We start from the raw sequence: 55,002 nt of genomic DNA, 5'->3' as shown, positions 1-55,002 counted from the left end.
GCAAACGATGGAGGAGCTGTCGGCGAGAGGACGAAGTGAAGGAGGACTCCTGTCGGCGAGAGAAAACGAATGTGGTTAGTGGTGCGCATCAACGTTGGTACGCATGGCGGGGCTTCTTCTTTTCTTCTTCTTCTTCTTCTTCTTTCTTGATCATCTATCGAATAGGCGGCCAACTCCTCATCTCCGCACTCTCCTCTGTGTGCTCCCATCATCACCCGAGCGCCTATCGGCCCCGAGAGGCATTGGCAAAGAGCCCTTGCAAAAGCGGTCTCTCGCTCCCAACGGAGGACGCCACCGCCTCACAAGCTAGTGCCAATACGGCCGGAGAAAGTCCACCTATTGAATTTGGGGTTGCCCATCATACCGGTTGGTACTCTACTTTCTATAAATCATGTGGCCCCAACAACATGGGCTGAAGAAATCCAGCATGTGTGATATTCCTTAAAGTAATACGGTATCCCTCAACATATCCCGTAAGTCCATCCCCTATTACAATCCATAAAGTACACTCTAGATCTGATGATGACCGATCGTTCGTAGACCTACGACGCCGGTGGAATGTGGAGCACGTCCAGAATACACACAGTCCACGGTCCACGGTCCACGAGGTACATACGGCAACAAGGCGTTACCTAAAAATAAATCTGAGGTATTCCTTGCGCACTTACATCGGCCAAATCCAGTAGAGATCTGGAGATCGAAGCCTCATCATCTAGGGAAGTAGGTGTCGAGATCGATTTGCGGGCCGGTGGTGCTAAAATAGCCAAAGAGGAAGTGGTCTGGAAACGGTCCCGTGGTGCATGAGGGTAATAGGTATGACGTCCTGGAATGTAAGTATGTAGCAGCTTGGGTGATAGCAGGTGCCACCATGGATTCGTTATTCCCAACATTCTCTAGTAAATGAAGGAGACATACCCATGGGGGGGTCATCAATTTTATTTCGCATCTATGAGCCTTTGTAGACTACGGCGAACACCAACTGTAGGTGGGGAAAGGTTGGTTGATTGGGAAGAGAGGGTCGAGGACCCGAAGTCTATCTACTTCCGTACATCCGTCGTCACTCGGGCCTATCCACAACCCTACCCTATCTACAACCCTACATCACCTCCCGGTTGACAAAAAAGAAACACCGTATCTCAGTCTTCCCAATCCTCCGGTTCGAAAACCGTGATATCCGCCCCGTCTTCTACCTCCATCACCCACGCTTGCCTCTTCCGTCGCTTCTGAGGCCTCCCCGGCTTCTGCTTCGCCGTCTCCACTGCCAACTGACGCTTCAACTTCTCATCAGCCGCTTGAAACTCTTCCAGTATCTCCTTTCCTCCGCCATCGAACATCTCCCCTGGCTCCCATGACAACTCATCATCATCCTCAAATTTGACCTCGTACTCAATTCGACCTCCCTGGTCAGGGTTCCGGCGCCATGAGCGAATAGCTTCCACTCCATAATCCGCTTGGGTATCCACCCCACGTCGTGTGACACGTAATGCAGGTGCCGGTGCCTGTGGCCAAGAGTGATCAATCATGGAAGGTTTAAGCAGGGCAGCATTCTGTGTACGTGCCAACTTCCAGTGTGCTGGCAGCAGTACTTCGAAGGCGTTCTCCCCCTGCTGCCGGCCCAGTTCAAACTCTCCGATGTACTTCTGGTGTAGGGCCTTGCGGTGGTTATCAGTGTCGGTAGCGTATGTTATTGGTAGGTTCTTTGTTGAAAGCAGAACCTTGTCCCCTTGCTGAAAAGTATGTGGTTGCCGATGCTTGTTGGCCTCCGCTACTTGCTGTTCCTGCGCGTGCTGAAGATTCTGTCGCAGTAGTGTAAGCGTGGTCACCATTTCCGCTGCAAATGTTCGACCATCCGCAGGAAATTCCACCTTTGACCTGCTTCTCAGATCTTCTCTCCGGCTGCGTTCTTTTCCCACGCTCGCAAGGGCATCGAGTGGCATGCGAAGGACATAGGAGAGATCAGCTTCAAATGGAGACATTTCGATTGACTTCTGTCGGGTTGCGTTGTATGCGAATTCTGCGAGTGCCAGCAGTTGATTCCATTCATTCTGGCGTTCTCCCGCATAAGCACTCAGATATCTCTCAACAATCGAATTTGCCTTTTCTTCTTGTCCATCAGTCTGCGGGTGAAATGCTGTTGACATACGGAGCTTGGTGTCGAATTCACTCATAAGAGTCTGCCAGAATGTGAATGTGAATCGCACATCACGATCAGACACAATGGCATCCGGGAGCCCATGATACCGTACATAGCAGTCGCGGAATATCTCAGCAAACTTGACTGCAGTTAATTCTTTTTCTTTGGCTGCGATCCAATGTGCCCGCTTGGTCAAAGCGTCGACAATAGTGATAATTGTATCGCTCCCATCCTTTGTCGTCGGTAGCTTGGTAATGAAGTCAATATTGATTCTCCGCCACCGCTCGTCCGGAACGTCCAAGGGCTGCAAGAGTCCATATGGCTTTTGATTTGTTGACTTTGTGCATGCACAGGTCGCACAGCCCTGTACGTAGCGTTTGACTTCCTGATACATTCGTGGCCAGAAAAACCTTCTTGCAACAGCTTTGTAGGTCCTTGTGACTCCGAAGTGGCCTCCAACCGCGGCAGCATGTGCCTCTCGCAGGATACGGTACTTGAGGTCCTTGACTTGCGGTATGACCAAACAGTCGGTATTGTTGTGAATAATCATACCATCATCCAAATGGTAGTGTCGGCCACGTGAATGCTGCCTGCGTATGCCTACTTTATGCTGTCGCTGCTCTGTAGGTGACTGTTTATTGCCAGTGACTTGCTTTTCCTCCGGCTGCAGATGAGACAAAATATCGTGGTGTCGATCAGAGCACGGCCAACGCGCTCCAGCAGGATGGGTTTTCATGATTGGCCATGTGCTCTCAAGCCCATGATCGTGAACGAAGCCGAGGTTATGGTCGAGGCCTGAGTTGCGATTGCGTACTCTTTCCAGTGTTTGAAACGAAAAGGCCGTCCGTCGCATACGATACATACTGGTACATCAGGTAAGTGCTGGCAGGTGGTTTCGTCTTTTCGGCGCAGTTTGGCGCTTGTTGTACCGGCTGAACTCACGCTCTGCTCCGGATAGGCAGAACTCTGTCAAAGCATCACCGCCGACGGCCGGAGTTTGGGCTTAGGGCAGGGTTTCGCGACCTCCTTCCTTCCCGATGAAGTAGCGAACTCCGCTTCCATGACGGTTCATATGCCCATATGCCGTAGATTAAGCGCGGTAAGTTCCAACCGACGCGACGCCGTGCAGTTTGTTACACCTTTGCACGTCAGATAATGCATTGTTCGCGTCGCATCATGCGAAACGTTACGGTATGTAGCGACGTTCGTTCGGCTTCCGAAGCAAACCCATACGGCGGCCAGCTGGCGACCACCGTGTTCCAGTCTGAGCGTGGAATCTGGAGGCGTAGTAGGTCAACCGGGACATCTTTTGGCTGTGGAGATTGGGGCAGATTTACTGGTGAGCGCATTAGTAGAGCTGGCCGTATGTATGCAGAACAAATCACCGTGAGTACTGACCTTGTTGCTTTCCAGGCTGAGAATTCCCACTGGGTTCAGTCGCCAGAGACAAGCCCACATAGATTTCTCTTCCAACGACTCTTCCAACTACTCTTCCAACTACGCAGAACACCGGGTTTCGTGCGTCTCTGCATCCAGAAGTTGGGAATCCAATGCGCTCGAAGCAGTTCCAGAAGTTGGGAATCCAATGCGCTCGAAGCAGTTCCAGACTCTTCCGAAACGCGAGATTGGCCCCTGCCAAGTCAGCTCTCGGTGTCTCATCGATCGGAGACGAATGGAGGGATCCGGTTCGCCTTTGCAATCCCAGTCAGCATCGTGAGCTGAGTCCGTGGAATACATAGGTTTTGCTGCCCGTCAGGGATTGAAACACTCGCGCGGGAAGAGTCTTCTTCAGCACCCCATGTGCATCAGGCAACCAACAATGCAGTCTATGTGGAATCTTGGTTTCCGAAGAACAGCCCAGATTGATCCGCAGAGCACGGGGACCTTTATATCCCACCTCCATCACTTACCTTTTCGTGTCCGCTTCTGCATTGCGTGTTTCCCGGTGATCACCAGCAAGCCGTTTTCCTACCGTACATCATAATCTTCGGACGGGTCGGTGACCTTTCTTCGTTTCCGCTCTATAGTAATCTTCTTTGAGCCCGCTGTCGCGTATTCTTTATTTTCTAAATCACCATCACCATCTCATAACGGCCGCGCTATGCCAGTCGATACTCCCCTCACTTGTCCGCAGAGTGGACGCACGGGCTTAGGTTCCTGTTCCGTCTCACACGCTGGAAATTCCGCTCGCACAAGAACGGGGCCGAGAGGATGTGCGTTCTCTGGATTCCAGATGGAGGCACAGGGCATGCTGTATAATGTTAGTCACCTCAGCTCCCTATCATGAAGACACACTAACAATCTCTTTCAGTCACCCCAAGGACCCGATGCAGCCGCGCAGCTACACGCTCAGGAACAGAAGACAATGGTGGAGATGTTGATCCCCACCGCACCCACAAAGGAAGCCGTAAAAGGCCTCCGAAACGCCGACGGCCTGTGCCCCTCAGACCACGACATCCTGGCCGCTGCCCTGGGGGCACCTGCTCGGCGTGTGCTGATGAGGGCGGACGCTCTCGGTCCAAAGACGGGATACCGTGACGGCTATCTGACGAGCAAGTGGGGCTTTTGCCCACCGGATCCCAGCGCTTCTCCGATCGCTCTTGCTGCTTGCCCGGGGCGTATGTGGTCGGATCTGTGTGGACGCATGCCCGGGCTCGTTGGAAGAGGAAAGATTCGAGAGGCTATCCTGGACCTTCCCACGGTGATGGGAACGGAAGACGTTATCCCGAACCAGGCCTTATGGGCCGCGACGATCTGCTTGGGTATTCTAGCATCGGTATATCGATACGAGGAGAGGAACGACGGTCATGAGGGAATAGCAACCATCGGCAGTGCCGCAATAGCATCTCAAAGTGCCATAATGCAGGAGGACGAGTGCGAGGAGGAGTTGAAAGGAATTCCCAGGAATATAGCGATCCCCTTTCGGACACTGTGCACAAGGATGGGACGGCCTCTACCGCATCTGACGCAATACGACGTTTCCATTTACAACTACAAAATCAAAGATCACACCAGCGTATATCCTTACGTCGCCCGAGCGGAAAATATGGACCTGAGATGGCCAGTCTTCCAGGATCGGGCCGAGGCGATGTTCCTCTTGTGTATGGCGGAAGTGCATGGGTGCTTCACCGATGGTGTGGAGATTGTTACGAGGTGTCAAGAGATGGTGATGGAGAGGTTTGTGCTTCACAATCTTCAACTGAGATGGTATTCTAACGATGATGGTGACAGAGACAACGAAGGCCTATTGGTTGAGTTGGTGAAACTGAAGGGCATCATCGACCAACTCGGATACGTCTTCCATAAAATTAGTGTTAATCCCGGGAGTGGAGAGCTATATGCAAATCCCGTAGAGTGGGGCCAAAGGTCCGACTCCAACCCTACTCCTAGTCCATACATGGTTTTGATGAGATTCTCACGAACGGCTGTAGATACGCAAAGTTCAGCGCGCCATTATCCAAGAGAGTGCCAGCGCTCTCGGGGCTCGCTCTTCCTCTCTTTCAGCTTATGGATGCGTTTCTCGGCCGAACAAAGTACGACACCTTCCTTGGCCTGGAAGCACTGCATCTGAGGGCGTGGTTGCCTCTCAACCACCGCGCCTTTATTGCTTCCTTCGAGCAGTATTACCAGGTCCCGAAGTATGTGGCATCTACAGGTGACAAGCGTCTGATCGGTGTGATGGACGGGATCGTGGAGTCCTACGCTGGCGAACGCGGTTTCATGGGAACCCATAGATGTATGTGCTCATGGGGGGTTCCAGGCGAGTGAAAGCAACTGATACCTGATTCAGATAAAGTTTATGGGTTCCTTGAAGTGGTAGCAAAGACCGGCAGGACTGAAACTAACGGTAATGCCGGTGGCCAAGATACCGAAGGCCGTCCTTGGGAAGAAGTCCACCGAACTCTTTCGGAATCGATGATCGAGCGGCTGGACCCATTCCGCAGTTCGATATCGTTGAAGCCCCATGAGATGAGGGGCTGCTTTGAAGAGTGCCGGTTTAGAGCGACTATTGCCCGCCGCGACTCCATCGACAGAGATCCGGACCGTTCGACTGGACAAGTGACGATCGATTTGAGAAATACCGGCATGACATTTTGCCCTGGCGACAGACTAGCCATCATGCCGCTAAACCCGTGGAGAGAAGTTGCAAAGTTGGCGCAAGTTTTGGGTGCGACCGACCGTCTTGATGAGATTATTTCGCTGGAGATGGCGGATGACTGGAAGCGGTTCTCGACGCATGTGTCGGATGTCACGCGGGATCCAAAGACCGGGGAGTTCAGTTTGAGAGACATCTTGCGTCGCGGACATCTGTCTCCATTGACAAAGGAGCTTGTACTAGCTGTGAGTGTCATACTTTTCCTACCAGAAAATAGAGATGCTAACAGAGGAGCACAGATACATGTGATGCTCCGCGCTTCCTCCTACGCGCTATTAGAAGTTCTATCTGCCGAGGCATGGCCTGTGAGTGGCTCGCTCGGAGATTTGCTTCTCGTTGCACGATCAGACGTATCTTCCACCCTTTGGGATCAGGCCTTCCCCAGTGACCTGGCATGGCTCCCCAAACTGGTTCACGTAGAAGTCCCGAGAACATACAGCATCTCTAGCCATTCATCCGAGCTCCTACCAAGCTTTATCAACCTAACAGTATCCCGGGTGGAGCACAAGCTGTGCTCCCTACTTGCTTTCGATGGAAGTAAAGATATAGTCCGGTCCGGTGTCAGCAGTGGCTTCTTGAATCCACATCCAGATGAAGAGGAGGACGAGGTCAAGGGGGGGTTCAAGGCCGTCAAGGGCATTGAGGCAGAAACGGTAGCGCACGCTTCCACTCTCGATGTTTGATGCATTCTGACTCTTTTCAGGTCTTGATTGGAATATCTCGTCCCCTCAACTTCCAGCTTCCTATCTCTCCCGCCGCTCCCGTCGCCATGTTTGCCGGCGGCTCAGGTATCGCTCCTTTCCGGGGATTCTGGCAGGCAAGATTCGCCAGCGGCGCCGTGGGGAGGAACATCCTCTTTCTCGCTGTTCAATCTCGCAAGAAGTTCGTGTACGAGGAGGAACTCCGTGAACACGTGCGATACGACGGCCTCGAGCTACACACATCGTTCTCTCGGGACACGAAAGGTCTCGTTTACGACCAAAGCACACAGGACCTAGTTGAGAGAGAGACGGAGCCACGATACCTGGACGCCGCCATCATCGAGAAGAGAAATCTCATCTGTGATCTTGTCATGTCGACGAAGCAGGGCGGGCTAGGTGGCTACCTCTTCATCTGTGGCTCGGTCTCCGTCTACGAAACGGTCATGAGTGGGATAACGAAAGCGATGTATCAAACGAGGGGGGTTACGCAGAAGTCGGCCGAGGCACTCTTGGCTACTGCTTTCGCCGAGCGCAGGTTCATGCTGGATATCTTCATGGCCCCAAGGGCAATGTCGTTTAAAGAGCCCATCATCCCGATTTCCACGCTCTCTCGTTTCACGGGCCACAGAGAGGGATCAAGGATGTGGACCGGAGTACACGGCGCTGTCTACGACGTGACCGAATTCCTTCCAATCCATCCCGGAGGCTCGATGATCGTCGCCGGCAGCGCAGGGCTCGATGCATCCAAAACTTTCGATGATCTAGCCCACACCACCAATCCAGAGGTCACAAGTCTGCTTTCGAAATATTTTGTTGGTCACCTCGCTGCGAAACCAAATTTCCACTCGCCAGAATTGGGTGTGCTGTATGATGGCTGGCTGGGCTATCTCCGAACGTGTGTAGAGAGCTTGACGACGCTTTCCTTCGAGGTCAAAGCCATTATGGCGGATGCAAACATCTGGTTCTCGGGTGGAATGCTGAATATGGGCGGTGTTCGGAAGTTCTACCAGTTCCAGTCCCGACTGATGCAAGACGGTTTCACGACTCTGTTCGGATCGAAGTAAGTCCCGCCCATGCTGATCCAAAACTCTCCATACTGATCAATACCAGACTGCAAGAGCTCTACGTCAAACTTTCCTTCACGCTCGTCTCCGCGCACAACTCCGATTCTCGCCTGCCAGACGTAATGGGCATTGTCGCTCGTGCCCAGTCTTCGGCAGCATCCACCACTGCCCAACGAGAGATCGCCCAAGTGGGCGAATATGTATGCGACAGCTCCACGGCGCAGTCCTTCGAGCGGGGCATAATACAGTACGCCCAGGCCGTCACCGAACTCGACGTCCGCTTCCTCGAGCAAGTACGTGAGGAAATCTGCACTGGCATGGACGGCTTCGATCTGGTCATGTCTCTGAAGGGGGGAGCGGCATCCGAGAAACAGCGTCTGTTCAAACTCGCCGCCTTCCTAGTCTCCCTCCTCGAACGCATCGCGGAGCGTCTGGACACATACTTCGTCGAGCTCTCGGCGCAGTCGCTCTACCATCCCGAACTCGAACACAACCCGGCGCGCGCCCGGTGGCGTCTGGTTCGCCGGAGGATACAGGACGGAAGCTTCTTCTTGTACACGCAGGACCTGACCCTTGACTCAGAGCACTTTGATGCGTTCCCAACCAAGCCACTCTCCATCCAGAAGGTCCCACGCGGGAGACAGCGAGAGAGCATTTCATTCGACCGAGTCATCTCCCAAGCCAACGCCATGGTCCAACAACAACAAAGCCCACACGTTCCATCTCGCTCCCCGCGACTCCACTCTCCATCCGCGCCCAGGAGACTAGCAGACTCGCACACCCTCCGAGCCTTCGACACCGGCCGCGGTGCCAGCAGCTACGAAAAACACCTCGACCGCAAAGCGGTAAACCGGGTGAGCACGTTCCTCTCCGGGAACCTCAAGGCGATCCGGCGGCTCAGCCGCGTGGATCTCACGAGCCTCGAGCACGCCATGGGCCGTCCCAGTGCAAGGGAAAGGGAAAGAGAAAGAGAAAGCGATCGGGAGGAGCGGTCGGGGAGCCGGGCTCCCACACCCGTGCAAGTGGAGCGGAGGACCCATCTCCGCGACGAGAGTCGCGGCCGACGCGCGCACTCCCGCGAGCGCAGAGTGGAGGATCTTTCAAGGAGTGCTAGCAGTGCGTCCTCAGGGTCTGGGGAGTCGCGGGGGTCGGCGCTGCCCGGGAGTCCGAGGGACTCGCTCAAGGTCCCGCTGAGAAGGGTCGGCACTGGTGGGTCCGCCAGGAGGATGGACAGCTTCAGTGTTTCTGGGAGAAGCGACGGCGCCGCCGCCGCCGAGAGTGTAGCCCGCGCGTTGGAGGGATTGAGGGTTAGAGGCTAGCTATGTAGACGGTGTTTTGCTTGCGGGAATTGGACTGTTTTGCTCCCATTACTTGGCCGAACGTGATACATACGGCCTTCCGTTGTAATACCCCATCTGACATACCCAGTGCCATAAACACATGACCATATTTCCCCCGTTTTGCGGCCTAGACAGGCTCTACCTAGCCGCAAAGCTAGTCTTCCGATCCTATGGGACAACGAATCTTCGGTCTGTGAGGGATTCCGAGAACTCTTATCGTCCAATATTTGTCAGCACCAGAGTGCAGACAGAACTCTAGGCGACCATGCCGCAGCATCACCCGCCATTGTCGGCGAAACTGGAATTCATCATGTGCCCGCGAGTGAGAGCCCATGAGGGGTTGTGGTTCAGGTTTAGCGTGATGGGGGAAGTGTGGTTACATGTTCATAAGATCTCGACCGTGGACGTTTTCCCTTCTCTATTCATACGGTCACACGATTTCGATCTCTCAGTAGGTATGCGGAGTTCCATCTACTTCCGACCCCTTCGTCGGTTGCCAGCGTTGCATAATATTGTACAATCAAACAAGTCATCTAGACCGCTCTCAATCACCGCCAAAACTTTATTCCATGTACTATAGATTGTAGTATATCCCCTGCGCCTACAGTATCAAATAACTCGCGCTCAAAAAACTCGGGCCAGTCCAGATACCGATCCAGAATAGTACATTTCCCAGCGTCTTCCGATCCCTCATGAGCCGGGTCCTACTCAGACTCACCAGCGGCAGCTGGAACATCTGCGCGAGCAGCAGGTAACCCCTTAGCTTGCCAAAGATGCACCACATGACGAGTTCGTGCACGGCCGCCGAGATCAGGAACGTGATCAAAGTCGCCGTCTCCCGCGATATCTGGAACGTTGAGATGCTGCTGTGGTAGACGTGCCGTAATAGGAAGTTGTGCACCGGCTTGTTCCAGTCCCGCGCGAAGGCGTCCCAGGTTGTGGCGTTCCTGTGGAGGTTAGGGAGGTTTGCAGGAAGAGGGAGGAGGAGACGTACCACCAGTCGGAGGCGAAGCCGCGGTCGGCGAACCGCGTGAGCTCCCCCAGCAGGTTGAGGATTAGCTCCCAGATTAGGTACCAGACACAGAGGTATTCACCCTGTCGTCGTTGGTTAGTGTCTGCGGATTACCCACTTGGGTGGGTAAGTAAGTACTCACCATGAATGGAAACACCAACTTCAGCAGGATCCACGGAAACTCCGCAAGCCTTGCGGAGAGCGGGAGGGAACGCAGCGAATGGCAATGGATGACAACGGGGTACATAAAGTGCTGCGACACGACGATCATGATTCCCAGGACACCGAAGGTAGCCGCCGTCTTCTCGGCGACATATGACCAGTTGATTGAGCGCGTACGTGGGTACGCGAGCTCGTAGACTAGTGTGGGGAAGTGGATATATTCGAGGTAGTTCGAGAAAGTGAGGTTCTCCGGGTAGGTGACCCGTGGAGAGTTTGTAGCTTCTAGGGAGAGCTCGGCATCGCACGCCTCGATCTCGGCACGTACGAGTGAGGCAAACCGGCTGGCCTGCCGAGGATCGAGCTCATCGGGGAACTGCGAGATGTCTAGCAGGCCGACCGAGGAGCGCCGGCGGTCCCGGAGCGAGTCTACGCCCAGGAAATCCGCGCCAGTCGTGGTTGCCCCCGCGTCCTCGAGATGTGCGAGCTTGTCTTCGAGGACCTTGCGCCGCTTCGAGACCTCGCTCAGATAGCCGTTGTAGAAACTGTATGAATGCTGCTTCATCAAGATGACGATGCAGTGCAGTACCAGGAAGACGGTTTGGATCCACGGCCACTCTCGGTAGAGCGTGTACGAGACGATCAGGTAGAGGTACGCGGCTTCCCATAGCGCCTGGAGTATCCACCCCGACTTATTCCAGGAGATGACGCCACTCATCACGGCACGCTGTAGCGGCACGTTCCAGAAGGTACTGCCGTAGAACATTATCGCATCGGCGAACAGGCAGTCAAAGAGGTGCGTCGGCTGGAACATAATCGACAGAATGTCAACATCGAATATCCGGCCAGTAATTCTATAATTCTCCGCCGCAGTCTTGATCATGAACAGAGCCACGCCCAACCTAGCCCATGCCATTAGCCATTGCAAACCACCCCGCTCCGCAAAGGGCGCCTCACCATATGAGCACATAAAACCCATGAAACGGACTTTTCGCGCTCTCGGGATTCATCGAATCAAACATAGTAAACCGTTCCACGAACACCAGATCTCCAAACCTCCTCCTCCTTCGCCTTCCCCCATCCTTCTCGTCCTTCCTCCCCCAGACCCGTTCCCTCGCCCCAGCCGCCAGGAGCTCCCGTATCTCATCGTCAATCTTGAGCACATACCGGCGGCCGGTCTCTCCCTTCTCGGCGGGGATCCTCTCAAGCGAGACCAGCAGTCCGTCGGCCGCACTCTTCCGCCGAGGATCGCTCAGCGAGCCCGCGTCGTTGCCCGCGAGCCCGGGGAAGCTGCTGCGCCGGTCCGCGCGCGCGGGTAGTCGGTGGTCGTCGAATTCGTGGTCCGACTCGGGCCGGGAATCTGGCGGCGTCTCGACGGCGGAGGAGTCATCCCCGTGGGCTGCGGTGGCGGTGGCGTTGAAGATTATCGGCCGGAATATCGAAGCGTGCTCGAGGTGGCCGACGAGGTTGGCGTTGGACAGGGACGAGGACGTGGACGAGGAGGACGAGGACGAGGACGTGCGTGAGGACGCGTCGAAGGTTCGAGGCGGCGGGGGATCGGAATGCTCCATCGCGACTCTGCAGGCTAATGCTAAAGAGCCTCACTAATCGCTACCGTACCGTATGCACTGCCGGCCCAGGAGTGCCCCGCTTCCTCTGTGCTGCAACTGGAGGATCAAGTACCGTATGTACCTACAAGGACTCGAGAAGGAGCTGAAGTCTCGAACGAATCTTGTGTGGATGTCCGTAGTGAAATCTGCCAAAGCTACAACTGGTGACGCAAAACGGTCGCGGGCGGGTTTTATAGGCCCATATGTAATCGAATCCAGATCGATCCGCGATCCCTCCCTCCCGAGCACAGTCACCCCTCCTCCGTATCGGGGGTGTTTTTGCAGATTGTTTTCCTCCCCTCACCTCACCTGGCAGGGCGGAGACGCGCTCATCCGAGCCCGAATTCGCTCCGGATCCCGCTGATAAACACACATCTCGATCTTTTCCTCTCGGTAACTGTTCTGCCCGCCGACAGAGGACAGAGATTTCGATACGTCAGACCCAGCAGCAGCAGCAATAATGCTCCGGGCCAATCAAGTCAGGCCATGCGATTACATACGGTACCGTACTGTACATACCACAGGCTCCTCGAACAGTCGAACTTCGAAGAAGAGGGGCAGAAAAAGCTCCATCGTATCAGCAACAAGCTGCTCGCTCTTCACTTTGGAAACCCTTTCTTCCGTTCCTTCCTTCGCAGTCCTGCACGACGGCGTCACCGGGCAGGGATCTACATGTAGGAGCCCCCGCACTTCGGAGTTGCGCTGCAACGATATCTCCGGCGTCCGCCTCCCGGCTTCGGGTTCGCACGAAAAGTAGGGACTGGCTCATTTGTCAGCACAGTCGCACGTTTAGTAAGCCGAGGCCGCTGCTGTTATGAGTGATTGGCTATGCATGCTCAATGGCCATATTCCCGGCAGACGTATGTAGGGTATCGAACGTGAGATTCAATTGTTTCATTCATTCACTCATACATGCGCCGCTCTATGTATACGTCCCTTCCCCGCCCCCATTGATGCTGCGCACTCCTACAGCCGGGCACTTGCCTTTACAAGCCCTAGCCCGTCGCCTTCCTAGCCGTCCAGGTGGAACTGGAACCACTCGAGCGCCATCTCGAACGCCTTCTCCTTCGCCCGCTTCTCCCAGCGCTTGGACATATCGCCGCGGACGGAAAAGCCGTGCTCGACGCCGCCGAAAAGGTTGATCTGGTACGTCGCTCCCATCTCCTTCAGTTTCGCCTCCGTCTCGTGGCGCAGCTCAGTCGTGAAGATGGAATCGGTTTCTAGAGTCATCAGCCTCGTGATACCTACCCAGTGGGGGGACGGGGCGGGGACAAACCAGCAGCGGCAATCGCAAGCGGGCCCTTAATCTCGGCGAGCTCCTCGAGGGAGACAAAGCTCGGGTGGGCGACATATCCCGCCTGCACCTCATTCGCGAGCAATCTAATGACATACTTCGCGCCGAAGCAGTAGCCAACAGCGACGATCTTCTGCGGCTTCAGCTCGCTCTTGATTCCCTCCAGGACTTGGAGGACGATCGGCTCTACTTGCGGGAGCATGTGGTTCTGCACCCACCCGGGCAGCGTCAGGTCCGCAGGAACCCGCGCGGACGCGTCCATCAGCCATGGATCGCCCCGGAAGAGGTCCGGCATCACCACGTGGTAGCCGTGAGCTGCGTACCCGTCCGCCAAAAGCTGCGCGTTGATGAAGCCGTGCCCGATGATGTCCGTGAGGAAGTAGAGGACCTTGGAGGTGGAGCCCGAGGGGGACGGACTGATGTAGGATTCGACTGAGGACACTGCGTCAGCGGAGCCACCAGCAGTGGGAGGGGCGAGATGGTTAGTTACCGCCGGCAAAGGTGGTGATCTTTCCCTTGGGGGTGCCATCGTGGATGTGACCCTCGCCACAGCACTTTCCTGGAGGGTTGGAGGCCATTGTGTTGTGTTGTTGTTTGCGTGTGTGGGGGGGGAGTGTCTAAGTGCTTACTTTCCGGTAGACAATGCTGAGGTGGGATGGGATGGTGGCAGCGACTGGCGGAGTACATAGGCTTTTTATCTATCCCTTCCCCGCATTGTGCACTAGACATACATACGGTAGATAGGCAGCAATTACCTACCTACCTCAGACCTGACCTGACCCAAGCATCTATCCGCGAAGTCGAACCGTCGATCTCCCCCCTCGCCGACTATAGATTGATAGATTGTGCCTACATGGCCCTGGCCCTAGCCTGCAGGTCGTCATGCCGTTCAGGCCGTCCTTTCAGGCCGTCCAGACCGTTCGGTCACACAGCGACAATGATCAGCATCAGCATCAGCATCAACTCGTATGTATGCATTTACAAAGCATAGCAACCACTGCTCGCGCGCCTGTGTAACGGTCTCTAGTCTCCAGTGTCCAGTATCCACTCTTCGTCAGTATCCACTCTTCGTCTTTCGCAGCAGCCTCTCTTCTACTCATCCGTGATGAAAAGGAAGCTGGGGGAGAGGTGGAGAAAGCACTCGCCCGAGACACAAGCTTCCCTAACTACTTTCAAGAGAAGTTTCCAAGAGAAGTGGGGTAGGTACCGTACTGGCGTCGTCTGGACGACTTCCGTATTATCCGCGCAAGTTCGTATGTAAGCGCCACGGCCGGATGCGGACTAGACGCCGGTGGTGCGGGTCGAGGATCGGATCATCGGATCTTTATAAGTAGAAAGACGGTCAACGACTCAACGGCCTGCCTCCTTGAGGATTGAGGCTCGAGGCTTGAGGCTTGACGACGTTCGGTGTTTACATGTGTGTACCTAAGGGCCTGTTCGGCTGCCCGCTGCCAGCTGCATGTATTTTCGAACCTGGGGTTTCTGACGAGTTGAAGGTTACCAAAGCTGCAGCTGCAAACTCTCTGCAAACTCTCATCTCCCTCGTTGACCCTTTCGGCAAACTAGATTTTCAACAGCACGCCGCACTTTTTATGTGTTGTGGCTCAGTCGATAATAGGCAGTTTCTCGAGTTGTGAGCTTGGGGTGGTCACTGGTGTGTCGAACGCTCACCTAGGTCATCCATCGCCCGGAAACTGAGGGTTTCAACTTTCAAACTGCATCTCGATTTTGGGCGGTGGATTCAAAATGCAGCTAACATTCGAACAGGCCCTAAGTATGCTATGTAGATGCATACACGGGTTCTTCACCCATGGGCCATAGCCCATCGACGGCAGTCTATGTAGCATAGGTATGATATTACCGTGGTGAGACAGGCAGACAGACAGACAGACAGCCTACAGGTCCGCTCGTCATACCGCAGCTCTGATACTTACAGTCTTACTGTACTGTAGACATAGATAGCACAACGCTCCCGCACATCCCATCTTATCAATTATCACGTCCCTCTCCCAGGGCTAACTTCCGATGATGTAGCTACCATACTCCCGACTCCTCTCTATGTAAGCCCTCTCGCTCGATCCGATCACGAAACCTCACTTGGCCCACAGTCCTTACAGTACACACGCACGCACGCAAAAATGGACCGCAAAATACTATGCAAATACTGTATCATACTATGCAAATACTACTAGTATGCACAAGAGGGCTCTCAAGAGTCCCGTCCCAATTCCCATCCTCCATAAATCCTCCATCCGTCCAGCCATCCTCCGTAGAATCCTCACCACTCAATTGCCATACACATCCACATCCACATCTTCCACTTAAAAAAAAACCTGCGCCCTCCAGTGTATAATTTGTCAGTTAATTTGTCAGTTGTCAGTTCAATTCCACCATCCATCCACATCGAATCATCATTAAACAAGTCCCAACTTCTCCCAATCAAAAGAGTAAAGAAAAAGAGAAAACAATAAAAGAGAGTAAGAGAAACGGCCCACAGGCTTGACGCAAAAGTTAAAAAATATTAAAAACGAAATGATAAATGGAAAACGATTCTTTCTCCCAACGAATGCCTGATATCGAAATCGCCTGAGTATTTCCCGCCACCCCCTTCACCACCATCACAACCACGAGCCACCAGCCACCACCACGGCCACTGTCTAAAACTGCCAAGAAAAATGTGAAGCTGTACAGAGCAAAGAAGATCAAAGAAGAAGAGAAGAGAAGAGCAAATATGAAGAGAAGAGAAGAAGAAAACTAATGTTGCTGGAGCCTAGGAAAACCCGGAATTAAAAAGTCAATGTAATGTTCTTTTGTAACCCCATTTGCATGCCATGCCAGTACAGAAAGTTGCTCGAAAGAGAAAAGGGAAGAGAAAGAAAAGAGAAGGAAGAAAAAAAAACCACCCGTTCGCAAAAAGCCAATGAATGCCTCGCAAGAAAAGGAAAAAAAAGAAGGAAAAGGAAAAAGGGAAATGGTGGAGAAGAAAAAGAAAAAGGAACAGACGCTATTAATGTACAACCCAGAAAAAAAAACCAAACCGACGCCTCCCCGTAACGTAACAGAGAAACCAGAAACCAGGAACTGCAAACCCAGTCCAGTCCAGTCCCATTCATCAACATGAAAAGCGCGCGCGAACGAAACAAAACACAAAACACAAAACACAAAACACAAAACATCCATCCTCCATTAGTTAGAATCCACGGAATGGGTCATCGCCTCCGCGCCAAAAGTCTTCCGGCGCTCCATAGAAGCCCGCCCCCCGGCCCCAGTACGCCTCATGCCTACTCGCCCTGCGGTCTCGTTTTACGTGGTAGCTGTCGGGCCTCGAGCTCGTGTCGTCGACATCGTAATCTTCGTACTGCTGGGTCTGCCGGTCGATGAACGCCTCCATTCTTACGGTCCCCACAGGCCCTGCGTCCCAGCCGCTCGCACCTCCGCCAGCATTGCCGGCGGCATTGCCAGCGCTGCCAGCGTTGCCAACATAGTCTCCACGAGCGAACGACGAACTTGGCGACGGCAAGCCGATGCCGCCAACACCGTAGAACGAGTCCGGCCGGAACGAATCGCCGTTGGTCGAGCCAGCATTGCTAGTACTGTACGATTCCAGACTCTTTTCGTATCCTCCTCGGGTTTGTGGCCGGTGCATGTTGCTGTTGCTCCTCCTTCGCCTTGAAGTCCCGGGGAACCGGGGGATCGTCGGCGGTTCGGCCGACAGAGTTTCCGTGCTGGCCATGGCGCCCGGATTCAACAACCCAGGACTTACGGCTGCAGACCCGTGGGCACTCGGGTATGCACTGTTGTTGGCAGAAGGAGAAACTCTACCCTTGCCCTTGGTAAGTCGCACGGAATCTCGCGTTGCGCTAAATGCATTCAACCTCGCCGGGGCTGCTGGGGGAACTGGCGGCGGTGCGGGGTGACGGCGATCCACCTGGTCGTATTCAAACGGCATGGGCGGCGGCAGCGCAAGCAACCCATCATTGGACTCCGCCGAATGACTCAGGAAGCTCAACGCAGTCAGCCAAACGTAATGGCGCTCTCTACTCGGTGCCGTAAATTTCAGTGCCCTCGCCGGGGTCAAAATGAGAATGCTCCTATTGAAAACTGTCTGTGCGGCCCCCTTTGGCAATGGAGTGTCATCCTTCACATCAAGCACAGATTGAATCAGGACTTTCTTGGTCAGCACCTTATCCATAACATTGGAGTATCCGTCCGGACCGCCGAAGGGATGTAAGATTGATCGCTTACGTTTTCTACCACTTTTACCTAAAAGTGCGCTGCCGCTTGTGGGTTGTCGACTGGACCACATGACAGCCCTTTCGTAAGGCGCCAGCCATACCCAGCGTTTGTGTCGTTGGCCTCCTGCGGAATCATCACCCTGGGGATTGGCATCGGAAACTCCAAAGGACCTCCTCCGGCGGACATATTTCCACATCCACTCTCCGACCATGGTCTGGGCAATGGCATCCACAACACTCGTCTGCTGAACAGTTCCCCCAGAAACTTGGCCTGGGTTGTTGGTAGTCACGGTGGTGCTGGTATTCAAGGTATTGCTGGTATTGTTGGTGTTCATGGTGTTTTGAGTATTGTTACTAGCCTGGTGCCTGTGTCTGGACTGTCCAAATCCTCGGCGATCAAACGCAGTCGAGGAAATCTCATCCCTAGGTAGGGGAGGTGGTAATCCTGGACTTGAGGGCGCAATTGAGGAAGTACTCAACGGCGGAGGCGACCTTGTGCCGTCGCGAGTGGAAGGCAGAACAGTAGCCGACCTGACCTTACGGATCGACTGCGGCCTTGGCGGCTTTGGCCTCGAAGAGCTACCTCGTTTCAACTTTTGAGATCCAGTTGGACTAGGCGTGGCTCTGTCGCGATCGCTCAGGTAACCCGGACGCTTCGAGCTGTGTCTGGTAGGAACCGGGAATGGTGGTCCAACCTTCGCCACCGCCGAGGTGTTACCGCTTTCGGAAGTGCGGTTACTCGTCAGGCTTGGACTACGAACCCGACCGTGTGCAGCAACGCCGGACGCAACCATGGCACCCCGCCGTACACTGGCTTGCCTTCGTGGTATATCGGCGTCTGCGACTGCCATTGGCATGTTGAGCTTGAGCGCCGGTGTGTTTCGTCGCGCACCCCTCGGCTTCGGTGCTGAAAGTGCCGTCCTGTACTCGCTGCCACTATCACCCTCATCTGGGAACCCGTCGTCTCCGGAAGAGCCGACCTCGTTATCGGGAGAGAGGTCGATGTTGTTGAAGAGGTTCTTCGGTACCATCTCCTTCCGACTCCTGGCTCTAGTAAGATAAATTTCATCGTCCGTCTTTGGCGAGCTGTAAATCTGCGTAGTGCCGACTCCCATATCGTGCATACCCGGTTCGGGCTCGGAGGGAGCGGGGATTGGTGCAGTGACGGAGCGCCGCGCAGTTCTCTTTGAACTCCTCCGCGGGATGAAAGCTGGCGACTCCGGTGGTGTCGGTTCCACTTCGACCGGAACCGGAACAGGAGCCTTCGGCAGCAAAGCGGAAGGCAACAGATGCGGGGCAAACTTCCGGAGACGTTCGTCCAATCCGATCTGCTGTGTTTGCATCGATCGTGTTCTCATTCTCTGGGGCCTCGTTTGTGCCGATGCGTTCCTCATGGCCGGCTTGGGAAGCGGCGGTGTTGGCTCTGGTGGGCTGACCATGATCGCCGGCACTCGGAGGATCGTGGGCTTGGGCGGCCTGACAGCATCCGTTTGAATGCCAGCAGACTGCATCAATGGCTTGGGTTTCTCAAGCAATGGCGTGGGGGGCGGAGATGGGAGTCCGTTAGTTTGCATTTCCGTGGAAACAACGATAGGCTGTGGCTCTTCCATGGTTTGCGATTCCATCGAGATGTAAACCATCGGTTCTTCCACCGCTTGAACCTCGGTGGAAACATAAACGATGGGTTCGGGTTTCTCCTCCTCTTCTGTTTGCATTTCTGCGGAGGTAAAAACAATGGGCTCCTCGACGGCCTGCACTTCTGCGGAAGCGTAAATGATCGCGGTCTGCGATTCGATGGAAACCATAACCTTCTCCAAGGTTTGCGATTCTGTGGACACCATGAGATCCGCGGTCTGGACCTCCGTTGATACCATGGGTTCTTCCGAGGTTTGCGCCTCTGTAGATACCATGGGCTCGTCCAAAGTTTGCACCTCCGTCGAAACGCAAACCGGCGGCGGGGGTACTGTGGGCGCATCCGTAGCCGTGGAAACGAATAGTTTGGGGTAAGGGTCTTCGTATGCGTCCGAGGCAGTTGACATGTAGGCCACAGGCTCAGCATCGGTGGCTGTGGATGTGTACTCCTTCGCGGGGGCCTCTGTGATCGTATCCGTAGCGGAGGAAATGTACACTCTCGGCTGAACATATTCGTAAGCGTCCGAAGCAGTAGAGGTGTAAACTTTGGTCGTGAAAGCGTCCGAAGCGGTGGAAACGAAAACCTTAGGATAAGGTTCTCCGTATGCGTCCGAGGCGGTGGACACACAAACAGCAGGCTCGGGTTCCTTTGGTGCATCGATGGCCTTGGAGGCATAAACCACAACCTCAGCATCGGTAGCCGTCGAGACGTACTCGATTGCCTTCGGTGCGTCGACGGCTGTGGAAACATAGACCAAAGGCTCGGGCTCCTTTGGTGCATCGGTACCCGTGGAGACAAAGACCACAGGCATGGGTTCCTCCGGTGCATCCGTGGCGGTCGAGATGTAAGCAAGGAATGGTGGTTCCGTGTAAGCATCCGTCGTCCGTGGCGCCAGATCTTCTTCCTTGACCATGGCGATGGCCTCCTCCTTTCCTTCCTTGATTAGGTTTAATTCCTGGTCCACCCACTCCTTTAGCTCCTTGATCTCGGCCTCCTCGGCGGACAAAACGCGCTCCCGGTCCTCCAATTCGATTTCCCGGTCGTCCAGTGAAGCGCTGCGTTCCTCATTTATTTCCCTCATGACATCGGCCTCCTGCCGCAACTCCGTTTCCCGCGCTTCCAACTCAATATACATCGACTCGAGCGCCGCCCTCCGCTCATCCAGCCCAGTTGTCCGCCCATCAAGCTCCACCGACCGCTCATCAAGCTTCACCGCCCGCTCATCGAGCTCCGACGACCGATTGGCAAGCTCCACCGACTTGATTTCAAGCTCGGATGACCGCACATCGAGCTCCACCGCGCGAACATCGAGTTCCGACGACCGGACATCGATCTCGAGCGAACGCGCCGCAAACAGCTGTTCCTTCTCCTTTTCCATAGCGTGGAAGACCTTAGCCTCTTCCTCGAACCTCTCTACTCGTGCATCGTGTTCCTGATCCATCTTTACGCCCTGGGTATTCAAGAAGTCCAACTTCTCCTCGAGGTCGAATGCGCGGTTGTGAGCGGTGTCGAGCTCGGAATAGAGAGCGTCCATTTCCTCCGTCTTCTGCTGTATCGTGTTGTAAGCCCTTTCCAGCTCGACCGCCCTCTCGTCCAGAAGGTCCTCCAATTCCAGCGCCCGCTCCTCGAAGTTGATCTCGGGTTCGCACTGGATGCCCATGTCCGCAAGTTCCGGGAGTTCGTCGACATCCTCGACCGATTCCGTGTCCGATACCATATCTTCCGGCTCGGCATCCGTCTGTTCTCGCTCCGTGCCGGTGCCTTCGTCGTCCTCGGACTGGTCAAAGTTCAATTCGTCTGCCAAGCTCAGCCCGCCACCGTTCCCGTGCAGCGATATACCGAGTCTCTCCGCCTCATCGTCTCCCATCATGAGACTCGACGGGCGATCGCCGATGCTCATGGTGGAGGATCTGATGCTGCGGGTGTCGGAACCTCCATGAAAGTCGCCGTAATCTTCCGACATTACCCTTTGATGTGAAGGATGGTGCGCCATCGTCGGAGGAGCCGGTGGAGGAGGCGACATAGCACTCGCTCTAGCCGCCGCGATCTCGTCCAGGACAGCCTTGAGCCTGCCTTCGGCAACGTGGGCCCTTCGCTCGAATCCTCTCTTCGCCTCCTCGAATCTTTCGCTGTCCCGTTCCTGGGCTTTCCTTAGTTGCTCGAGATCCTCCTCAGCCGCTCGCCGCGACTTAGATAGCCGCTCCATCTGCTTCTTGGAATCCGCGAGTGCTTGGACAGCTTCGTCTCGTTCCTGAGCCACCACCGCCATGGCGTCGTCCTTCTCCGCCCTAGCGAGCTGGCGCTTGACATCCCTCGCCTCTTTCAGGGCGGTTGCCACGGCCTCGTTGGCGTTCTCATGTTCGACACGCGTTGCATCGAGCTCGTTCTCGAGGGTTTCGACGAGGCCGTTCTTCGACTCGAGTTCTCGGCGCAACGACAAGATCTCTGCGACCAGGTTGGCGTGTAGGGTCGGCGTGAATCGACGGGGGTCGAGGATCGATATTGTTTCGTCGAATGCGCCGTCGTGGATCTGCGAGCTCATCCGCCGACGGTCCGGAGGAGGTATAGGGTTGCCGGCCATGTTTGGCGACTGGCCGCGGCTCGGATGGCGGGAGAGCATAGGTGATCTGTCGTAAGGGGTGCCCCTCGGAGGGGGGAGGGGAGCCTCGGAGGCATAGTCGGTGAAGTCGTCAAGGTCTGTCTCCATGATGCCGGTCTGTGGCTGTTATCCGCCAGGGGGTTTCCGACGCAGTCCCGTGGTGTTGTGTGGTAGGGAGTACAATCCCGACAGGTGGTGAATCCCGATCCGTGAGATGGGGCCAGGCGTTGGCTAAGCACTTTGTTTTGGGCGGACAGCCGTCCCAGCAGCAGCGGAGCAATCGATTGGGGGGGGGGAGGGGGGGCCGTGCACCTTCCAGGAGGTCAGGCGTGCGTAGCGAAGACGACGGGTAGTAGTAGGTATGTAGGGCAATTCGATATGGAATATGTAGTTCTATGGTGGTTCAACCTCTAACAAGGCGGGCCCTGAAGTTAGCACTGGGACGGTCACCGGGACAGGCTCGGTGAAGGGAATGGGAATAACAAGACAGGATAGCAGGCGGGTAGTTCACGAACCTGTCCAAATCAATTGAACGCCAAAGCAATGGACAACACCAGGTAGAAAGCTATGCAAAAACGAAACGGCAAACACGAAAGCCAGCTGGCCGCTGTTTAGTACAAATATCGTTCAAATGAATGCTTTCTCAACGGCCGTGCAGTGCTAGAAGTAGTCGATATCTAATGATGAGGGGTGGGGGGAAAGGGAGGGATCCGGCTTGGACGCAGCCACCCGTCTTGCAGATGAGTGCAGAGAGATATCTTGGTGTGTCGAAGAAAGTTGTGTAGGGGGGGAAGATCCGCAGACGAGAGAGGATTGACAGGTCAGGTATTCTTCTTCTTCTTCTTCTTCTTCTTCCGTGCGTGGGTGAGACGCGGTACTCTATACTGGGGTGCTCTAACTCCTGTGGTGTCAAGAAGCTGGCAGGATGCTGCGGTCGTGATATGGGCCCCGTCGAAAGGTCGTCCGGCCTGTCAGTCTATCCAAGCAGCTACCGCCTTTCAAGCTGGCGAAGACCACAGACTCTGACTGGCGGGGGTGGAAGGGGTGGGGATTATAGGATAGGTAGCGGTGGTGGTGACATTCAGCGAGAGTCGACGGCGAAAGTGATGACGGAGGGACGGGGGGTGTGGTCTGGTGGTATGTATAATGGCCGGCCGGACACGTCGGGGGTGTTTATGCAGGTCCGCGTCTCTACCGAGCTGCAAGTAGGGTTATTATCGAAGTAAACAAGTAATTGCCACAGGCGTCGCCGCAGAGTCGTTAAAGGTGGAGACAGTCAGGTGAAGTTGAGGAAAGTCCGAGATGCTATGGAGAGGCACCGGTGGAGTGTACAGCTGTAGGGATAATGTACGGAGCGAATGTATGGAAGAATCTAGCAATGTCAACACACACACGTCCCCTTCTTCTTTATCTTCTTCTTCCTCTTCTTCTCTTCTTCTTTCTCCTCCCTCCGCCAGCTACCCTCTGCCCTCTCGACTGTGAAACGCATTCCAAGTTCGACATGCTCCGTCCTCTCTTCATCCCCCCTCCGTCCCCACCCCCTAATCGATCCGCCACTCTGGGTGGTGTATATAATTATACCTTTTTCTATGCCTTTCGACCACCACCACCACCTCCACCACCACCACCGCTGCACTGCACTGCACTGTCAAGGTTCCGCCGGCTTGTGGCGAGGGACTCGGTAGGTAGGTACGCGGACGGGGCGAATGCTCTCAACTGAGAGCAGAACGAACGGAACGAACGGAACGAACAGATGAGCCGGCTTTGAGAAGACACTGACACGCGCGCTTCATACAGACAAAGACAAGACAAGACAAGACAAAAACAAGACGAGACGAGGCGAGGCGAAAGAATCGAATGCGACCCAGCAGCAGCAAGCAGCGATGGAGAGAAGAGAGAAGCTTGGGAATTGCTTCCACGTTAGCGGCGAGGCGAGGACAGTCTACGGCTCCGCCTATGCCATACTATAATATGCGGCCATTGCTTTTTTCTATTTTTTCGTGTCTGGGCACGATATGGGGGGGTGGATCCTGGCTAAGTAGAGGAGTAGAGATATCCAATCCGATGGGGCAGCGATAGAGACTGCTGCATGCCCGACGTTGGCGGGTGTGATGAGAGCGAGCGATGGCGATGATGCTGCTGCTGATGATTGATGATGGTTAGACTACTAGTATGACTGAGGCGCCTGCTCTCCACTGGAGGAGATGCACCGATGCACTGAGGGCCGACCGTAACGTCGCAGTTCATCCCCTCATTCTACGGGCAATTGGATGTCGACGGTCGCGGTCGTACATCATAGTCGCAGTCTCAGTCGCAGTGCAGTCGCAGTCACGGTCGCGGTCCCCCTCGTTCGCCTGGCTTTCTCGTTTCCTGTGTGGCTTGCTGCTGGGGATGGGGGGGGGCTTACTTCTGCTTTGCGCGAACGTTAAGGAGTCGAGAAGGGGAGAGACGAAACAGGGCAGCAGCGAATCGAAGTGGAGGGTTGGGCTGCTTTTTCCGCGACTAACGAGCTTCTGGGTGCGTGCTCGCTCGTTCGGGGCAAGCCGCGTCTCTGGGCGAGTTGACAAGTTGAGCACAGACCGACGGCCGCCCAATGGGGACCGAGACCAGCAGGGAGCCGATATTAGGTGATTGGCTGCAGGCCTCCTCCATCCAGCATCATCCACCAAGCAACAGCGGAAGGGAAGGGCTGCCGCAGACACGCCACTTCACTTCGAGCACCGCACTCTACCGCACTTTGCTGTGCTCCACTCTGCCTGCTCTCTGCTCCACTGCCAAATTGCTAGTGCACCCATCGGTACGGCTGCTTGCTGGGAATCGAAACTCCCGTCGGCCTTCTTCTTCAGGCCGTTCGGGCGGCCTCGGCCAGCCAGCACAGCTCCCATCCTGTGCCGAACACACACGAAAGGGGGGCGGGCCATGTCCGGGAGGTCGGTCTCCCCGCAGCAGACAGAGCCCGATGGAGAGGGAGATAGGCAAATTAACTAGCACTCCCATCGTCATATCAGTGGCAGGTGCAATAGCTCTTCGACTCCTTTAAAGCTTTCGTCACCGACAAGCTCTCTCTCTCTCTCTCCCTACTATTCCTTTTTCCTACGCCGTACCCGGCTCCTGCAGCATCACAATTATCGGTCCCTGTCCTCGCCCCCCTCCCCCTCCCCCCCCCCTCCCCCCCCCCACATGCACCTCCAGCCAGACGAGACAACGGTACGGTTCCCCGCGAAGATGAAACGCAGCCTTCCACAGTCACAGGAGATGTGCGATGGGGCGGCCAGCGACGACGAATAACCATGTCCGCGACGGTTGTGAGCACTGAGCACCTATATATGCTCATCACGGCCCCGACGAGTGGATCGGGCAGCTATACATAGTCGGCACCTCAGACGTGACGGAATCGACATCGACATCGGAGTAGACGCCGTGGTCGTGCCGTGGTCGCGGTCATGGTGCTCGTATGCACATATCTAGAACCACGTTTTTCAAAACTCCCAAAGCCGCTCTCTCTCTCTCTAAACCCCTTCCGTCTCTGCAGTAGAGTAGGGTGTCAACCGGCGGCGGAGCATTTGGTTTCCCTTGATTTCCCTCCTTAGAGTACCGTAGTTAGCATACATGTCGACCAACAAACAACCAAAACCAAACCAAAACCACCCCGGCGAAATTGGAATTGGATCATGACAAGCGGTGCAGCGGCGGCAGGCTTCCTACCGTACCGGACTCCTGCCACAGAAATTTGCCGTTCGGAGCAGCGGAGAGCAGCGGAGAGGAGATGAACTGAACTGAACGGAAGGATCGAGAGAGAGAGGGAGAGAGACACGGCTGGCGGTTTGGGGGTGTTGTTCTGCCCATCCTGATATCCATTCCCACTCCCTCGTCATTATCGTCACTTTCACAGGTCCATCGTGCAAACTTTTTTTTCTCTCTCTCCCTCTCTCTGTGTGTGTATCTCTCTGCACGGGCTCACCACCCACAAAAAATATCTCGTTGCTGCACTTTTTCCCCCCCCCCTCGAGCTCTCTCGCGAGTTGCATGCTCTGACCTTCGAGGCGCGGAATTTCAGGCAGGGAACGGAGATTGAGACCCTATCGGACTAACCGGGGAGAGGCTGGCGTCAAGGGCTGGGCCAGTGAACTGTGGTGTGGGCCTGCCCCTGCCGAAGAAGAATTCTCGGTTAGGCAGCAGGGATGAGGAGAGAGAAGAGAGAAGAGAAGAGCTCTCGATGTTTTGTTTCTTCCGCTTCGTGGTGGGTGAAGATGGGTGACATCGCGTACTATTCGGTGCTATTCGAGGTGTCTCACAACTTTCAATATCCTCCGGTGACGATATGGAGAGGAAGTGAAAGGGGAGGTGGTGGAGGAGGAGGAGAAGCAGGAGATGGCGAAAATACAGCCGTGGAAACATCGGCTTGCACTCTGGAAGAACATGAAACCGATCGAGAGACGAGCCGTGTGAGCCAGTGAGCCAGTCAGTGATCCAGCCAGTCAGTGATCCAGCCAGTCAGTGATCCAGCCAGTCAGTGATCCAGCCAGTCAGTGATCCAGCCAGTCAGTGATCCAGCCAGTCAGTGATCCAGCCAGTCAGTGATCCAGCCAGTCAGTGATCCAGCCAGTCAGTGATCCAGCCAGTCAGTCAGTCAGTCAGTGAGTGAGTGCGGTTGCACCACATCATCGACCACTGCTCACTGTGCTACGATATCATATCGGGAACTGTTCCATCAAGAGTGGAAGCCAATCCTATGTAGAAATCAGGAACGGTTGTTGCAGAAGAAGAAGAAGCATGTTCTGTTGCCATGCTCCGTCTGCGTCTTCTCTGTCTTCTCTCCTTTTGCCTTCAATTCTTCTTCTTCTGCAAGTGTTCCAACTTTTCCAACTGCATGAGCGGGGGCGGGGGCTGCTGCAAGGCAAGGCAAGAACTGAAGAACAGAAGCCGATCCCGGGAGACGGTAGGCACTACACACACACGGCGAAGATGAAGGCTTGTCTGTCTCGGCAACACCAAGTTCCAACTCGTGTGTGTAAGCCGCAGCCTGCGCGGGTCCTTACAATCAGCCTCCCTTCCCGTTCGGCTTTTTGTTTTTGTTTATTTGTTTATCTGTCTAATCAGTAAGCCTCCCGTTCGGCTGGCTGGCTGGCTGAGGGCTGGCAGCGAGCGTCCGCGCCGCCTCCTTAACTTTCTCATCACCGAGCAAGAGAGAGAGCCGGGCGCATACATAAAAGCAAGTGCATACGTCACAGTGCGAAGAGAACCTTCCACATGTGTTCTACATAGTTCATCATGCATAGAGTACGTACGATAGTGATCTGCTCTACCCTATTCTCTGGATGTATGTAGAGTACCAGTAGAGTACAGTGCCATTAATCGCCCGTTCGGTACATATAGTATTTTGCTCCTGCTCTTTCCGTCCATTCTCTTCCATTCCAAGCATGTCACGACTCACCTCGGGTGTTTCCCGTATGCATGATAATCAATATCGAACATACTCTACATACTCTACATATGGAATGAAAGCACCTCCTACAAGTGGAGTAGAGCAAGTATCTCTTCTTCCGCCTACCACTATACAGATATACGGCCGCGGAAAGCCCCATGATGGCCTTCTTGTTAGTTGCAAGTTGCAATCCTCGGTCAGCGGAGAATATGCACATATATAGCATCGCATCACGATCATGATCACGCACAAATCGGAATGAGAAGAAAATAGAGTACCTAGCTAGTAGCTGGCTAGTAGCTGGCTGGTGGTCCTGGTCCTGGTCCTTGTCCTTGTACTGGTCCATGTCCGTGTTCTCAGAAAGCCCTGGCCCTGGTGCTGGCCCGGGTTCTGGTCCTGGCCGCTGTGTAGATGTCTACAGCTGCCGTTGAGGAGAAGAAAAGAAGAAGAAGAAGATCGGATTTCCCTCCTCTTCCTCTCCAAGTGCTCTCCCGGTGCTCTACCGGGCATGGATTCATCCATGAAGATGGCAATGAAAACGGCCACCAGAAGAAGAGAAGAGGAAGTTATATGGGCCGATGATATACCTACTCTACTCTACATAGAGCGGCATTTACTATACTATAGACTACCTACGTTTTACGGCCGTCCCCGAGCCCGTATATACACCCCCCATACACACCGTATCCACCGAGTGCCGGCAACTTGAACATTACCCACGCTGCGGCAGAATAATTTTCCAGCCGATATCGGTATATAAAGTACCCTGACAAAAAGGATTGGACAAAGCCCGTTTTACACCAAAAATGCCCATTTTCATGCAACCCAAACATACCCTCCACCTGGTGGAAAAAAATCGTCTCTTTCACAGAAGCGTTAGAATCACGAGCTTCTTCATCAATAAAAACTTTGACGACTTTCATCACGGATTGGGGCTCTATGACGTTGTATTGTGCAGGAGTTGAAAAGTGACATGACATTTTGTATGGGGCTCCCATACAAAAAGCTACTTGGCAACCGTTAACTTTTCCCCCGTATGGTATTGCTCCACAACAACGATTCAGAACTCCGTGAGGAGTTCCCATATCGTTGACGGTATAGTTATAGAGGTTTCCCGATGGTCTCTGATTTTTTTCGATACGTTGTAGTTGTTGTATCGGTGACTGAAAATGGTCATTTTTGGTGTAAAACGGGCACTGTCCAATCCTTTTTGTCCTAGTACTGTAGGAACATACCTAGCTACGGCGGCGGCTATTTTAGCATGAGGCGGAATGAAGAAATCTCGCAGTACAGTGCAGGCAATCGAGATCGGGATCGGCGTGGGCTTCCCCTGGAGCGGTGTATACATAGTAGGCATGTATAGTAGGTATAGCAGGTATTAGTTACAGCGATCGTGAACGCGGAATATCTCTCACTTCACTTCACTTCATGAATCACCGCCGATGGTTCCTGAAGTTGTTGTTGAATACCTACCAGTACATACGAAGCGCAACACAGCCCGACTACACTACATATCTAGAGGGTTATATATACATATCCACTGCTACATATACCTAGTATATCCGCTGACGCCCACACCGGCCACCGGTATGCTCACACATCGTGTGCACCTTTCCGCAGTGGCCCCCGCGGTCAGTGAGTCATTACCCATGACCAACCGCACCGGCAACCAGGTTACATGGTATTCACGCGGCGGGGGCGGGGGCGGGGGCCAAGGAGCGGGAGCGGGAGCGGCAAGATCGACGTTTCACATTTCTGGCTTCCTTCTCGTTTTGGCCTTACGCGTGGTGCTCGGTGCTCGGTGACCTAGAGATGGTGGATTAATCGTTGTGCGCAATCATGCGGCATCACTCGTTGGGCTGCATGGGCAAAAAAATTGCCACAAACTTTAAATTCAGATTCAATGTCGATTAAACATCTACATCGTAACTCGTAACTAAGAACGTACGCATCCTCTCTCCCAGTGACAGAAGCGGAAAGCAGCAAAGCAGCAAGGCACGCATGTAATCGGAATATTGAAAGAAAGAAGCACAAACTATACGTCAAAGTAAATCACAATCCCATGTCATGCCAACCATAACGCCCATTTCGCCCGAATCCCCAAAGCAACCGCAACCGCAACAAATTCACGTTCACATTCACACAAGCGCATCCTACAAGCGCACGGCACCCTCGGCCGATCATCCCTACCCACCGCCCACGAGATTCACCTGATCGTCGAGATCCTCAGCATCATCGGAGAAGCTGTTCCAGTTATCCCGGTGAAGCTTGTCATGTTGTGCATTCGGTGACGGGGGTCCGTGCGAGGACGAGAAAGCCTGAGTGCCGAAGTCTCTAACCTCTGGTGACAGTCTTCTCCTCACCCTTCGACGGACTTCCTCTTCCTCGTGATCCACCCTGGCGCGAGACGGCCCAGGACGCATCAGAACACGGCCAAAATTGCCCAGAAGCGTGTCGACCAGCCACGGGTTTCGGAGGGCGTCCTCAACGGTCGATCGCTGATTCCAGTCCACCTCGACCATTCCCGTGAGCCAGGCAGCTAATCCTACATCTTGGGTGCGCGCGAGATATCCGCCGAGAACACCGGCCTGGTCGGATAAGCGGACTTTGCCCTTTCCCTTCTCCCAGCCCCAACGAGTGCTGAGGCCGACGTAGTCTCCGAGCCAATACCTGCCGCCCTCGCAAGACTTCACGGAGCCAAAGACGTCAATGAGTCGTCGAATTGCCGCGTCACGTCCCTCGAGCGGAGTCCGCATTATCTCGCCCCCTTCAATGCCGCCAGGAATGAAAACGTCATCTCCAAAGAGGAGTTGCAGGGCAATGATGCCCACGCTCCAGATATCGATGTGCTTGCCGACCGGGCCACTACCGAGCAACATCTCGGGAGCACGGTAGCACGGTGTCTGCACGCCGTAATCCTCCTCGTAGCCGGCCCACCCTTCCTTCCTGATGGCATTGGAAAAGTCAATCAACTTGACACCCATACCCGAACCCATCGTCGAAAGCATGTTGGAAGGGGTCAGGTCGGCGTGGATAATATCCGACTCGTGAACTTCGGCCAATCCGGAAAGAATCTGGACCATAATCTTGGCGAGCGCGCGATGCCGGCGGGGGCAGGCAATCGGCGCGTGATTTTCGTCACAGACACATTCCGGCAGTTCGATCGGCTTGTCGGCGCACAGCGGTTCCATAACTATATGGAAAACATCCGTTTCATCATCCTCCGTCCAGAAGCACTCTATCGCACTGACGATGCGTGAAGAGAATTTGAAGTCGCTGACAATATGCCATTCGGCAGTTCCGATCCCCGCCCACTGTGGGAAGAACCGTTTGATGGCGACCCACTTTTTTTCGACCGTGTCGAAGGCGTTGTAGCAAGTTGAGAAGTTCCCAACTCCGTTAATGTTCTTGATGTTGTACCTGTCAAGGAGAACTTTGCCAACGAGACGATCGCTAGGCACATTTTCGACACCCTCGACGGGTACGGTGGGGGTAGATCGTGGCTGCGGCAGCGAAGTCGGAGGCTCCCGTCCGACAGAGCTAGGACGGTGGTGCCCCAGTGGGGAATTCGAAGTTGGCAACTTCTGTTCCGAGCGCGAAGATTGAGTAGATTGATCTCTCGGCTTGTGCAACTGTGAGGTTCGGCGATTGTGATCGTGGCCATCGGTGGTCTGGACCTGGGCGCCCTTTTGTGCTATTCTGCATGTCAGCCAATACACTTTAAACATACGCACGATATCACTTACCACCGAGACTTGCTCTCTTCCTCTTCCTGCTGCCAGAATCTGAGGCGGTGCTATGATCGCCGGTATTATCGACTTCAACACCGACTATGTTGTTTCTCTCCCCAGGACTCTTCGACCTGACAGGAGTGATGTACGGGTCCGCGACCGACTGTTCGTAGGCAGGAGAACTACTCCTCATCCTAGAGGCAGCTGCTCCGGCAGCGTTGTTGCCTGAGTCGCGCCGGGGGTGCTTAGTGGTCTTCCTCAGTTGCTGGCCAGCCCGCGTCCATCCGGGATCGTCGTCGTCCATGATAGTAGCTAACGGCAGCGGAGAGGTCGTCGGTGCCTTGGTGTTCGCATACGCAGAATCGGGTTTCGTCCGAGTGGTTCCGTTCGGGCGCGGGGCATGCTTTGCGACAACGGTAGAAAGACCCAACGGGGAAGGATGAGGGAGTCGCGGCGCTGTGATTATCCCGGCAGGCGTTTCGTCACCTTCGGACTTGACTGTGGGTGTCACTTGTTTCCTGGAAGTCTGTGGTGAGGGCGGCGCTGTCCCGAACCGAGACCGCGGGCCAGACTTGGAGGATAGCGGGCGTTGCCTGGATTCCGCCATTGTAGACTTCATGCGCAGACGTGTGAATTTGTTTTGGAGGTTGCCGTGCGAATTAGAGCGAACAGGAGTGGGTCACGTTAATTAGTCGTTGCGGTGGTAATGTGGAATGAGAGGTGAGAGAATGTTGGAATGAGAGGTAGGAGAATGTGATGTATTGGTTGCTGTTACGGAGAAAGGAGGATAAGAAGAGGAGGATCGCGGGGTTGTTGGGGTTTCTTGATCGGGAGACGCGATTGATTTGTGTCGTGATTTCGCGATGAGGAAACGGTAACACAGAGACCACCAAGAAAGCTTGGCAGTATGAACCCCTCCATAATTAACGTTGGCCGCTAGTGATTCAGAAACGTATATAGGAGGGAAAGGAAATTCATTCAAAGCATGACTGTGGGAGTCTATATATATGACTGAAGCTGTAGTACATGGGAACGCAAGCCTGGAATTCTATCTCATATAGCTCATACCATACTTTGCATTGCGAGTGCAAGGTAAACGTCGATACTCGCGGCAAATCAACCGCCGCAGTATGTACATACTTTCGCACCATAGTGGCAGCAATATCGTCGGGCGTCCAACCTTACGCATAAGCTAAAAGCTACTGCATGTCAATAGCAGATGGTGGAGTGAGCTGCTAATAAAGCTACGATGGTTCGTTGGAGTTTAATGATGGCGATTGAAGACGTGTTGGACGGCATGGTACTGTACAAAAATTCATGATCTTGTCTCATTGCATCATGTCTGAACGAAGATAGAGAATGAGAGAAGTACAGATGCCGCCCAACAAGACCAAGCAAAGAACCAACGCCAAACCAATGCTCCCAAACATACTGAAAGTAGCCAATCCGATTCTCATCACAACAAATGCATGACAGAGAGAGCAGGACTAGATACCCATTCGGTAAAAGGATTGTACCAGATCAAATTTCACCCAGAAGCCCAGGAGCCAAGGACCCCGAAAGACATTTATTTTGGAGGAAGATGATTCCAAGAACAAGCCGATTGAGAGCCGAAAGTGAAAACCCCAAGTACACCGTCAAGAACGAAACCCTTTTTATTTCTCCTCCTCGGCGAGGTCTCCCATGAGAGCATTGCGCTTCTCCTGGAGCCTGTTCTGTCTCCTCTCGCGGGCAGCCTTGGTCTTGGCACGCTTCGCGTCCATCTCCTCCTTGAGGACACGCTCACGGGCCTTCTCGGCCTTAGCCTTGTGGATCTGTACATGTGTGAGTTTCTAACTGTGCATCAGGCAAAGAGACCGGGAACGTACGTGCTCAACGAGACCGCGCTTGTGCTTGAAAGCGTTACCCTTGCTGGAGTGGTACAGCTCGTGGTAAAGGTGCTTGTCAATCTTGCCGGAAGCCCGGTACTTGACGAGCAAGCGACGGAGGACACGCATGCGGCGCATCCAGAGGACCTGAGACGGCATACGGGCGTTCGCGGTACCCTTGCGCTTACCGTAACCGGTATGACGACCAGCACGACGAGCCTCCTGGAGGTCGCGGGTTCGGCTACGCGAGTGCATAGCGTTGGGCTTCTTGATGATGAGTCCGTCCGAGACCAGCTTGCGGATAGTTTGGCCTATTTTTCGTCAGTCGATCGTTCCGAAGTGGCGGTAGAGGAGCATCGAGTAGGGGGTACGCACGCGAGTTGGCGTTGGAAATCTCGTTCATCTCGTTAGGGTCCAGCCAGACCTTTCTCTTTCCACAGTCCATGACGGACGCAGCGAGACGCTTCTGGGTTCTGAGGTTGACCCTAGATGGCGGAGAAGCATTGTCAGTCGAATATTCTTGTGCAAAAAGTTGTTTCAATGTTCAATTCATCGCCCCATTCGCCACTTCCCCGCCACCGGACCCCCAAGCTCTTTGAACACATAACTAAACTCTAACAGAGCTCTCCGACCCAAGCTCAGTCGTCGCCCATAGCTGTCGCGTAGTAATCGTAGCCGTGTCTTTCGAATCGTCGTCTTCGCCGTGTATGCGAGGGCAGGTTCCGTCATGCGACCATGAGTGGCGAATATTTCCTCCTCTTCCTCCTCCTCAAATCCACCATATTTTGCCATATAAAACACAAACAGCAGCGAATTATCGCGATCAAACTCACATTTTGAATAGTGTCCCGGGGTCTGTCGCTGGGTGTCGTTTGTCGGGGTTGTCGATGGGGGGGGACGGGTTGGGTTGTCGATTACTACGGACAAGTAGAACCAAACCAAGCGCTTGCCTGACACACAACTTGCGGCTCGGCTGAATCCGTGTGCGTGGTGTGACCGCGCTAGGGCTTTGCCCTATCCCCAGCGCACACAATGAAATCTTGGCCTAATCTTTGTGCGATTTTCTATTTTGTCTTTTAGCAACATCAAAAAGGTCAAAATGCGGAGTTTTCGACTGCTGTTGAGCGACTTCAGCGTAGCAGAGGCTCTTGGAGGATATCTTTTTGCATTTCGTGATGCCGATTTGCCTGCGTGGGTGCGAGTGAGTCATAATGAGCACACAAACGGTGTATGTGACGCATATTGACGTTTGCCGGATGCAATTTGTCAAGACGAGTTTCTTCCGCACGATGACTCGTGTTCCACACCTCTCGAGACCGGCTGCCGAGTAGGCTTCGTATTTTCACGGACTCTGAGCGGTCCGTTGATCAAGAAAGAACAGTTCTGTAGAGGCTTCTCAACCCACGGCTAGCGCACTCGCATAATCCACAGTCCCGAGTAAAGTTCGCACCCTTCTAGAAGCCTTGGGATTCCGACAAGGCTTAGATTCCCAAGCTTCGCAACCAAAGCTGAAGGAATTCCAGTCATGAGGCCTAAGCTCGAGGGTTGTCCGTTGATCTCGTGCTTCAACTGTGCTGTTGGAGGGCTTGAGCGGGCGCGTCTGTCTTCGACATAAGCGAAATCCCAGACCGCCTCATCAGAGTCGGTGAAGACTTCCACCTACATATTCGTGCTTTTAAAGATCTCTCTCTCTCTCTCTCTTTTACTAACCGAAGTCTACAGGCTTTTCCGATTTGACTGCCCCTGTCCAGCGTCAAAAAGACGATGGCGAAAATAACCCCCCAACCCGCCAGTGATGACCACTCATCCATCGGTGCCCCTCGAGATGAGTGATTGTGTCTTTCACAGCCAATCGCTGTCTGATCTCCGAAGTCGACTCGTTGACTGCTACCACCGCAAGAGCACGGCCCAGTTCGGCATGAACGGCAGTCGCAAAGGGTCGCTTAACAGCAGCGGGCCCTCAAACAGAGATATCATCTCCCGAAGATAGAAGGCAGTTCATAGTTTGGTGACGAATCGGCCCAAAAGCCGCCACCAGAACCGCGAATATCCGACAGCCCTGCCGCATTCGCAGTGATTTCTTATGATACAGGACTAATAACACCGGAACATCACTTCATACGACTCGACCTGCAGCCTGTACTGTACTTCCGTGAACACTGTGTTGACAAAATCGAACCCTCTTCCGAACGTTTGGCCTAAAAGGCCGGCTTTTTGTCCCTTCTCTGTTCTTCTCTTGAGTCTTGACAGCTCGAGATCTATTCTTGGTGTCCAAATATCAGACAGACCGTCGACCGTACATATATCGGAACCTTTGTACTCATGATGGTCCGCACGGCGATCATATAGGCCGCTCTACTGGACTAGGCACCCCGACACTTCAGGCGGAGTGATCGCCGTAGATGTGCGCTGACAGCTCTCTCCTTTTTCTCATAAGCGCCGGGACGTGCTATGGATATACCTAGTAGAGTAGAACCATAGGTACCCCCGCTGCAACAGAGAAAGCTCTCCCTGCATCAGCTTCCCCCCATCGGCCAACAGACGACTATCACGAGCCAACCAAAGAGTTCAAACACCAGAGGAATAGATGGACCATATACCGCTCCCCTCGTCTCCCGTGCGCGCGCCGCTGAAGGTTCCATTTCTTTGCACCTCGAAGTACGCCTACGACAACCTGGGCTTCGCAAGCTACCCCACTCGCGCAGGTGTGGACATTTCCGGGGCAACGTCTGTGGACGAGCTCGCAGCGTTCCTACAAGCGTGGCTATACTTCGGGACGCTCCAAGAGGTGTTCGAAAACATCTCGGGCGTGCCATTCACCCGCGAGGATTTTCTCACCGAACAGGAGGATGGACAGCGGGTGATCACCACCGAAAACCTCCAGCGGTATATATGGTACTGGATCGCGAGCGAGGTGCGGCTAAAGGGCCCCGACGACGAGGACGAAAATCTAGTTCGCCTAGAAAGAACGACTGAGTGTCTTGCACGGGTGAATGAGGTGGTCCACTCGCTTGGCTACGTCGAGGCGGCAGAGCTGGATCTTGTGCTGCTGTCGATCGTTCTCCTGGCGGAGGCCTTGGATAAGGCTAGACCTCATGTTTACGCGGTGTACAAGGTCAAAACGTTTACTTGGGATGTTGGAGGGTTCGTGAAGAAACTGCTCCAGGAGGCGGGGTGGTGCTTGGGAGAGGTAGCTATGCTGGGGATTAATACCCCGTCAGTCATAGTGTTTGTGAGCTTTCTTGACCGGAAGGGACTCGGGAAAGATCATTCAAAGTGCTCGGATGTGTCTTGTGTCGCCAATCAGATCGATGAGGATACGTACGTTACGAGACACGCTCGAGAAAGTTACTTGACGGTATTCCCCCCCTGTGCTTAACTCGATATTCAGTGGTTCTAACCGTACATACTTCCACCAGAAACTGGGCGAACGGGTGACTAGCAGTGGATGCGGATGTGAACACATTGTCGTCGAAAGCCCAGCGAGTCATCCCGTCTCAGCCATCCTTAAAGCCGGAGGCATTCCGGTCATATCTGTGGCAGCGATCACTTCCGATTCGAGCGCTCCAATCGTGAGCATCACCGCAGCAGACCCCTCAAAGCCTTACGTAGCGATTTCGCACGTGTGGTCGGACGGCATGGGAAACCCGCGGCAGAACGCGCTTCCACTGTGCCAGTTGCAGAAGCTGCAGAAGCTGGTTAACGGCCTCTACGAGCCCGAGAACCACCCAGTTCCATTCTGGATCGACACCATTTGCGTGCCCCTCAGCAACGACATGAGAAACATGGCGATCCAGCTCATGGCTAGGACATACGAGGGAGCGGGAAAAGTCCTGGTGCTCGATTCCTCGCTGACGGATCCCGGCGTGCACAGCGCTCCCGAGGAGCTGCTGATGAGGATCCGCTGCTCTTCGTGGATGCAGCGGCTCTGGACGCTGCAGGAAGGAATGTTGGCCGATGAACTGTACTTTCTGGTCGGGGATGGCACGGTGCGAGTGAGCGTATTGGATGCACAGTTCCGGGAGGTGAACTCGGTCACCAAGAACCGGCTCCGGCTCGTGGGCGCGCCGGACTTCGGTGCGAACGACGTATTTACGGTGAAGATACATCGTGCCCTGGCCGCTGATGACGTTTTCATCGGCGATGATGTGGAAGCTATGGAATATGCGCTCCAAACCGTCGGGGAATATCCCGATTGCCCCGACTACGACGATGAAATGCTAATGCAACGACTGGAAACGTACAATGATTACGCGAACCAGATATTCGTCAGTGCAACTACTCAGATTATACCAATCCGGCTAACCATGCCGCGCATGCGAGGGGAGCGCGGGCTGGAACTAGTCGCCGCCTCGCTCAAGGGGCGGATGAGCAGCAAGATGGCGGACGAGACGATCTGCGTATCGGCACTGCTCGGAAAAAGCCCCAAGAAGCTACTCCAGATCCCAGGCCACGATCCGCTGGTCAGGATGAAGGCGTTCTGGGCATCACTCTCCACCGTCTCGCCGAACATCATCTTTGCCAATTCGCCCAGGCTCCAGGAGGACGGGTTCCGCTGGGCGCCAGCAACTTTCATGACCAATGAGGTGGACTACGGGTCCAGATTCTTCTCCGTCGGCATCACGGCCCGCATATCGCCCGAGGGCCTGGCGTTCTCCCAGTTCATCTCGTATTTCATCGCGGAAGACCGGGAGGATCTCGGCGAAGTCTTTGATATGGCACAGGAGGGTTCAGAACTGGTGTTTAGAGTGCGAGTGCTAGGCCCGCGTGCAGACAGGATCCGCAGACCAGCGTTGATCGTCGAGAATCCCCCCGCTACGAATCCTATGACTCGCGGCGTTTTGGTCTCCTTGAGGTCCGAAAGTGCCGCCGGAAGTGCTGTGGCTAGGTTCGAGAATAGGGTCGTCGTCGAAGCGACGCTTGATCGGGCTTCTGTAAATGGAAATACTGTGGTCGGCACTGTTCGGCAGTCGGTTGATTTGCAGTGGTGTGTGGGATGAATGGTGGATATATCATATACCTAGGTCGACGGGTTGGCAGTCGGGATTGGTTTCTTTACGAATGGTACATACTTTCGCTCTTACCATTTCTCTTTGGCAAGGAATCTAGCGGGAATAGGAGTTTGGCATGACCGAGGGTCCATTCAATGTTGATGATTTGGTGCCATCGCACCAGGATTGTCTATCTGGGCCACTTCTATGATCCTGCTGCGCCATGAGTGGATAGGTAGATACCCGTAACTCTGCAAATACACAATCGATAAATGCGAACGCCATAACGGCACCAATCCGGAGTCCGAACCGTCACTCTGGGTGGCCGACTTGATACACACCGAGGAATAGATACGGTAGGTAAGCCACTTCCAGTTCGCAAATTCAATGCAGGCATAGACATTAAGCCATCTCACCGAAATCCCACGCTGCAATCTAGCAGGGCAGAGCTTACATATCTACCCGTTTGTGTCGGGAATTCATCGATCGTACGTTCAGTTCGCACTCGCTCATCCAGCACAGGTAGTCAGCCGGCTCAAACCCTCAGCCCTAGCTCACTCCACCACCTCCACTCACGTGCAACCTGTCATGTACCAGGATAGTAGAGCTGGAGTCTGGAGTATGTAGGGCTGGTCCCGCTGAGTCGAGAAAGTGCTATTTTGTCATGCTTTCTCATTCTCATTATCTTTCACTCGCGGTGGACTGCTCGAGTACTACCAGCTGATCCAACACTCCCGCTGACAGATTTGTGGCTGGTGAGTAAGGTATGGAATTGTCCGCAGGATTATTGGTGGGATGAGCTGTGTACGGTAACATGTATGACTTTCCACCACCAATCACCGATCACCAATCACAAAGCCCAGAAAGCCCATCAAACCCATATGTGGATCTCATATGTACCAGTACCACCTACTACCCTACTAGGTACCTACTACCCACCTGGGTATATATCAAACACCGCCGGCCCCTTCCCCCTGCCGACCGATCAGCCGTGATAACGTTTTTTCCCTGCGCAGGGGAAGGCGGGTGCGGGTGGTGTGCACTCTACTACCATGTTGCTCTGTACTCTATCATACATATGCCTGCGCCCGGCGCACGCGTTGCTAGAATTTTCAATTTGATGCTCGATGCTCGCCGCAGTGTGGGTGTGAGCCTTGAGGCTTGGGGATGAGATGAGCGATATGATATGTAGAGTATATCAAGGAGGAAGGAAAGAAGAAGGAAGGATGCTAGGCTGCTGGGCCGCCCAACGCCTGGTGCGGCGGTGCGGCGGTGCGGCGGTGCCGGGTGCAGCACTGTAATCACTGTACCAAGTACTCTATGTATGATGTACGTATGTAAGCCGGCGATCAAATACTCTACCCACCTACTCTGCCGTACCGGGGCCGGGGCCGCACAAATTTAAATTCGCAGACGTTTTCTACTGTGGAGTAGTACGATACATACGACGTGTGTGGACAGTTGCCCAATACCAAATGTCCAACAGGATTGGAGGGAGAATCGGGGGGAGCATCGGGGGGTGTTTTTCTCTCTTTCTTTCTCTTTCTTTTACATACCTGAGTAGACTTGTAGTTTCGCGGGTGTTCAGGCTGTTCTACCTAGTACCGGGTGAATCGATACTCTACTATACTCTAGTTATGTGGAGATGTGGAGCTGTGGAGATGTGGGCTTATTTGTGGCTTCATGTGGCTTATGTGGATTGGAACTTGGAATTTGGGACCGCACACTTCACCGCTCGCTCGCGCGCGGATTCATTCCGTCGAGTCGAGTCTCAGAAGAGGGCTCAGAAGAGGGCGGAGCCGCCGCCGCCATCCCGCCGCCCCGCCATCCCGCCGCCCCGCCATTGCATCGCGATTTGCGCCCGTCAAAGCCGTGATATCTGTTGTAGAGTACCTATACTTTTGAGTATCGCCATCTCCGCAGACCACTCTGCCTGCCTGTCTGTCTACATACCAGTACCTGGGTACTTTGTAGACTACCTACCGGTATGATACTTTACAAAGTGGCGAAGATGTCGCAGGCGTCGCAAGGCCACGGCGCCTAGTGCTATTAGGGAGGTTCTGCAACCCCTCCGCGAACTACAACTACAACTATCACCACAGCAACGGACATGGGTCCTACTTGATTGAGGAAGGTCATCAGGCTAGCTGTCGTGTGGGCCGGGGTCATCGACGCTACCAACAACTACTGAAGTTCGTCAGTAGCGCGAGTTAGCTCGATTTATTCTGGATCATAACAAACACGCTGATTGGATGAAAGCGCCAAAGACAGGGTGCAAACCATGTCGCTGTCTCCAACGCTTGTCTCTTGCGGTATCGCTCAGTTGTGCACGGCCGCGCCACCACTCCATAGTTTTATTGCGTGTTTTGTAGTCCCAACAGTAGTTCTAGTTGTAGTTGTGGTTCTAGTTCGCGGTGCAGAACCTCCCACTTTTCAACAATTAGCTAAACCCCTCTGATACCCCCTGATAGTTGTAGTTGTGGTGCGTGGAATCTGCAGAACCTCCCTATTTAGATTGTATGTATTGCACCATGATCGCACCAGCCAATGCAGCCATAGCCGTGGCCCGCCAGCCCAAGACTCCAAGTGCCACATTCTTCGAACTGCCGAGCTCGTGCCGCAGGCCGACGACGACGACGACGACGACATCACGTTTCACGTTTCATGATGCATAAGGCGGTTCCTTCCCTGGTCCCCTGCCATTCGAAACGTACTCTACCGTATGGGACGAGAAGGAAGGCATACGGTAGGCGGGCTGTGATTAGGATTCTCGGTGGGATGTCATGGCATGACGGAGGGGCTATGGAGTCACTGACTGGGCGATCGAGCTCCTGCGCGGGGGAGGAGGGGGGATGGGAGGGGCTGTGGAATGCAAGGCTGCGTTAGTTACGCTGGTTGGTTGCGTTGATTGGTTGCGTCGATTGCGTAACTTGCGTTCACCGCCGCGGCGCCGCCGACATCATACATCATGTTACATGATACATCGCACATGTCACCTGAACACTCCGTCGACTCTCGACCTTCGAGTCGAGTCGAACGTCTAGGGAGCAGGAGTGAGAAGTCAGCCTCAGTCAGGATCGACTTGCAACTCGCAAGCATGACTCGCGAGCATGTGAAAGTGAAAGTGAAAATCTTCGCTGACGGACGGTTCTCTCTCTCAAGAACATAATCTGATGGTCGCACTTTACATAATCGGAGGGTGAGCTGCTGTTGGGCGGGCGGCTGGGTTCCTTGCTTCGTCGCGCCCAACGTCCAGTCGCCCTTCAAAGTGCCGAGGCCCATCCTGGCAGTCTGCAAGTCTGCGGGTCTGCGACCCCACTGCACGCTGGAGATGGAGATGCAACATCGTACGGAAGATACTTTTACCAGGTCCAGTGACCATGACCGCCAAGCACCCCCCCTCCCCTCTCCACACTATGGACATCGCGAGGTGAACGCCGAGTCGTTACTAACGAGTACATAACCGACTAGTACCGTAGAGTATCTACATGAGCAGAGTACATATGACACCCAACGAGCGAACGCGATTCTCTATGTAGATACTCCAACACCGGTACATACCCCGCCTCAGATGTTCTCGTAGTTCTCGTGGAGCCGTATGTAGTGGCGGTGAGCAGTCCGCAGGCGCAGGCGTGCTCATCACCATACCATATGTATGCACTCGCACTCGCCTCTACTCGTACTCTACCTACTCTACATACAAGTATGCAGTCCACCTTTAAGCTTACTTCTAACTGGCGGAACATTGCGTGCGTGCACGACAGCAGTTTTTTTTCCTGCTGCTCTCTCTTCGGATAGATCCGAAGAATCGATGGATGGATTTATCCAGATTCCACCAGGATAGCGATTGCGGTGGGTGGGGTGGGGTGGGTTCGATGTCCAGGAATCATGCGGGAGGCTCCAGCAATAGTAAGCCGACGCCCACAGCCGATGGGGGGGTTTTCTTTCTTTTCTTTCTTTCTTGCTGTGCCTGCCTGTTTGCCGGTTGGTCGGGCGTACACCTGGCGATCTGCTGTTGGGAGTTGGGAGGGACGCGGACAGGGACGCGGACGGCGACGGTGGCGGGAACAAACACCAACTCGACGCGAGTGCTTGCCAGATGAAACCCCCCCCCTCGAGAAGAGTTTGCTGAAATTCTGCAGGCTGTCGGTTAACTCTGCAAACTAACGGTGTAGATATTGATTGCTTGGTTGCTTGCTTGGTTGCTTGCTGCTTGCTGCTTGCTGCTTGCTGCTGCAGAGGGGGAAGGGTTCACATGCAGATGGATGCAGCACTGGTCCGTTCAGTTCACGCGGCCTGTCCGCCCTTGCATGTTCGTGTTGCATGAGAGAGGTCCACGAGGAGGGTCGACGACGGAAACGGGTGACACAGAGCACACAGAGCAGTGCGAACCTACGAGGGGGGGCAGGTGATAAAGTGGTTGGTCATGTATCGAGATATGCATAGATGGAGTGTCCCGTGAAGCAAATGGGAATAGAATGGAGGACGAAGAAAAAGAAACAAGAGAACGAGGAGCTGCTGCTGATGCTGCTGCAAAAGCACTTTGATAGATAACTGTCCTGCCGTTTCTGCAATCTCCGCCCTCGCCCTTCTCCTCCTCCTCCGCCCCTCCTCTCCCGCTCACCCAACGGCGTTCATGCTCAGCTCGTCCTTCCAACCCGCGGTCGACCCAGATCTCGTCTCCTCCTCTCCACCAAACAACGACCACGACCAAGACCACGGCCACGGCTTCGGCTTCGGCTTCGGCTTCGGCCTCTCGCCTATCTATCTATCTACACGCGTGAACCACCCCCCGGTTTAACTCGATCCGCACAAGCCGCAAAACGCGAGAGGCAAAGGCAAGTCCCGCGGATCGAAGCCAATCCAGTCCAGTCCAGTACGGCCCCATCCCCCTCTCCCAGCAGCAGAAGCAGCAAACAAAAGGAACGAAAAAGGGCTCGAGTTGAGACAGAGGAGAAGCGGTCGGTCAAGCAAGGCAGGTACTCTGGGTACTCTGGGTACTCTGGGTACTCTGGGTGCTCTAGGTCACTCCACCCACCACCACCACCGCGGACTCTCGCCGCCGCCCCCCCCCCCCCCCCCCCCCGCAGCTAACTAACGCCCTCTTGTGCTCTGAGTTTCCAGACCCGGACCGAAAGTGGCTTGGGTTCTCTAGTGTGTGTTTGTGTGTGCATGCGCGAGTCGGTGATCAGCGAGCGCAAAGGGCAGCATCGTGAGGTTTGAACTGCAGTTGCAGTTGCTTGCAGTCGGGCCTGCCTACATACCTACGCTCTTGTGCATGTCGGGACTGCTTTCGAGAAAAAAACCCCTCGCCGCTGCGTCTTTAATCTCGTCTCGCTCGTGCAGAAGCCTTGAAGATCAAAGAGGAGATATATAGAGAGGAGAAGAAGAAGAAGAAGAAGAAGAAGAAGAAGAAGAAGAAGAAGAAGAAGAAGAAGAAGTAGAAGGGTATTGTCTGCTAGTTAGTACTGGTATGTAGTTCCGTGAGTCCGTCCACATGGTGTTGAACCGCTTGTTTCGTTGGGCGTGGCTGTGGGCTAAAACGGACGGCGCTCACAGCGAAGTTTGGAGAGTCGAGACACAGCGTTCTAGGTCTCAGAGATACATGAGCATTGAGCACCGCTCCTCCCTGGACCGGGACCCCCCCAAAGTTCAAACCCCCCTCCCCCCCCTCCCAACCCAAGCGTGCTTCTGCTGCTCTTCTACTGCACTCGGTAAAACCGCTCGCCCGCCGCTACGCCGCTTCCTGACAACTCGATCCGGCCCGGGGGCAGATACGGAGTGGATGGACGAGACTGACATCCTCTAGTATTTCCAAATTCTGGGGAGCGGGGACGATACTAAAGGACGGCTCCCCTTCTTCTTCCCCACCTTTGTTTGCTCTCCCCCTCCCGCCTCGCACTCCGCTGTTCCTGCTGTCAACGCTTCATCTACAAAGTCCTGCGGGCTCAGGCATCGTCAACCAATCAACCCCTAACCACCACCACTATCATCACCGCCACCACAACCACCACCACCACCACCACCACCACCACCACCACCACAATTACCTCCACCACCACCACCTCCACCTCCACCACTACCCACGATCCACTCCAAGCCGGACAGCTTCCGCAATTGCCGCTTGCCCCGCGCCTCGACCACTGCGTGAGCAACGTCAGCTTTATGTGCTTGGCCTTACTTCCTCACAAACAATCAGAAAGAAAAAAAACGTTGCTTCCGCACCCGAGCTCAGCGTTCGACCGCAGCACTGCCCCTTGCAACCCTGTGACGTTGCTGGCTTCGTCCGTTCGAAACGGGAAACATTCGCATAATAGAGCGTCCTAGTGAAATCTAATTAGTCACAGCGGGCGCGGAGAGGGACCAAGCTTATAATACCGGACCAAACTTCTCCTCTGTAATTTCTCCGTCATGGCGGACGACCGTGCACAGACTCCGCGCTCATTTATGTCGGTGTCGACCTTTCTATCGTTCACTCCCAATATTGCGCCTTCGACAGCCCCATCAACTCCGTCTTCAACCACCTCTCCTGATCCGAATAGCCTGTCACCCCGTATACGGAATATCGGAATGTCTTCACCTGGCGGTCTGCCGTTCGACGAATGCGTTTCTGCTACTGGGGGTGGATTTTTGGGCACCGGAAGGAAGCCGGATACGTGTACGCTGCGCAGCTGCAACAGGGCGAGAACACTGAGCAATGTATCGTGTGTCTCGAATTCGACTTGGTGGAGCGCCGTCGCAAGTGTCTCCAACGAGCCACTGGACCCGGAGGAGCCCACCGAGAACAAGGAGAGGAGTGAGTCGAAACCGGTGATCAAGATTGACGCGTGGGAGGATGTTAAGGAGCGACGAGAGAGCGTTGTGCCCCCTCCCCGATCACGGCGCAATAGCAATGCGTCTGCCACTCGATCATCTAGGCGGAGCTCGAGGAACAAGGAGAACGAACGACCACCGTTAACTCGCACCGACTCCAAGACTCCAAAAATGGTATCCCGTCAGAGCACATCCGCATCGACAGCATCGAATCCAAAAATGCTCTCCCGTCAGAGCACATCCGCATCGACCGCATCGACCGCCGCTGCCAACAGTAATCGGCTCGCTCGTGGGCGCCGCCCATCGACATCGGCAGAGGTCTCCATCATCTCTTCGTCGACGACACTCAATGCGCGGCCTTCGTCGTCGGGATCAGGGGTACTCACTCCACCCGCCTCCAGCAGCAAATCACCGTGGCCGCAGTGGAGCTGGGATTCGGCGCAGGGAATCACCGAGGCACGGCGGCAGAAGCGGCTGGAGATCAAGCAGTCGTTGACGCATAAATACCCCAACGACCGTGTGCACGGCGAATTCCTCCCGTTCAGCACAGGGTTCTCTCACTCGGCGGACTCCCTCTCCCCCGTTCAGTTCCTGCCACCAAGACACACATCATCTTCCGGAGGGGATACCATGGTCGCCCCGGCCACCCCATTGGAGCCCACTACGATCGCATGGAAGGACCTCGAATCGCTCAGAGCAGAGTATGCGGCCGCCGACAAGCGGAAACGGTCGGCGTGGGTGTGGATCCGGCAGCGTGTTCTGTGCGGCGCGGGAATCCTGGGATGCGGTGGGAAGAAGGAGTTCTGGGAAGATGGAGACGAGGATCGCGGCAGCATCAGGCGGTATCGTCTGGAACTCCCGGACAGGGATGACGCCGCGGGTGCGGTCAAGGTGCCGGTTAGAGTCCGGAGCGTCGACGTCAAGCCGTCGGAGGGTGGACCGGGGAGCGTTGGAAGGTTAGCACCGAAGCTGCTCTCGCTGGACGGCGTCGAGGAGGAGAAGGTCGGGCAGGAACGGTGGAGCACGGTTGGAATCTGCGACGGAAAGGGAATCGATATCGCATTGAGTCTTCCCGATGGCTTCCGGGAGTCGGAGGCCGCGACGCCAGTGCTGGATAGCACAGTCAGAGGCGTCGTATAGACGGAGCGCGCGCGCACACACACACACACATACGCACACACACACACATACACACACACACATGCGATTCGGTGAGATCCCAGGTGTACAGGTTATTCATTTTGTCCTCTTTTTTCCCCTTTCGGGACGGTCGTTCTTGCTTCAATGTTTCATTAACTTTCGTTTTTCTCTGCGTGATACCAATCCACCCAAGTATGTACCTAACTGTTTTATTTCCCCCCTTCATTCCTTTCTCCTTCTTTCTCCATGGCGTGCGCGGTTTTGTTCGGTGTTTTTCTTTCTTTCTTTGAAAATTGGGGTCCAGGAGTTACGACTGTTGATTTTTTCTTTCCCTTGCGTTTCCGCTTCCTTTTCTTCTCTCTCTATCTCTCTCTCGAACTTGGGGGTTGTTGCTTTTCTTTTCCATACAGATTTTTTGGTTTACGGTTGGGTTGGTTAATGTTGCCTCCGGCCCTGGGCCCCGGCCTTTGGAAGGATGGATGTTGGAAGAGGGCGGGGATGAGGGGGGAAGGGGGCGGGGACGGGGGAGGAGTACATACTGAGATTGAGTACCTAGATTTGTTTTGCTGGGTCATTGCTGGGCACCTAGAGACGGTTGGGTGGAGGGGGAAGTGGAGGAGGAACATCAGGAGCATCAGGAGGAGTATCAGGAGGAGTATCAGGAGGAGCGAAGTGAAACAGATGAGGGGCTCGGGAGGAGCGAGGAGCGATTGTACATAACTACTACATACCTATTCTACTTGCTCTATTTGCTCTACTTCAGTGTTCACTTGACTGTGGGGCTTGACTGCTCGGATTGACTGCTCTACATACTCGTTACTCGTTACTCATTGCTTGGTGTTGCTCAGTGTTGCTTTCGGCTGAAGATTCAAGAGTGGAGGCTGTTTACAAATTACAATCACTGAATCGACCAGAGCGAATGAAGTACTACTCTCTTTATGGAGATGGGTATGTATTAATAATACTAGCGCAAACATAGCAAAGCCTCGCTAGCTCAATCGGTAGAGCGTAAGACTCTTAATCTTAAGGCTGCGGGTTCGACCCCCGCGTGGGGCTTTCAATTTTGACCTTTTTGACTTTTTCTGGGTTCTTCCCTGCTGTGTTCCAGCGGGGTTGACTGTGGAGGCGTTTACACGGAACTCAATGGAGTACGATTTGTTTGATTCTCGCCGGATTTAAGCTGTAGGGAGTGTGGATTATAGTGGCGGACATTTTTTTCCCTGGGAATCCACACTCACCACCACAGTCCACAGCCCAGACTCCAGAGTCCAGATCACTGGCTCAGTGTACTGGGTAATAGCAACCCCGTCTCATACATACGCCCTCTGCCCGGCAAGCAAGATACTCGACTGCACGGCCCGCACCCAAAGAGGGAAACATTGACGACAGAGAGAGGTGGACCATCCACAAAACCCAGTCACGCCCGTAGTTACGTGCGGCGGTGTTAAAATTGAGGGAAGAACTTGACCTGGTTGATGTGATGATACGAGCAAAACTAGAAAAGAAATTGCTTTTAAAGGGAAACAACGAGATGAAGCTAGGCCTTAGATAGAAAATGCAACGATAGACAATGCCGGACTACCTACCTAGGCCGAGGGCTGAGGGCTAAAGAGACTGATTCTGGTGAAAAGATAGGGACAATTCTGAGAAGCCACAAAAGCCACAAAGGCTGCTTATGCGACGATGCAAAAAGATAAAGGAACAGGGAAAGAACTAGCGACATCGAAATGGGCATGTAGACGTGAGAGAGAGAGATCTTCAGTTTTAAATGACCGATAGGCGGATTGTTGGAGATATACAATGGTAGATAGATGGATTGCTCAGAGAAGAGAAAGGTACTGCATACAAGATGGGGATATGGAGAAGTCTGCGGCAGTGCCAAGGCTGATGGGAGCTAGTCTAGGATAGGTAAGCAGACGCGTGATAACTGATGAATGAACGACACGGATATTCATGAGCCGTCGAGTGACGAGCAGTGAGGGCATCATTAGCTATCACTCACATACCCACATACTTGGTAGTAGCATATGGTTTGAAGTTTCCACGCACATCCAGCTCTCGCGGGTGCTCTCGCGGCCAGCGGGCGCAAGCCGTGGAGCCGACAGCCAGTAGCCACACAGAGCAGTGGGGAGTGTGGGAAACAAAGCGGGAAACAAAGTACTCCGCGCGCAAACAGGGTGCAGGGTGCAACGTTCAGCGCTTTGGCCACCGCCCACCCGGGGACTTACGACTCGCGAGGGTCCGGAATCCAAGGGCCCGTAAGTTCTGAAAGGTCCCGAATGGGCGGTGGGCCCGCAAGCAGGTGCTCCGTGCGTGCTCCGTGCGCGCTGCTGGTTACCTGCCGGTTGGGTGCGAACGAGATGAGCCGTGACGTATGTACGGAAGGTTCGGAAGTTCTGGAAATTCTGGAAAATTTGGAAGGCATGGAAGATCCCAAAGATCTGGTGGATCTGGTAGATCCGCAATGTCCGAAAGTTCTGGAAGATCCGGAAGATCCGGAAGGGGCAGTGGGTCCGCTGGTTAGGTGCACCGTGCGCTGGTTAACTGCGGGCTCGGTATATACGAGCTCGAGAGCGGCCCTGACGTATGTATGTATGGAAGTACGGGGCTCGTGGGGGTTCGGGTCCGTAAGGTGCGGAAGGTTCGGAAATTCTGGAAATTCTGGAAGATCCGGAATGAGCGGTGGGTCCGCTGGTGGGTGCTCCGTGCCCGCTGCTGGATAGCTACCAGTTGGGTGCTGGTTAACTGCCGGTTGGGTGCCGATTATGTAGCTGCCGGTTGGGTGCTGATTGGGTGCGAGCTCGAGAGTCAAGATGAGCCGTGACGTATGCACGTACGGAACTACGGGTTTTACGGGTGCACCGCGGGTTCGGATGGTGGGCATGGTGGGGGTTGGCGTGGGCGGGGGCGTGCGGATGGTGGGGGCGGGGGTGCCGGCGGTGAAGGCGGCTCGGAGGTTCGGAAGTTCGGAGGTTTGTAGGTTCGGAGATTTGTAGGCTAAATGTCCGGCTGGATATCTGGAGGGCTCGTAGTGTTCGGGCGGTGGGCGGTGGGCGGTGTTAGCTGGCAATCTAGCAACCTGGCGGGCAGTCTGGTGGCTGCCTTGTAAGTGCATCTCTTGGAGCCTGGCTGGCTGGATGGTTGGCAGATGCATGTTTGTCTATGTAGCCGGGGTTGCCTGCTAGGCGAACACATACGAATAAACGAGTAGACGGGCGTGAGCCGTCATACGATATCACCCATCTTTTCAGTTGGTCACGGTTGGATCGCGGTTGTATCACGGTTGGACTTTACTCCACACTAGAGGTCCGGACGGGCGGAAGATTAAACAGCGGGATGGCAAAGTCCTAGATATCCGAGTTCCTTATAAACGGGATTTCGTACTCGGTATAATTACCATAATCACCCACACCCGAATTCTCACTTATGAACCAAATAAATATTAAATGATCAACTTTCTTTCTTGATCGATTGGCCCATTTGTGCGCATTCCCGCGGAAAATATTTACATCCTATAATCCTCCACAATGTACATGCGTATAATACACCACAGCCGGATCATGATGCATCGCAGTGATCCAGGCTCCAGCGCCGTCCTCCCCGCCATTTCCCCCGATCATACCTATGTTCATCCATTCCCATTCCCATTCCCATGTCCGTCCATTCATTCCCAAGCCCATAAGACGCCATAAACAAAAGCTCCGTTCCCCCCGCCCAAACGCCAGGTATAAAAACCAAAAAACCAAAAACAGACTCCCCGTTCCCCCCCATGCCACCCCAGCACGGCTAAAACACAGCCACCAACACCGCGACCGCCACAGCACCAACGACCTGCCGTGCGGTGAGACCCTCGTTCCTATCGCCGGCGCTCTCCTTCTCCCTCTCCGCCGACTTCGTCTTGCCGGAGCGGCGTCGCCGCCGGGCGGGAGTGCGTGTTTGTGTTTGTGTCTGTGTGCGGATCTGGCTGAACTCTGCGGACTCCGTGGATTCGGCCGAGGAGGGGAGGGAGGCGGGGGTGTGGTTGTTTCTTCTGGTAGAGAGGTTAGGAATGAGGGATGGGTGAGGGTGAGGGGGGGAATGAGAGGGGCATACAGTTGTGGCATTGGTACTTGTCCGGCGGGGGCGAGGAGGTCGTAGTTCTCTGCCCGCGGGAGGACGGCGATTTGTGATGCCGACGCTACTGACGTGAAGATGGGGAGGAGGAGGAGGGTGGAGGGACGCATTGTATTTGTGTGCGGATGTTGATGTATTCGTATGTGGCCGAAGTGGTTTCGGTGTACAGGGCTGATGGTTCGCGGGGGAGTGTATGTAACGTGCGGACCTCGAGTTGGATGGATGGATTGGGATATCGATTGTGGGGGGGGATGCTTCTTATTATTTTGTCTCCAGACGGATCTTACAGAAGCCTCCGGATCCTTGGTGCAGCTGAACTCACAGTGAACCCCCGGCACGGGACGTGTGATGTGTCACTCAGGACCGTGCAGGCAGTGGTTCGTTGCGTTGGCGATGTGGGTGGTATGTAGGATTAGGCGGGGGGGCCTTGGTGAGTCGATTTCCATGCGGATACGATATTAAGTGAGTGCTTGTGCTTGTGCTTGCAGCCACGTCGTGGTGGTGATAGGCTGGCTGGCTGACTGCCTGTGGTGGGATGGGAAGGCTGCGCTTTTTAACCTTACTGCCACTAGAGTACGGTACCGTAGTAGGTACACACCACCGTCCACCACCGTCCACCACCGTCCACCACCACCACCACCATCACACGACAGAGACTCATGTTTGGTTCCGAGCGAGGGAATTTTTACTGCGTTTCGCTTATTGATCCGGCAGGCCAAGGAAGGGAAGAAACGCTTGTTTCCGTCTTTCTCTCGTTCTCGCGGAGTTTTCTCTTCGTTCGTTTTCGGAGACTTCATCACCCGGGGTCCGACGGACATGGTTGGAAAGCGGCACGATCTTGAGCCGATCGGACCCTGGTATGGATGTATGGATGTATGTATGTTCTACATGCTTACTCTAGCTTCCAGCTGAGAGGGAAGGAGGGGGTGGGGGAGGGGGTGGGGTAAGCTGTCGTGTAATGCACGTCTGACGTCTGGCTGGCTGGACGAACTGGCGGATGGATCGATTGGAGTCATGATACGATCCGAAGATGATGTGATGGAGTGGCTGACATGGGGATTTGCATTTGCATTCATCAACCGCCGGAACTCCGCGCTGATGGCAGATGCTGACTACGGAGGTAGGAGACGGAGCGGGAATAAGCGCAGGGCTCTTTGTCTCCTTCCGGCCGTGAAGGATAAGCGGTGATGCTAGCAGCTGGTACCTGAGGAACGGCACGGAGAGGAAAGAAAAACTCGGCTGCAACTCGGAATTCCATATGTATCCGGCTGACGGAGCTTCGGAGTTCTGCTCGTCGACAATCGAGATGCGTCGGGCGCTAGAAGGAAGAACTCTTCTCTTCTCTTTTCTTTTCTTTCTTTCTTTTTTCTCTCCAACCGTGGTGCGTTTGCAAGCCATTCTCAAAAGCAAGCAAGAAAGCAAGGCAACGCAAAGGGCATCCTCACTCAGTGCGGTACCGTATGTAGGTGAGCGGCGGCGACCGGTTCGTCGAATTCCGACGTGAGTGAGTGGACAGCGGGTTTGCGGGGGAGGGGGAGATCGTGGATTGGACACGACAGTGACGACACGTGCGGGCCCACGCAGCTGAAGCCGCTGATCCCACGCAGCCGAACTTGCTTTTTCGGTGTTTTTATTTCGGTGCGACTCACACAGCTGAAGCAGCATGTAGCTGTGGCTGGAAAGAGCAACAGCAACCACTTCTAACTTCCAAGTTTTAACTTCCTTAGCGGCCTGGCCTGTCCTTGCGGCCATCGCTGGCGGCCATCGCTCACTTACGACTCACGTCCGCAGAGAGGGAACTCTGCTGACTCATCTAGCATCACGAATACGACAATAGATTGGCGCTCTCTGCGACTCTGTCTCCACCATCACGAATACGACAATAGATTGGCGCTCTCTGCGACTCTGTCTCCACCATCACAAATACGACAATAGATTGCCGTATTCTCTCTCTCTCTCCGGTATTACGGACACGACAATAGCTTGACGCTCTCTGTCTCCACCCTTACGAATACGATAATAGATTGACGCTCTCCGTCTCCGGGATCATCAATGGACCACCACATCGATGCGAGGGAGAACAGCAAACCACGAACGATCATCGGAGTTCCGAGATCCGACCGAGGGGAGGCATCGACGCGCGAATGACACACATATATAGGTAGATATATACCCAGCCGTTCGATCATGCTCACAGGATGTCTGATGGATATCGAGTCCTGAGGAGGGCCCGTCGATTTTTTTGGGGAGATCGTGTAACTAGTGTGGCCGTGAAGTGGAGGCTGGCGGGCGGAGATCGGCTGTGGGCGGCCGATTCGAAAGTGAGGCTGCTAAGTACCAGGGCCCAGGGCGGCCGGCCAGGGCTGGCTGCTGCTGCTGTTTAGTCCGGACCGATCCAAGCGAGGTGGATTGATCACGTAAACAGTCACATATCACAGCCCTCGTGGGAAACTTTACTTTTCTTAACAAAGAACGGGTCACAGTTTCCATCCACGCCTCCGATTGAGTTCCGTGAACTTTATGGAGTCTTCGGGCCGGTCTTGATTCTTTCCTTTCGGGTGACGAGCCGCTAGAAGCATCTTTGTCTCCACACCCAGAAAAATATGCACGTCCCCGCCGGCCCGTCGGCGCGGCTCTGCTAACTACGGTACATAGAGTGATTGCTTTAAAACGTCATCGTGTGCGGGGCCGGGTATGTATCAACCATTGTTTTCGTGACAAACCCTGATTCACGCTTCAGCAATCAGCAATCAGCAATCAGCATCTCCTCCCCTACATCATCATCTCGTCGCTACCGCGGATCCATCATCCCCCACCCCGCCTACCGCACCACCCATTCCACCCACCAAAACCGTACAATAATGCCTTCTGTACGTCCCTCCAAATCCCGTAGCCGAAATCCGACTGACTGACGTGCCTCGCTCCAGCTCGACGAGCTGACCACGCAGCACGAAACGCTCTTCTTCACGCACTTCGACGCGCAGGACGCGTTCGATCTCGGGTGCATCATCCGATCGCGAATTCTCTCCGCGTTCCCGGAGACGCCGGTTTCGATCCGCATCACGCTTCCGACCGGTCAGATCCTGTTCACGACGGTTACCGTCGGGGGCTCGACATTAGACTCCGAGAGCTGGCTCACGCGCAAGGCGGCGACCGTGCTGCGCTACGGATGCTCGACATTGTACATGCGCGAGAAGATGGTCGCGAAGGGACTCGCCGGCGATAGGTTGAGCGAGATGGCCCCGCTTGATGATGCTGTCTACGCGGTCCATGGAGGCGGATTCCCGGTCAGGATCAGGGGCGTCGATGGCGTTGCCGCGGTCATTGTCGTTAGCGGCCTTAAGCAGGTCGATGATCATGATTATCTCGTCGAGGGCGTCAAGTGGTTTTTGGAGAAGGACCAGAGGGCGTAAACGGTTGATGTTTGTTTTTTGTTTTGGGTCGTGCTGCTCTAGAGGATACCTATGCGATGGGCATTCATATGTTCAAGATGCTGCATTCGTACCTATCATAGCAGAACGAATGAACCAAATACCCACAGTATGGAAGAGATTGATTGATCGCGACACGGCGCTGGACGTGAAGCCCATTGATGCATCTATATCACGACCCATCTAACGACATGCACCGTCACTCGCACCCTCCTTCTCCCCGCGATTGCGATCCAATTGGCTCATGCACGGCATCCACATCTACTCCTTTGTTTTTGTTGCCATGCACATCTGCATAGCACCTACCTAGAGTACCCTACGGTTAAAGAAACGTAGGTATGCATACCTACTCAAGTACCTACGCACCCACCATCGTCTTCTCCACGATTCGGCACGCGGTACGCGGTTGCGGATCATGCTTTCTCTCTCTCCCTCTCTCTCTCTCTTGATATGTAACCACTCTATTCTCCCTACAGTTATCCCAATACCGTAGAGTAAGTAGAGTAGGAGCCAACCCTCGGCTGGCACCAAGCTCAAGGTCAAGGTCAGGAGGCGCACCTACCTACCTACCTACCTAGTACCTACACGTTTCAGGTTTCGGTGTTTGAGCTGTGATTATCGCGAAACCGCCACGCCCAGTGCCCACAAATGCGAGCCCCCGCTCTGTAAAAACAATTGTTTCACGGGGTGGCTGTGTGTCCACTGTCGGGCCAATGGTGTGTGGCTTCGGCTGGGAGGCCCGGGATAAATGTCGCGGCTCGCGAGGCGGTTTGCGGGAGAATACCTAGGAAGGTCACTGGTGAGGCAACTCCAGCTTCAGCTTCACGTTGCCGGGCCAATAGGATCGCTCCCAGGTATGTAGGGGGATGCATCATCAACACCAACATCCCTTGAAACTCCGGACCTTCGGTTGCAGACAGCATGCGGTGCTGGGAGTACGTACTACTTGTACTTGTACGGAGGTGTCCACTCCCTTTTATCCCCTCTTCTCGAGACTCGAGCGAGCTCTCGTCGTTTTTGATATTTATTTGTTCTTCCTGCGCGTAGAGTACTGTACCGTACCGTGTTCGTGATTAACAGGCTGGCACTGTGCTGGATATACAGGATTCACTTCACTTCACTTCACTCGTTCTCCATCTCCATACCCACCTATCCCAGTCGCGAATCCTCATCTTGAAGCTCGGAGCTCGGTAGGTATTACGCAGCCTTCTCGCACATCTCACACATCGGTTCAGATTGATTCAGATTGATTGATTGCCAGTTTCCGTTTTCATTGTCCAAGACCGTTTGCATATCTCTTTTTATATTTTTTGCTTTGCGATCAAACCGAGTCCCGACTATCGTCCGCGCATTCCTACCTCCTACCCTACCGTCTCGTCTCGCACATCTTGCCTCGTACATCTCGCCGAGCACAACTTCAGATTTCAGATTTCAGATTTCATCTCGCCGAGCACGCACATACACAGATACAGACACAACACAGACACGGAAACACACACATACACAGACAAGTACACGCACACATACACATACACAATGCATCGCCATCTACC

At 54.4% G+C, this 55,002-nt stretch overlaps 13 protein-coding genes and 1 non-coding gene across 14 annotated transcripts; 7 read left to right on the top strand and 7 right to left on the bottom strand.

Annotated features, from left to right (window-relative positions):
• Positions 1–4,106: 4,106 nt before the first annotated feature.
• BZA05DRAFT_347871 (uncharacterized protein) lies at positions 4,107–9,364 on the top strand (the record flags this gene model as incomplete). Its single annotated transcript, XM_051481220.1, has 8 exons — positions 4,107–4,394; positions 4,446–5,311; positions 5,366–5,500; positions 5,566–5,870; positions 5,931–6,475; positions 6,530–6,943; positions 6,994–8,051; positions 8,102–9,364. Coding segments are annotated over exons 1-8 (4,743 nt in total), but the record flags the coding sequence as incomplete, so codon positions are not given.
• A 625-nt stretch (positions 9,365–9,989) lies between these two features.
• Positions 9,990–12,386, bottom strand: BZA05DRAFT_158473 (MBOAT, membrane-bound O-acyltransferase family-domain-containing protein). Its single transcript, XM_051479067.1, has 4 exons — positions 11,524–12,386; positions 10,550–11,468; positions 10,390–10,490; positions 9,990–10,342 (listed from the first exon to the last, which is right to left on the bottom strand). The coding sequence occupies exons 1-4, from the start codon at positions 12,135–12,137 to the stop codon at positions 9,997–9,999; spliced, it is 1,980 nt and encodes a 659-aa protein (XP_051342777.1). The 5' UTR covers positions 12,138–12,386; the 3' UTR covers positions 9,990–9,996.
• Positions 12,387–13,187: 801 nt separating this feature from the next.
• On the bottom strand, positions 13,188–14,048 carry BZA05DRAFT_441448 (Alpha/Beta hydrolase protein; the record flags this gene model as incomplete). The annotated part of the gene is made up of 3 exons (XM_051486662.1): positions 13,188–13,396; positions 13,453–13,902; positions 13,961–14,048. 3 exons carry the CDS (start codon positions 14,046–14,048, stop codon positions 13,188–13,190), a joined length of 747 nt encoding a protein of 248 aa, XP_051342776.1.
• Positions 14,049–16,660: 2,612 nt separating this feature from the next.
• BZA05DRAFT_332103 (meiotic cell cortex C-terminal pleckstrin homology-domain-containing protein) lies at positions 16,661–22,045 on the bottom strand (the record flags this gene model as incomplete). The annotated part of the gene is made up of 5 exons (XM_051480627.1): positions 16,661–16,934; positions 16,986–17,637; positions 17,716–19,231; positions 20,249–20,587; positions 20,786–22,045. 5 exons carry the CDS (start codon positions 22,043–22,045, stop codon positions 16,661–16,663), a joined length of 4,041 nt encoding a protein of 1,346 aa, XP_051342775.1.
• A 7,322-nt stretch (positions 22,046–29,367) lies between these two features.
• Positions 29,368–31,889, bottom strand: BZA05DRAFT_158428 (kinase-like domain-containing protein). The gene is made up of 2 exons (XM_051479066.1): positions 31,109–31,889; positions 29,368–31,056 (listed from the first exon to the last, which is right to left on the bottom strand). The coding sequence occupies exons 1-2, from the start codon at positions 31,710–31,712 to the stop codon at positions 29,549–29,551; spliced, it is 2,112 nt and encodes a 703-aa protein (XP_051342774.1). The 5' UTR covers positions 31,713–31,889; the 3' UTR covers positions 29,368–29,548.
• Positions 31,890–32,345: 456 nt separating this feature from the next.
• Positions 32,346–33,907, bottom strand: BZA05DRAFT_386192 (ribosomal protein L19e). The gene is made up of 4 exons (XM_051482473.1): positions 33,795–33,907; positions 33,337–33,446; positions 32,962–33,272; positions 32,346–32,907 (listed from the first exon to the last, which is right to left on the bottom strand). Coding segments are annotated over exons 1-4 (582 nt in total). The 5' UTR covers positions 33,797–33,907; the 3' UTR covers positions 32,346–32,748.
• Positions 33,908–35,454: 1,547 nt separating this feature from the next.
• Positions 35,455–38,231, top strand: BZA05DRAFT_386188 (uncharacterized protein). Its single transcript, XM_051482472.1, has 2 exons — positions 35,455–36,319; positions 36,381–38,231. Exons 1-2 carry the CDS (start codon positions 35,549–35,551, stop codon positions 37,959–37,961), a joined length of 2,352 nt encoding a protein of 783 aa, XP_051342772.1. The 5' UTR covers positions 35,455–35,548; the 3' UTR covers positions 37,962–38,231.
• Positions 38,232–43,369: 5,138 nt separating this feature from the next.
• On the top strand, positions 43,370–44,057 carry BZA05DRAFT_386182 (uncharacterized protein; the record flags this gene model as incomplete). Its single annotated transcript, XM_051482471.1, has 1 exon — positions 43,370–44,057. A coding segment is annotated over exon 1 (302 nt), but the record flags the coding sequence as incomplete, so codon positions are not given.
• Positions 44,058–44,363: 306 nt separating this feature from the next.
• On the top strand, positions 44,364–45,905 carry BZA05DRAFT_441443 (uncharacterized protein; the record flags this gene model as incomplete). Its single annotated transcript, XM_051486661.1, has 1 exon — positions 44,364–45,905. One exon carries the CDS (start codon positions 44,364–44,366, stop codon positions 45,903–45,905), a length of 1,542 nt encoding a protein of 513 aa, XP_051342770.1.
• Positions 45,906–46,028: 123 nt separating this feature from the next.
• Positions 46,029–46,742, top strand: BZA05DRAFT_158292 (uncharacterized protein). Its single transcript, XM_051479064.1, has one exon. It carries the CDS (start codon positions 46,152–46,154, stop codon positions 46,623–46,625), a length of 474 nt encoding a protein of 157 aa, XP_051342769.1. The 5' UTR covers positions 46,029–46,151; the 3' UTR covers positions 46,626–46,742.
• Positions 46,743–46,888: 146 nt separating this feature from the next.
• On the top strand, positions 46,889–46,961 carry BZA05DRAFT_t49. The gene has a single exon. It is a non-coding gene; the product is annotated as a tRNA-Lys (tRNA).
• Positions 46,962–49,310: 2,349 nt separating this feature from the next.
• BZA05DRAFT_386177 (uncharacterized protein) lies at positions 49,311–49,819 on the bottom strand. Its single transcript, XM_051482470.1, has one exon. The coding sequence runs from the start codon at positions 49,674–49,676 to the stop codon at positions 49,464–49,466; it is 213 nt and encodes a 70-aa protein (XP_051342768.1). The 5' UTR covers positions 49,677–49,819; the 3' UTR covers positions 49,311–49,463.
• Positions 49,311–50,128, bottom strand: BZA05DRAFT_470973 (uncharacterized protein; the record flags this gene model as incomplete). Its single annotated transcript, XM_051487930.1, has 2 exons — positions 49,311–49,935; positions 49,998–50,128. The coding sequence occupies 2 exons, from the start codon at positions 50,126–50,128 to the stop codon at positions 49,692–49,694; spliced, it is 375 nt and encodes a 124-aa protein (XP_051342767.1). The 3' UTR covers positions 49,311–49,691.
• Positions 50,129–52,879: 2,751 nt separating this feature from the next.
• BZA05DRAFT_415523 (uncharacterized protein) lies at positions 52,880–54,064 on the top strand (the record flags this gene model as incomplete). Its single annotated transcript, XM_051485313.1, has 5 exons — positions 52,880–52,888; positions 52,946–53,427; positions 53,749–53,781; positions 53,926–53,943; positions 54,028–54,064. The coding sequence occupies 5 exons, from the start codon at positions 52,880–52,882 to the stop codon at positions 54,062–54,064; spliced, it is 579 nt and encodes a 192-aa protein (XP_051342766.1).
• Positions 54,065–55,002: the final 938 nt, after the last annotated feature.

This window comes from Tricharina praecox, assembly GCF_024521635.1.
Source record: "Tricharina praecox strain CBS 144465 chromosome Unknown BZA05scaffold_3, whole genome shotgun sequence".
In the NCBI taxonomy this organism is placed as follows: domain Eukaryota; kingdom Fungi; phylum Ascomycota; class Pezizomycetes; order Pezizales; family Pyronemataceae; genus Tricharina; species Tricharina praecox.
This window is presented reverse-complemented; position numbering and strand designations above follow the sequence as displayed.

Coding starts and splice junctions, on each gene's coding strand:
- BZA05DRAFT_158428 (XM_051479066.1), bottom strand. CDS start 31,712: ATGAAGTCTACAATGGCGGAATCCAGGCAACGCCCGCTATCCTCCAAG. Junction 31,057..31,108: donor GAAGAGAGCAAGTCTCGGTG/GTAAGTGATATC, acceptor CATGCAGAATAG/CACAAAAGGGCGCCCAGGTC.
- BZA05DRAFT_158473 (XM_051479067.1), bottom strand. CDS start 12,137: ATGGAGCATTCCGATCCCCCGCCGCCTCGAACCTTCGACGCGTCCTCA. Junction 11,469..11,523: donor GGGTTTTATGTGCTCATATG/GTGAGGCGCCCT, acceptor GGCATGGGCTAG/GTTGGGCGTGGCTCTGTTCA. Junction 10,491..10,549: donor AGTTGGTGTTTCCATTCATG/GTGAGTACTTAC, acceptor CAACGACGACAG/GGTGAATACCTCTGTGTCTG.
- BZA05DRAFT_386177 (XM_051482470.1), bottom strand. CDS start 49,676: ATGGGGGGGAACGGGGAGTCTGTTTTTGGTTTTTTGGTTTTTATACCT.
- BZA05DRAFT_158292 (XM_051479064.1), top strand. CDS start 46,152: ATGGCGTGCGCGGTTTTGTTCGGTGTTTTTCTTTCTTTCTTTGAAAAT.
- BZA05DRAFT_386188 (XM_051482472.1), top strand. CDS start 35,549: ATGGACCATATACCGCTCCCCTCGTCTCCCGTGCGCGCGCCGCTGAAG. Junction 36,320..36,380: donor CTCGAGAAAGTTACTTGACG/GTATTCCCCCCC, acceptor TACTTCCACCAG/AAACTGGGCGAACGGGTGAC.
- BZA05DRAFT_386192 (XM_051482473.1), bottom strand. Junction 33,273..33,336: donor GATTTCCAACGCCAACTCGC/GTGCGTACCCCC, acceptor GACGAAAAATAG/GCCAAACTATCCGCAAGCTG. Junction 32,908..32,961: donor AGCGCGGTCTCGTTGAGCAC/GTACGTTCCCGG, acceptor ACACATGTACAG/ATCCACAAGGCTAAGGCCGA.